This window comes from Struthio camelus, chromosome 7, assembly GCF_040807025.1.
Source record: "Struthio camelus isolate bStrCam1 chromosome 7, bStrCam1.hap1, whole genome shotgun sequence".
Taxonomy (NCBI): Eukaryota; Metazoa; Chordata; class Aves; order Struthioniformes; family Struthionidae; genus Struthio; species Struthio camelus.
The window spans coordinates 11,507,002-11,579,090 of NC_090948.1; the positions used below are offsets into that span (position 1 = coordinate 11,507,002).

The 72,089-nt window shown below is 39.9% G+C and overlaps 1 protein-coding gene across 12 annotated transcripts; it reads left to right on the top strand.

Moving 5' to 3' along the window:
* Positions 1-835: 835 nt before the first annotated feature.
* Positions 836-53,571, top strand: GPAM (glycerol-3-phosphate acyltransferase, mitochondrial). Of its 12 annotated transcripts, none has more exons than XM_009668662.2 (22): positions 836-909; positions 7,265-7,338; positions 21,480-21,610; positions 23,603-23,725; positions 26,703-26,776; positions 30,166-30,279; positions 31,441-31,590; positions 32,467-32,563; positions 33,587-33,723; positions 34,512-34,611; positions 35,290-35,502; positions 35,871-35,984; positions 37,984-38,069; positions 38,956-39,071; positions 39,987-40,057; positions 41,192-41,456; positions 42,170-42,312; positions 43,944-44,021; positions 47,714-47,854; positions 48,635-48,824; positions 48,940-48,998; positions 49,744-50,198. In XM_009668662.2, exons 3-22 carry the CDS (start codon positions 21,509-21,511, stop codon positions 49,942-49,944), a joined length of 2,574 nt encoding a protein of 857 aa, XP_009666957.2. In that variant the 5' UTR covers positions 836-909; positions 7,265-7,338; positions 21,480-21,508; the 3' UTR covers positions 49,945-50,198. The 12 variants fall into 12 exon arrangements, with proteins under 12 accessions (XP_009666957.2, XP_068805729.1, XP_068805730.1 ...); XM_068949628.1 differs by lacking the exon at positions 49,744-50,198 and adding an exon at positions 50,218-53,571 and having other exon boundaries at positions 837-909; XM_068949629.1 differs by lacking the exons at positions 836-909; positions 7,265-7,338; positions 49,744-50,198 and adding exons at positions 19,928-19,985; positions 50,218-53,571.
* The last annotated feature ends 18,518 nt before the right edge of the window (positions 53,572-72,089 follow it).

Consider the following 72,089-nt stretch of genomic DNA (forward strand, 5'->3'; position numbering starts at 1 on the left):
GCAGGACTGGAGCCAACATTATAGTTGTTCAAATGACCCTGGTGACACTTCAGTCACAGTTAAAACTGATTCTGTTGTACAAAAGGCAAAGAAAAAGAAAGTATGGAGCCTGGTTGGTTTAGAGGAGGTTTTAAGATTGGTTTAGAGGAGGATTTAAGAATGATATGTGTATGCACATTAGGGCATCAAAGCACACTGGGTAATTCTGGAGTGCTCTGATCAGCTGTAAGGCAGAACTGAATTCGACAGCTGCATGCAGATCCAATAGCTCAAGAAATGTCATTTTTAAGATTGGCTTCCTTTACTCATTGTGGAAGGCTTTGAGAGGCTGAGGTAAAGGAGAAAGGGGTAGGTTGGCTGGGTCCAGGCACTAATTAGGGCCAAGGTCTGTTGAGGAAGTTAATGAGTTTCTAAATAGCCAACTAGCAGCAGGTAAGGAGTAAAAGAATAGTCAGCCTCTGGATCCTATGTCTATTTCTGCCCTAAAGTGAAAGATACTTTTAGGAGAACTAGATAATATTTTGTAGTCATAAGTCTTATAGTAGGAAATATTTGCTTGTGATGTGAAAACTTTTTTTCTCTCACAGTACAAGGGAAAGTTTAAGCATATTTTTGGTATGTTGAGATTGGTGATGGTTTACATGTGAGTATCCCCTGAGTCTTGCTACAGTGCTCAGGAGAGAACATTTTAACTGATTGTTCTGATCTCTCTGACCCTGCATTTGGCTATGCAGAGCTTTGAAAAGTGTCTGGCATGACTGCTCTTGTTTGCACTTCTCCCCCATCTTTGTATGCCAGAAAGTATTTGCCATCTTCCCGACCTTGCTGGATAAACATTGCACTAACACAGCTTTTGCATAGCATTCATTTGTTTTGGAAAGCGGGGAAAGGCAAAGGAAATGAAAGGAGGTAAGTGAATGAGAAAAAAGAAATGAGATGGGAGGTCAAATTAGCGGAAAGCAGCATCGTGCTCTCAGCACAGACCAGAAAATTGCTGCGAACGGGTGTGAGCTCTTCAGTGTATGTACGATGCTGTGTAGATAAGTCACCTTGGATCAGGACAGAGGTGTGTGCTGGCTGGTGTGCGTGTGTTCAGATGAGGGTGCAAGTACACCTATTAGCTATGCGTCCACCTGCAGATGGGTGAATCAACAGTGCAGTGACAGTGAGGAGTTACTCACTCAGCGGTTCTCTGCTCTAGAAGGGTCTGGTCTTTTTGAACCACTTGCACAGTGGACCCAACTTCACTGTTTTTTTTCCCCTGCATGACTTTATGCTACTCGTATCTAATAGATATTTAATATCATGCATACACTGAGTAAAATATTTTATGTGCTATAAGAGTCTTTTTCATTTTCACCTCCTTACCACCTGCTGGACCAGTGCATTTCTTTCAAGCTTGAAACATTTATCATTCTTGTGGTGGCTCAGTTTTGAATCACTTCTTTTCTAATCACTGTAAAAGTATCATTGATCCAGCAACAAGCAATTAAAAAAACCCTCAGAATCTATTTGGCCCACGCTATTCATTGAGTATAATGCCAGGGCTGTAATTAACTATGCAGTGTTTGGAAGTGTGTTGTCTCCACTGCCTGCCTTCCCTTTGCTCTATTTCTAATCTATATATTAGCTGTATGGAACTGAGCAAGAGTGAAAAACAGGACTTAGAACTGAGCTGTTTCTTGACTGAATATCAAAGGGGCCTGGACTTCTCCTGTGATGTCATTCCGTGTCTTCTGCTGTTCTTGTTGAAACAACTCACAGTGGTGGCTTAAGTTGTATGATATTAACATTGAGAGCATTAAGTGTTTCCGAAACAAATTGTCTGCCACATTTTCTCTTAAAAAAGAATATTTTCTCCCATCTGTAGAGCAGGTAGCTGTTAACCTTTTTATAGGTCATCCTCTGCGCTTTCATGATGGCAGCTGTTTTGTCATAGATGTAATGGCCTCAGGATACTGCTTTACTTTTGTTTATCGTTCTGTTATAACTGTTTTAGGTTAATAATCTTTGGCTCAGGAACCTGGTTAGCTGACAAAATACTTCAGTGCCAGTGCCTTTAGAAGATATATATACACACACATAAATACACACACACACACACACATATGAGTAAGTGTGTATAAATATATATATAGAGAGAGAGAATATAGCTGAAAGTATAGGCGTGATTTCATGAAGTGAAATACTGTTCCCTCTAAACCGGCATATGAAAGGAATTGCCAATGAGTCATGTGTTATTTGCAGGTTATTACCATCCAGAACCTGGTGCCAGGGAAACTGTGATTTATACAGTGTTATTACTCTGTTATTCATTGCACTGAGAAATAGATAATTCTAAACATAAATATATTGAGTAGTCTGTGGATAAATCCTGCTACATTCAAGTAGCTACATGCTAGCCCTGGCATGGGGAATCAGAAGTCTCATATAGTTTCTGCAGATTTTGAATACTCTGTTGCTAATATTTTGAAGCAGATTTTTGCATTTGGCTCCTTCGTACTTGATGTCAACTTTGAAGAGGTGACTTGAACAGGACATTTTGGATTTTTGTTCTTTGTTCTGAAACACAAGGGGGGTCCCTTTTGTATTTTTGAGCTCTGGGAGTATTTGACAGTGGCATAAACTTTTGGGAGGATGTCATTTCGTCTTGACTTTCCCAGCAGGATTCAGTAGTTAAGGTATGCTTATCTTTCACTGATTACATTCTGTTAGATTTAGGAGATCGAATCACTTGTGTTCCATAGTTAAGCCTCTGTGTTTTTATATAGGACATATTCCTGTTTCTTGCAACTTCTTGCATTCAGACTGGAGGCACTCTGGGAACTTCTGTGTAACACAAAGCCCCTTTCCAAGCCTGTGTGTCAAGTTCAATAAGGACTTCTGCAATGCCTTGCAGCTCTCCTGAGGGTTACTCAGTGATTTGCACAATGGTTTCTTTAAAACAACTTTTAAACTCTTCTGATCTAATTTGAGACCGCTCATAATCAAATACCACTACTAGTTTTATCAACCTTCAGACAGCACTGATAAGGTTTAGTGATTTAGAGGCAGATTCTGCAATTTAATTGTTTTACAGAAAAGTAGCCAGCAACTCATGCAATCTTGCGCTGATTGATATCTTTGGCTTCATGTTAACTGAAGAACAGTGTGAAAGACATCATTCTGTGCAGCCTTTTTTGGGAACCTCTAGAGGCTTTCCTCATTTCCACGGTCACTCTAGTATTTTTCTGGGCTGTATTTAAGCAGTGCTGTAGGGGCAGAGAACAATTCTTGGGCAAAGACCAGGCATGTGATCACGGACGCAGAGTGTCACCCTGTGCCTCTGGCTGCCCTTCAGCTTTTGCCTTGTATTTTTAGCTTGCAGTCTCCCTTGTGGAGGAATTGTCTCTTCTTGCTATATTTGTACCACATTGGGTGCACAGTGGGTGGAAAAGCAGTTTTGCCCATTCCTCCTGTGGTCTCTAGTAAACACTACATACGCAGAAATGATTCCCTAATTTTAATTAATCAAGGATTGTATTTCCAAATGTGTACATGATAAGGCCTGCTTGTTTGGAGGAAATCTGTTTGAACTGTTCCTTGTCTTGGATGTTGTTGTCACACAACAGGTGCTTCACATCACTAATCTCCTGCAGTCTGAGCTGGTGTTTATTCCTGTTCAATGTCAGATCCTTTTGCTTGGCATAGCAGAGCATACCACGCAACCCGTACATTGCACTGGGGAGCATACTTAATCATGCACCAGCAGATTACCTATAATTAGCTTCATCACAGCTATATCCTTGGAGATCTTCAGTGCAAGGATAATGTCTACTCTAAGGACTGAAGCAACCCTGTAGGGAAGCTGGGAGCCCAGCTGCAAAGTACTGCTCCAATAGATAAGAGCTGACAGAACCTTTGATAATCAATTTGAAGTTATTCATAGTTTAATATTTTGAAGTCCAGCTTTAACTTCCTTGAACCGTTCCAGTGGTTAAATACAAATACCTCAGGGCTTTGTCAGTCCTGTACATTATACAAACTCCTCACTTAGTTGCTTTCTACTGTACTGTCAAGATTTGTCAGTTGGGATGGGGTTTACCTTGCCCCAGCATTAGAAGTCAGCAGTTTGTCTGCATTTGGGCTAGGCACCTTAAACTCTTCAAAGCCTGTTAGGAGCAATGCCTCTGAACTGTCAGAGACATCTACTTTTGGAATCAGATGAACTGTGCCCTAGAAATTCGTGTTTCTTTCCAGAGTGACATAAAAATAGAGATGTCCAAGCTTAGCTGGATGAAATTCACCCAGTACGTTTACCCTTCATCCAGTCCAGCTTTTCCTTAAACTCTCAGTAACCTCTCAGTATTAGCAGAAGTAAGTAGGACTAATCACAATTTTTCCATGTTGCAGAAGGCACAGACAAAGCAGACAGAAAAGCAAAGCAGGATGCAGTGAATCATCTATATTACTTGTTCGGACCTGTGGGTCCATCCTGGTTTTGGGTTATTAATATTTTTTTCAAAAAACTACAGATTATCATCCCTTCTGAGTATACCACAGCATCTGCAACCTCATAGGCTGTTCAGACGCTTGCAGGTCTAGCACATGTCCAGGGAAACAGAATCACGGCTCCTCTTAGGCTAGAGCTTTGGTTACAATATTGTGGTTACAATACATGCAGTATTCTCCCAGATGGTTAACTCTGTTAGATTGAGAGTCACCATATTTTCCCTTGTTGCCGTTTCTGACATCCCACGTGATTAGCACCAAATCTGTTTTCGTTCATCTGAATATTAATCGTACCATACCAGTAACTGGATTTTCCTAATTATTAATATCTAATAGTCTAGTTTCCTGTAGAGATATATATATAAAAGTCTATGTTTTGATTTGGAGCTGTGTCTGCACCCTCCTGCCCCAATCAACACAGTTACATCAGGATCACTTTTGTGACTTGCAAATCAAAATGGAATGTGTATAGAAAGTAGGAGCAAGGAAACGTAACTGAGGATGAGAATAAAGGACAAGAATGCAGGAATAAAGTCAGGAATTATATTTGGGACAGTACCTAAAAAGCAAAAAAAGAAAATTCCATAATTAAAATGTAAAAGAAGGACAAAGGCAGGTTAGAAATTCACTGCTTAAGTTGGAAAAGGAGCAGCAGATGATAAAAAAAAAAAAAAGTTATTTCAGGCTTTCAGTCTTAAATAAAGTTATTTATGTCTAAAAGTTTAGCAAAAATCTAACAAAATGGTAGGAGCTTAAGTCAGAAAACAGAAAGAACAATTAAAGAATATTTTAAGGCATGTGTACAGAAAGAACCAGAATCTGAAAAATGTACTCTGGAATATTTGAGGAATTAGTAAAAGCTGTCACTGAATTGTTAGTTGTCTGTGACAGCTATGGAGAGTGAGAAGATGCAGCACACTTCAGCCTTCTCGGCATCATTCAGCTTTCCACCTGAATAGTGGAATACTTTTCTCTTCCTCTTAGTCATGCATAGGTTTAATTTTTTTTTTTTTTTTTTTTTTTTTTTTTTTTACCTTTTATGGCTCTTGCATCTTGAATCTCATTCTTTCCAATATGTATAGCCAGGAGTTGGCATGGAAATTCAGAAGTACTGGCATGAACATGTAGACATGCTTGTGTAAAAGAGTGAGAATTCCTTGTAGCCTTTATTCTGCCCCACCGGAAAACGTCTAGTCCACTCCATGGTAAGTGCTGGTTTGAAGTATGGCACAGCAGCAGGTATCAGGTCATTCCAATTATTATGGAGAGGTGTATGCAAATCTGCACCTGCTACTGTATTTTACTAGACCTAATGAGCACTGTGTGCACCAGAAAAGTAATGTGTTAGAAAGTTTTGAATGCTTAGAGATTTTTGCTACTCCCACTTCTCTGTAGTTAAAGTGTATGCATCCATGTAAGCCATGCCATTAAGAGAAGTGAACATAATTAGCTGGAAATGAATTTCCAGTCTTGCATCATGGCTCCTATGAATAATATGTGTGTCACAGGCCTCTTCAGCATCAGAGAGATTCCTCTCCTGAGAGAGGATTGTTCATCTGAACAAATGTTCAACGCTTAGGACTTCAACTGATGTGCATATCATCTGTTTATGCTCTTCTGCAGCAAACTGCCATACATGGCTGAACTTGCTAAGAATAGTCATGTGTACGTGCAATGCACAGCTCTGAATGACCAATAAAGAAAACAGAAAACTTGGTCTGTGCTCACAGATCTGTCCGAAGATTTCTTGGTGAAAAAACTGAAATGCTTGTGCATTCAAAAATATCACTGCAGTGACTTGGGGAGATGTATTTTGGGTGCATCAACTTCTGTCTCAGATGAAATCTCGAAAGATGCACTATGCCAGGGAAAACGTCACAGAACATATGACCTAGTCAAGGATCCTGGCACACAGGAGAACGAAGGCATGATGCAAACTACATCTCTCCTGAAACACAGTGATGTCATAGATAGCATACCAGTCAACTGTAAGCCTATTCTACACCTCCATAAGGCACTGTTGCAATATTCCTAAGCTAACATCTTTGTTTGTCAGCCAGTGATCAGGTCAAAATTACTTATGTTTTTAGATGAAACCAGAACTGAACAATATGGATACATTCACTGAACAAAAAGAATTACAAAAATTCCCATGAAGAGTAACTTTTATATAATATTTTTCATCCATTCTTTAATGTAAAAATAACCTTTCAGCTGTAGAGCAAGGTATTATTAAAACCTGTTATTAACATTCTGGAATTGCTTGGCTCTTAGATCTGACTACACCAAGTTAAAGCTAGTGTAATAAATTAATCTGAAAGCTCAAATTGGTTACGGTTGAAATAGCTGCCATGGTATTTCAGCATGAAGATATGAAAGGTGAGGACTGCAACTTCCCAAAGCCTGCAGAAAGTGTCTTTGGCATCTGGAACTTCATGACATTTTCTTTCTCCTTCCATGCCTTTCCTTCAGTATCTTTTCTCATCATATACTCTGTCGTGAGGATTTTGGCCAGGTTAGAAGGATGCTGCTAGATGAAAAGAAATATTCAGATTAAACAGCAATACCAAGTGTTTTACAGGAAAAGATGTCAACATACTGAACACATTACTTTCCATTGCCAAACATTGTCCAAACCCATTATTAATGTTGAGCAATTCAGTCTTGCTTATTTCTTTTGGCTGTCAAGGCCTATGAAGTTGTAAAGGCCTCAGGGGTGATGTCATGGGTGATAACGAAGTGTCAGTGGATGATATCTTTCTCTCTTTTGCAGGGATTTGCATTCAGCAATTCTAAGGGCTTCTCCAAACAGCAGTTAATTATCTTTCCCAAAATCCTACCAGATAGGTAAGTACCTTGCCACATTACAGATAATAATCATAAGCGTGCTGGTACTTTCTGGCAGCGGAGTATCATATGGGATTCTTAAAGGATTGTAAAGAAGAAGAGCATTATTTCTTCATCTCTGGCAAAGTAGATGTATAGACATTATTGACTGAGGGACATACACTGAGTTATTCAGCCAGCCAACGGTGGGCATCTATAGATGAGAGTCTACGTTCTAGCTCCCAGACAATAAATACCATTTTTACCTTTTACATTCATCCAACCACCAGCCTGAACTTGCTTAACTCATGGTAGATGAAAATGCATGTCTTACTGTCTTACACAGAAATCTCACAGCTGGCTTCACTAAATTAAAAAGAACGTATTAATATATTTATATCTTGTGAATAACTTCTCAACAAAAGTAAACATATATTTTGCTTTTTGATTAATTTTAGGTGTAACTTTGCTACCTGTTCTGATAACCAGAACATGTGGTATGTTCTAGTAACTAAAATGATTAACTAAAACAGAAATTTAGAAGTCTTGTTATGAAATGTATTTCTTGACAGCCATGGCAGAAAAACATTTGATATTCACCACAAGAAGCTGCTCTAAGTCAAACATCAGTTCAGTTCAGTTCAACCATTGGTTCATGTCCAGCAAAACCTCCAAGATGGGAGATCTTGATCGTTTGTTGTTAGCATAAATATCTAAGAGGCACTTGGATATTTTGGGAATGGGTTTAGGGTGTTTATCTATGTAGAAATGATGGGTAAACATCCTCTGGAGAGCAAGAGCTTCTGAAACTTGTATAATGATCTGTACTGTTTCAAACTTCTGACCTGAGATAAACCCGACAGTCTCTCCTCCCCTGTTTGGGTGTTGTAAGAATAGTTGTATGTTCCTGTGTATCCAGGCATCATAGTAATGGGAGCCTTGTAAATGCCTTAGCAAGACAGACCGATAAAATAGCAGGGGCCAGAGATCATCTCCTGGGTACTTGCCCTCTAAATATGAATCATCCAGGCAGATCTCGTTCATGTTCTTGTTCATGACCATGCATTTGGCAGCACTTGTTGGATGTGACGAGACACTGTCTATTTTGTTGTTAAGTTTTCTGCATTAAAGGAAAAACAAATACAGCTAGAGATGCCCATACTGTGCTCGGGACGTTAGTGGGCAGAGGGAAGGGTGGGAATTGTATGGTTCTCAGGTCTCTTACAGTGGTCAGAGTGGACTGAATTGTTTGGGGCAGAGTGGCTTAATGTCTTACAGAATTATGACCTGCTTTCCATTTACCTTTTTTTATATGTTCCTTTATTTTTTTAATCTATGAAGGAAAATCCTCAGTTAAAAGTAAATCTATTGAATGATGTTTCATACCTATCTGTTAAAGCAATGCAATTAGAATGCTGTAGATGACAGACAATTCTGCCATAAGAACAACACAGAGAAGCATTTAAAAATTAAGAGATGGAGGTAAAAGTAGCTTAGAAGATATTAATTAAATACTTCATCACATTTCCTAGATTCTTCTATATTCACAGAGTCTTAGTTTGTATGCAGAAATTTTAACTGTGTATATAGAGATAAAATGGCACTGTGCCATTGGTGATTGGCCCTGTACCACAATGATGAGGTGATTTTTGCCAGGAAGGAAAATAGCCTGTGTGAGAGTATTCTGGACTTCAAGCTGCAGGTGGTAGAAACCACGTAGGAAACCTATTCCATTAAAAAATAACAATAATAATAATAATAAAAGCAGCTGCTGACTGACATAGTTGTATTATTTTCATTCATGGCTGGATTGGATGTAACTTGCATGTAGCAAAACATCACATTTAGGAAAACATCTGATTCAAGAAAACCATTATTAACGGGGAATTTAAATATGGGAAAACAGATATTCTGAGCATATAAGTTTTTCTCCCCTTTTCACCTCCCAGGAAAAAAAAAAAGTGTAACCTGGATAATCATGTAAAGAATGTACTTCCGAAAGCCCAGATTTGACCTCATTCTCTATAAAGTCTATTTTCCTCCTGGGGCACTTCCTCGCCCCTGTTTCTGTTCTGATTCAATTACATAACACATTGCTACTCCTCAGAGCGCAGCTACGCGAACATTGCTTTGAGTGGCAGTGCCACTGTGCACAGTTCCTGCCCCTCCCTCAGCTATCCCTCTCACCCTTCTGCTGCCTCTGTGGTTGGACCAGTAGGACAGTTTTGCCAACAAAGTGGGAATAAGTGTTTGGGCGTGCAGGAGGGGAATGGGACCGTTTAGTATCATTACTGCTGAGATGAACACATATGCAAGTTTTGCCTCTAATCTGGGTATCTTTGCGGATACCTTCGAATCTATAGCCACGATACTTTTCTGAGTTAAGACCAGTTGTTTTGTGAGTGTCTTTTACTGCCTCAGCAAGGTGGCATGTGAAGCTGTTTGGGTTTTCAGATTGGGAATAAACAAACTAGTCACCTTCGTTCCTCACTCTTCACTGCAGTCTAAGAACTTGGAAGAAGTGAAATACTTTGAAGTGCTATCAAATGTCAAACCTTGCCTGCTTTCCTTTTCCCCGTTTGCTTCAAACATCACAACTGAGATGCTTGGTTGTTAGCGTGTTATAACCGGAAAACCCCAAAGGAACATTACATTTTCTTTCTGTTTCTTTCTGTCCCATACAATAGTCTATATGGCAGCTCAGTGTCCGAGTACTGCAGCGCAACTTGTCTGAAAGGGGTCTTGGAATGCTTGTTTTGTACAAAATGAGATTTATTTATCAAGAAATTACACCAACTTTTAAAAATATTTTGAAGTTAGTACAAAGATAATTGAGTAACATTTCTTGAAGTTAGAACACCCACATCTGTGGGCATGGCTGTCTGAGTTTAGACATACGCTTTTATCTAAGTTAATACCTAAGACAAAAGTATTACCTGAATTAATTATTATAATTAATGCACGCTTTCATAATTGTTGCACATAGAGAAATAGATGCTAGACTTGAGAAAGCTGCAAGGCCCTGGAACCACAAAGGCACATTCACACATCAAACTCAAAAGCATGTGAACAGCAAGTGAAGTAAGGGATGGTAGGAGGAGAGAAGCCTGAGTAACCGTGGTGCATAGATGTATCTGTTTGCTAATGATCTGTTTGTTTTAGACCAGAAGTTTCATACTGCAATCAGTAAAGATAGGTGAGTTGCACTGCACACACATTTTTTTGTCAGCGTTGGTCAAAGTTTATATTAACAGGCTTTGAAAGATAAAAGCTGTAGAATAAAGTGCCATTTTGTGGCAGACTGTTAAGGCTTGCAAAAGTACTAGCTGCCTAACAGCAGCCGAAAAATTCGGAGCTCTCTTGAAATGCATTTAACGTGGAAAAAGTTTTCCACAGGTAGAATTTGCTTTCTGGCACTGCTTTGACTGTTACTCAAGAACCTGTCTGTGCCATGGGTTTTCATCTGTTGATGGTGTTTGCATTAAGTTGTGTAACTGATTCTTGATGCCTGTTACGTAATGAGGCATAGATTGCAGTCCCTGCACAAATCACAGCTGACAATCTAAGCTTGGTTTCAGTGGTTCCTCTCAGTTGAATTAATTTTACATTATTTAAAAGCCTCCCTACATAAACCAAGTGTTGTGGAGCTTGATTAATATAGATGGCCAGTAAAAGTTCAAATAGGCCCCAGAAAGTATGTAGCTGTGATTATCTTTTAATACAGCGTATCAGGATTCATGTAACAGTGTGATGTGACTCTCCCGGTGTTGGTGGGAGTTTTGCAACTGACTTCTGTGAAGACATGAATCACAAGAGTCTTGCTCTAGATTGGCTAAAACATGATAACATGTAGACAGAAAAGACATCGGAGCAAGACTTGCACAGTCAAAAGTCATAAGATATTTTGATTTTATACAATATCTACTGTGTTAGCCCTCTTTCTTGTATTTAAGCTAATTTTAATTAAGCTAAGTCAGCATCTGGATTGGGGAGAGAGAGTCTAAAGATGTCTTGGGCATTACTTTAAATAGAATCTAGCCTGAAATGGAAAAATATTGAAGAGACATAAGATCGGGGAGTATCTGAGTGTAACAAAGTGAAAATGAAACAAATATTTGTCTAAATCAGAAGATTTGTAGACAGAGTGGTAATTTGAAACGTAGTTGCTTACAGTAACGTTTACCTCCTTTCCTTCTCTTAACATCAGTCATTTAGAAAGGTGTGAAATTAATATTGAATTCTCAAAGCAAAACCCAAAACTTAGGTTTAAGGCATTTCTTCACTGGAATTCCCCGTCACCCATATATTCCGCATCACCTTCATATATTTTCCTCTGTGGTCTTCTGAAAATGCATATTTTCCTTTGTAGGGAACTTTGTCCAATTCTTAATAGCAACTGACCGCTATTTTTGAATACAAAACGTGGCACCTCTGTGATCAGAAACCACATTATATAGATTCACTAGTGAGATGGACGGAACAGAGAAAGGGAGAGAGCGGATCGTGCTACTGACCACGGTGTTGCAAAATGGCGCTCCGGCTCTTTGATCATGATTGTAGCAAGCATTGTTCTGCTTCCAGATTTTGCAAGTACAGAGATATGGATGACTTTTTCTCTAGATCTGTCTGACCCAGGCTATATGAGATTTAACAAGGCCTAGATTAGAAAATCATGTTTCAAAATATATTGACTTTCACTCTGAGGGCAGATCTTGAGGAGATAATGCATCTATGCTAATGCTTGAAATATTAGTTAAAATATAGTAGCTAAGACATTTTTAGCTACACCCTGTCTTCCTAGGGTAAACAAACTATGAAATTTTGCTCCTTCTTTCATCATTGGTGGTACTTCCTGGCCCAGATTCACTAATAATCTACTAGAAGAGCTAAAACTGCACTAGGAATGCATGGAAATATCTGGGTGATACCATGATGCAGACTGGAGCTGAGGCTGATATTTGCCCCATAGTCCTGTTGGAAGCTGTTCCAGAAATTACTTAACTGTATATGAGCCTTTTCCAGTTTCCAGTCTGGCCAGTGCTTATCCAGTTTCTCAGTGTTGTGCCAACATTACCTCCTAGCTCACATAGGCTTTCTTCCCCAAAGGGGGTTTCCTCTGATGAATTTCTAGAAAGAAACCTCTTTCTTGATCTTTGTTTCTTTAATCACCATAAACATCTTAAGATTATTTCACTAGCCCTCCTCTGTGCCTGTTACGATGTAAAGTCATCTGTGTAGACGATGGCTATCTGCGCTGAACACAGTGTTGTGGATGAGGTTTATACCTTTCCTAATAATGACACTTCCTAATAATTCACGGATATATTTTAGTTTTGTTGCAAATATTGTGGGAAATACTTGTCTTTCGCATACGCCACCTGATTCGTGCCTCATACTCGCACTATGATCAACTTAAACCCCAAGTGTTTTTTTTTTTTTTAACCATTTCTAATTAACTGTGATGACAACTTACAGTAAAAATGCTGTTACTTCCTAAGGTGCACTCTTTCATTTCATCCCATTTCTATTACTTTGGTCCCTAAGACCATCCAATTTTGATTCTCATTTTATGGGCAGTGCTTCCCAAACTTTTATTATTCATGAACTTAATTAGCACATTCTAATGTTTTGTGACATATAAGAAATACTGAATAAGAACTATCCACAAAAACATATCTGAGAAATGTAATAGGTGAAAATGTGGAGAAAGTAATGTTGTGAAAAATGCTGGCTAAACAGCACTCAGCTGTGTTTGATCTTGATGACACTGCAATAATACAGGTAGAAATGAGAGGAAAACCTGTTCTTGTAAGGAAGACGCTGAGACAGATGCATGCCCAGCCTAGGCTGACCACTAAAGCAAAGTTCAGGCTTTATGTTACCAGAACTACTGTGAACTTTTAATAAATCAGGACAATGGATTTGGTGCTCAAATTTGACCAATTTTTTATGCTAGATAAAATGGTGTTTTCTTCAGTTCTATGTTGCTGAAAGACAGGTGTTTTAAGGGAAAAAGCTGATATAACCTTATCTTGTATCTCAGGTAAGATTGATTAGATCCTAATGAGAAACATCAATCATTTCATTTCATTCCCCAAAACAGCTATCTCAGAATACTTCTGTCTTAGGACTAGGGCGTTTTCCTCTGCTGCAGGCAACCTGTATTCTCACTGCACGTAAGGGTAAAACAAACAAAAACCCTCCAAAAACCACTTATGCTTTACCCCTGGATGGAGAGAAAGAACAGAGAAAGTGAAGTAGGAAGAACCAAGGAGTATATGACCTGCATTATCTTAAATCTGAAAAACTGTGGAGTGACTCAGTCGTAAGCTGACAAATAGCTTTATGAAACCACCCTGTCATGCTATGCCCCATGTAATTTTCCAGAAGCAAAGGTTGGCCATGTGGAAGATACTGAGCTGGTAATAGGCATCGTCCTTTTTTAAAGTGGAAAGGACAGAGCTGCAAAGAGATCCTCTATTTGCAAGAGAAGGTGTCCTTTTCAACAACTCTGCTATTCAGCATGGAATAATGAAGCAATTTAATAGTTCCAGCTATAGACATAAAAGATTTCTGCTGCCATGAAGGTGGAAGGAGGTTGGGAAAGTACCAGCTAATGCTTCAAATAGTTACCCCTCCCCCAGCACCCCAAAACCAAAAACACCTGAGTAGGACTTAACACTGTTGTGAACTGAATAGCTGTTACTTAATAACTGAGCAGATATCCTTTTGCCTGATCAATTGGTATCATTTTGGTCAAATGATCACTGATAGTCTGTGAAATCTAGCACTATAATACAACTGTTGGCTCATTTGTAGGACTAAACAGGAATATTTTTCTGCAGTTCCCAGATCCAGGAGACACATTAGTGGGAGCAGGAAAAAAATGCTTTTGTTTGGGAAACACGCTGTGGGAAAATTGCTCAACGTGATTGGAATGTCGGAATGGAAATGCAACAACTGGCATAGCTAGGTTACTGCAAAGAGAAGACCAAAGGCAAAAAATTGCTTTTGTCAGGGTTCTCAGTTAATTTTGTAGTGCAGAAACAAATTTACAGTTTACCTTTTCTTTATTGCATTCATGGACAAAATTTCAGTTATATAAAACCAGTTATAGATATTTACAACAAACGAAAGCCAGGAGACCAGGTATGTATAAGAGAGTGACTTACAAAAAGGAAATATATTTAGACATCTACGGGAACTTTTAGTTCCTGTTTACCTTTTGTAAAACCAAAATCAATGAACCCATTTTGTGTTTACCTATGTAAATCTCCTCCTCTTGGAGGAGTTTTTGTTTGTTTTGTTTGTTTTTGACCTTTGGAGATGGCTCTTGGTCTGTAGAGGAAATAACCAACTTGGAGACTGCAAAATATTGGGGGTTGTAGTGCCTTCATTGGAATATGCAGTAGTCTGTGTAAGGATCATTGTTTGCATCAGGTCTAACAGACTGCTGACACTCACCTAACTTTTCCAACGTGTTTTCAGAAGATGCTCTGAAGAAACTGCTGTAATTTCCGACCAGCAGGTCTTACGCCTTTCATATCAAAAGGAGTCCTGACTCTTCCAGTAGTACACCCTGTAGCACCTACAGCCCACATCTTGTCAGTGCGATAATAACGCCTCTCCTGCCCCGTGGGGTTTCAGGTGCCAGATGCCGTTGATCTGTGATCTGCTGGGTACTTGTATCTGACACCAAGGCTTGCAGGCTGGAAGAGAGGCTGGTCGCTGGAGACAGTCAAGGAGTGCGTACTGCAAAATAGCACTCTCCCGAATACCCATAATGGAGGGGAGGTATGGGACACCATGTGATTCAAAACCCATGTCATGTAATCTGTTGCAAGGAGTTTTACGCGCTGTTTGTTAAAAGAGCTGCCTGTGATCCCAGCTTCCAATCTTTACAGTGCTTTGCGTTATAAGATCTGAAAAGTCCTTGTAGACCCAACAATTGCAAAATAGACCAAACCTGAGCAGTGAAAGCCTTCTCCTTTTAAGACGCTGATGCAAGACACTTGTCTAGCATCTCATGATAGTTAGGGGTTGTATTATTCTACAGCAATGTTGCAGTCCCTCACAGATGAGTCGCAGTGAATTTGATAAGATCATAATTTATTTATGATACTCCTTTTTTCGGAATGGTCCATACTGCCCTCAACTCTGCTTTCTTTATTTCTATTCCTTGGTTGTACCTTTGGAGGAATAGAAAGCAGCTCTGCGTTCCTGGCGAGGGAGCTAAATCAGAGAAAACTGATCTTCGTACTGTCTTCTGCTGGGACTTGGCAACAAGAAGTCAATTGGCCTTGACATAAAATAAAGCCATTAGCAGAACTTGAGATGTCTGGAAAAACAGAACTGGATTTATCCTTTATATAACCACAGTCTCATATGCATGCTAATTTTTAATGATTTACAAATAGATATTTTTATGTATCCAAGATTATCTATGTCCCATATACAATAGTCATTTCATCCTTCTTGTGTTATTTTTCAGTAAAATCAATGTTTAGATAAAATATCAACTTTGCAAATTTTCTCAACAAACAAAAGTGGAGAACTGAAATAACCTCTTTTATAAAACTTACCCCTTGTCCCTTAGAGGGAACTTCTCTCTAGGAAGAAGATGAAGGCATGGGAAAGTTTGCATTGTTATGCTGGATGATTGATTACGGTCGGTGTATAGGAGAATCTTGTCCCAGATTCTGGCACTCAGTATCCCTCAAATAAACATGCTGGCAGATTCATTTGGTTAGTTAAGACTTTCTAACTTGTACATAATAGAAGTATGTGTGTACTTGCTTAATAGATGAATGGTGCTATATTTGCAAGTTTAAAAGTTAGTTGTGCTGGTTTTAATCCAGTAATGCTTTCTGTTGGAACAAAAGCCTTTTTTGTACTAATGCGGGTAACAAATTCAAGGGAAAAGCTAGGAGCGGCTCTGGCTGAAATGCACTTATCTTTTCAAGATTACAGTAACAAAGATGATATTTGAATGGAAAGAAATTGCAGAAACACAATGTTCTATATTACATAGCAGAGAGTAACTGTACGCTTAATGAATTTTGTATTTGTTCTCAAGATAAGGGAGGTGAAATAGATGAGACGGAATCATTTGTCTTGAAAGGAGATAAAAAGTATAGCCAAACCATTTCTATGTACAATATTATCGGTTCATTCCATGCATGGCCAGTTGCCACTCGCAAATGTTTTTAATATATTGTATACCAAAAGCAGTAATGCTGACACTGAGTTCAGTGACTGCCAAATTGCATATTCTTTATTGTTCATAGTCATGTGAGGTCAAGTCGGATCACTGCAAACAAAGGATCTTTGTATGCATCTTTACTCCCTCCTTGCACAGTTTTTGGTTTCCTAACTTTTGTAGCAGTCCCTGGGTTGCAAGTTTCTTTTTAAACAGGATGCTGTGTACTCTTTTGTAAACATGTCTCCATTACTAAAAGTGACATCATGGGAATTGCTGAAAGCTAGCTGGGAGCACAGAACAGGGATAGAGTCTATTTAGAAAGAAATCCCCCTCTTCCCTTCTCCCTCCTTCTGCCCACAGCATTGTCTAGCAAAGAGAAACTTTGTTGCACTCCTTCGGAAGCTAGTGAGGAATATAAACAAAGGAAGGACTAATCATGATTTTGAAAAGATGAATCTTGCCAGCTTTTTCTCACTTGAAAACTGCTACGCACAGTGTGGTTTGCAGTTAATTCACACAAAGCCAGGGATCTGCTGATTTGCCATCGTATGCAAATTCACTCGCCGGACTCACTGGCACACCAAACACCTCAGCTTAATGAGTTTAAAAAGATTTATCGCAAAATTCAGGCATGCTCCCACTCCTACTGAGATCAGTGGCAGGCCTCCCATTGACTTGAATAGAAGCAGGATAGAGTCTCTATTTTTTGGACTCAAGACCCAGTGGTATTTGAGTTTTTGGAACACATGCAAGCTCTGAAAGTCTGTTCCTTTAGGGCATTCCAAAATTTTTCCCATTTGCTTGATTCCCTAGCAACACAACATCGCCAGCAAGCTCAGAATACTGAAATGAGATTTTACTACTAAGCCTGAGCTAGGAAACTGCTTTAAAATCATAGCAGAAGCAAAATTCTTTTTTGATTACACAGAATAAGCTATGTTTGAGTAAAATGTATCTTTTCAAAACAGTATAGAAAATAGCCTAAGCATTTTTCTCCTAAATGATACTAAAGTCAGACTCTAGAGACTGTATGAAGTGCTGAAAACACCACTGTGGCTAAGACAATTGTTCCGATTTCCGTATCACTTATATCACAGCTATAATTTTTTGCAACCTGAAAAAATATACCAGCAGAAAAGTGTGTGCATGGAAAAAAATGTGTCAAAAGATCCTTACTAGATTCTGAATGTATTATAGTTCATCTTTAAAGCAGGAATGCGATGTGGGTCAGTTTGTGCTGCGCTCCATGGCTGAGATTTTGGTCTGCGTTACCTCATAGCATGCTGAACCAGTGCACTGTTTGATCCTGTATTATGACAGAAATACTGCATGAAAGGGGAAAATCATCAAAGAAATTCTATACTTAGAGAAGGTAAAACTGCATGTGAGAAATACTCATGGTCTTTCATAAGGTAAAGTACCTAAGAGTAAATTTTCAAGTAAAAATACAAATGGAATGGAGCAATGAAATTATTAGAGAACACTAATACAAATTTTAACTCCGCTTCGTTCATTTTCCTAAACTCTATACATAAATATTTACTGTGATGCCTGTTTCTTTATATTCAATTTTCACGTAATCCAGTTGTTGAAGTTTCCTCCAGTCTGATTTTTGAGAGCAGTTCTGTTGCTTAAGTCACAGCTGTGGGTTCTCTTTTTGCCTGCAATCTCATTCATACAAATGGACCCATCCTGGAAGCAAATTACCGGGGGCTGGATGAGGGCGGATCATTATATTGGCCCTTGACTACTTTTGTAATGTGCTCTTTATGCAAGCAGAATTACAGAAATATGTGATATAGCATTGGATTTCAGTTTTATGAGCAAATTTCGGAGTTTACCTTTTTGACGCACGTCTTTCCCACTTAGGATACGCTCCACACAGTCCTGCGTGCAGGACTTGGCCCAGCTAGCTGGCCGGGTCCGCAGCAGCAGAGAGCCATTTCTTTCTCTGCCCTCCATAATTCTACTAAGTCAACAAGATGTTCATTATGCAAGTGAAATTGAGATTAGGATGTAATAATTGAGATGACACTAATCTGATGGGAGCCCTGTAATTCTAAAGCAATGAAACCCTTAAGTAATTTTTCTTTTCGTATGGATGGCCTCTTGGGCTAGATTCTGATTAGTTACAAATCTATTTAGCTTCAGTCCACGCACATGAAAGCAGAATCTACTGTCCCTTGCTGAAATTCAGTAAATCAATTAGTAAAAAGCTATTTATTTGAGCTAACTCTTCTTCATGAGAACTGAAGCACGCAGAACCAATAACCAAAATTGAAATTCTTGGCCACGGTGACAAGAAAAATTGCAGAAAAGTTCAGTATGTGAATGTGCTGAAGGAAACACAATTGGATATGGTACTTTCTGTACAGAAAATAGGATACCCTATAAAGTGGTGCTTTGCTTGAGCACTCTATATTACGGAGAAAAACGTACTTTTATAAGAATTATGTTTCACTCTATCATATCTTTTATTAAATTTTTGTAATTTGAAAAGCAGATGTCTTTTACTCCAAAGTCTACCTTGCCACAAAATGCAGTTTCTTTTATTGCTGGGCCTTAAACGGAGGGAAATTCAGATCCAAAATCACTTCTGACCCATAAACTGATGAAGACTCTTCATAAAGTAATAAACCATAATAGCTCTGTGATAGTCTCCTGGGGGCATTCAGTTATAAGCAATAAGGCAATTCATGCATGCAAGTAGCAGTCTGGATTGCTTGCTTGGAAGCAAGACTCATGCATTTTCTTGTGTGGGTGTGAAAGGCACGTCTTTCTTGCAATACATTTGAACTGACATCTAAGTGAGAGAGCTAGAAGAAAAAATATCTCCTTGTATTGCTTAAAAAACTGTATGCAGCACATTTACAGTGGCATAAAATGGTGTCTTATACTTTGTCACTTTATACCTACCTAGTACTGTTTTAAGTAACAGCTGGAGAGAAATGCGGCTATTAGCCTTTCCCTGGATATGTAACTCAGATTAAGCCACAGAGAGACTATATTTAAATAGCTGAAGACTGCCAACGCCAAAAAATACTATTGGGCCATGTTTGTTTATATGCAGCAATCTCAATCAACATTTACTTTTGCATTCGGCGAAGGACGCGCTGGCTCTGCTGCAAGGCCAGGCAGGCCGATCAATACGCGTCCCGAATTTTCTGCCGCCGCTCCGATGCCCGCAGCCACCTTTCCCCACGCCAGCAGAAGCAGCACCTCTCCTAACCACTCCAGTCCTCCCGTCCCAGCCGTTCCGACCGCGCCCGGGCGGCGGGGCGGGCGCGCGCGCTGCCTGCCCGCGGGGCCGGGGACGGGGGGGGGGGGGGCGGCGCGGCCCCGCTCCATGGCGACGGGCGCTCAGGAAGTCGCGTCAGGGCCCGGCGCCGCCGCACGCGGCCGGCGGGCGGCAGCGGGCAGCGGGCAGCGGCCGGGGCGGGCGCGGCGCTGCGGGCCGGCGCCGCAGGTAGGGAGCGGCGCTGCCGGGGTCAGGGGCGAGGGGCTGCGGCGGCGCCGCGGAGGGCGGCCGCGCGGTGCCCTGGGCGGGGAGAGCGGGGGCCGCGCCGGGAGGGGCGGGGCGGGGGGCTGGGGGGCCGCCCCCTCGCTGCCTGCCTGCGGCCGGGCCGGGCCGGGTCGCCCCGGGGTCGCGGTCCCGCCGGGCCGGGCCGGGCCGGGCCGGGCCGGGCCGGGCGGGGTCGCGGCGGGCGGTGCCGGAGGCGCTCTGCGTGCGGCGGGGCTGCCGAGCGCGCCGGGCGGGGAGCGGCGGGAGGATGGCGGGGTGCCGCAGCCGGGCAGCGTAAGCAGCTCGGTGGCGACTGAGCGCTGGAAGAACAGACTTGGCAAGAGGTAGGTAGGAAGCTGCTGATGCTTAAAGAGGCTCTTTTGCCTGCCTGCCTTGGGAAGGCCGTGTGTCACAGAGGCAAGTGCCGCGGAGGTGACCTTGGGCAGAGCTAGGGGATGCGGCTCGCTTTCGCTGGTTAGGCGCTCGCCAGCGTTGTGTTGTGTTTGTTGAGCAGTTGGGCATTGATTCGCCTGAGCCCCGATTAAGTGAAAGGCAAATTAAGCTTAAGGTCCAGGCAGGACAAAGAAGGGTGTCTTACGTGCTTAGGCGATGTCCGGATAGGTGTGTGCATGGGTATGGTAGCTCAGGCGCCGCCGGTTCGTGCCGGGAACTTTGTGCATGGAGATGTTACAGGAGAGTCTTGCGACTGCGTGTTTGGGGAGGAGTGTAAGTAAAATAAAAGGCTGGACTAAAAATTTAGGCCTTGCTCTTGCAAATATTAACGTACAGGATGGGAATGGTTTTATTCCTGGAAGGTTTATAGCACTGGGGCCATAACATACAGTTTCATTGCAGTAACAGATTTAAGAGACGGTGTTGGCACTTCACTATTTTTCTTGATTAAAATGCTGAGATTCCTTTTTCCACTGAGCTCCATAACAAAGTGGTTTAACGTATAGACTTGTGCAGAGATACAATACAGTGCTAAATTCTTTTGGTACACTTGGCCTACCATCCTTTTTGTTTGGCTGAGGGAGAATTATTGTGTTTATTATATGAACTGTAAAACTTCACTTTAAAAATAATTATGCAAGTTTAGGTTTCTTTACTGCTTTTTAATCTACAATGTCACTTCAGTCAGTAGTGTGTTCAGAATTAGGCATGCTTTTGTACATGTGCATCCTTTCCGCCAAAAGAGTTTGAAAACCGGTTTGACTGCAATGAGATCAGACACGTGAAATCTGCAGTGAGGTAGGACTGGGAGAGAATACTGAAGAAAAGTTTTGCAGATGGTAGGTGTCCTTGAGAGAGAAATGATGAAACAGTAAGGTCATGTAATGCAAAAGAATAGTAAACTTTTAGAAATGGCTGAAATATGTATCCTTTTGGCTGAATGGTTTAAACCATATGTGTGTGTGTGTACGTACACACACATGTATGCATATATTTGTCTTGCAGCTTCTGCTCTTCGGTTCCAGTTGCGTGTCATGGATGAAACTGCTTTGTCCCTTGGAACAATAGATGTTTCTTACTTGTCCACCTCAGCGGAGTGCAGTATCAGTAGGTGTAAGCATTCCAGCGAGGAATGGGTAAGTAAGAATTTTGAGTGCAGCTGGCCGTGTTTATCTTATTTTTCCTTCAGGAGTCCTGAAGATGGACTTTGTTTATTTATTTATTTTTACTGTGAAGAGTCAAGGCATTGTGTCTCTTTTATGCAGGATACAGTTTTCTTTTTAATTTAACCTGAAATGTGAGGAATAACCAACAGTTCAGTCTTGTGCCTAAGACTAGGAAGGAAAAGCCTTCGTATTGAACCCTATTAGTCGTCCTGCAGTCTCCTGGTGTGATGTTGTTAATCATTTTATATAGCAGTAAATGATCAGAGTTCCATTCTGTAGTAGATTAAAGTCAAACAGAAATCTGCCTGCTGTCCTAAGAGATGTGGTGGTTTTAAATGCTCACGTGAAAAGGAGTATGAGGTTAAAGATGGATGGTCGTGTAACCGTTGTAGGTGAAGCTATTCATGCAATACAGGAGGCAGAGATAATTTGGTGGATATAAAGAAGGAGCTATTAAACATCTGTCTCCGGTGTTGAGACTCAGAATTCGAAGGAGACAAAAGAGGCAGTGACTAGAGAGGATTGGGTGGAGAATGAAAAGCTGCGTGGGGACTGGCCTTGTACTGTGGTTGGTTTTGAAGCATAGATTGGGTGCAGAATTAGATGCTGCTCTGAAGAGGAGGAGTTGAACTTGATACCGAGGAAGAGTTGGAGACATGGTCAGAGTTGAGGAAAAGGACAGATGTCTTGGCAGCTGTGTTTCCCACTTGCCTCAGCATAGGAGCCATGAGACTGAGCAAGCTGCAGGAACCAAGAGAATTTGTGAAAGAGAGTGGGATAAAGGCAGGCAAGCAAAAAAGATAGATTGTGAGTTTAGTTAGGGCCTGCAGGCAAGCAGGAGGAAGACGTTTTTATTACAATACTGGTTAATGGGAAATTGGCATTACTGACAGTGATAGAGAAGGGATTGGACCAGGCTTAGCACATTGACGACTATTTCAGATGGAAGGCTCTTTAGTCTTGACATAATTGCCAGTTCATGCTACTTGCCAAATCTGATGCACGCACATTTCAGTTTTCAGTCATCATCAGCATTGCACTTGACTACGTGGTTGTTTCTGAATGGGGCTAGCTTTCTAACTAGGTATGTGAGGATCTGTATTTGTGTTTTTTAACTCTTGTGTTGGTTTAAGGTACTGGTTCTACCCAATTTCTCCCTTAACATAATTCAATTTATCATCCTTTTTTTTTTTTTTCCCCCTGTCACTTCCCTTCTGCTACAAACTTACAGGACAGGGTTCAGAAAGTCTGAATCTAGTGGGCCAGATGATGCGTTCTCAGGCAAGCAATAATTCAGTAGATTTTAATGGAAACAATCCACGTTTGTCTGTAAAACCGGCAGTTAGGAATGTTTTCATTATGTCCTAGCGAAAAGAATGTTTTCTGTGAATGCAGTTACTTTTGATTTTCGGTTCAGTAATCTTTAAAAAGACAGCCTAACATTGGAGGAGGCATGGTGATTCCTTTTTCATATTGCTTTGCACAAAACTGCTAAGACCGAGCTTACAGAGTCAATGGAGTTAATGTTTTTCGTACATTCAGTTTTCTTGCAGTTTTACAGGGCCCTGTCCAGTAAAAGTCTAAAACACTTTGCTTATGTTACGAGGACCTTTACATTACTGTGTGTAATTTACTGTTTGCTTCTTTCACTTTTCTCAGTTATCAAATAATTTCCTTGCTATCTCTTACTAGAGTTAATAGTTATTTTAAAATTTCATCCATCAGAAAATGCTGCAGTGCTTTAGGATATATAAGTGACTTTGGTTTTATTTTTAAAATCACATCATCTGCAGATTGTTGGAGTGTATTTTTTGTTTTTTTAGAAAAAATTTTGGGAAAATTTGTATTGGTTTTGGGTAATTTGTTTTTATAATGTGTGGCAGCTCCTCAAATTCCAAGCTCTCGTATACTCAGTACAGCATATGTTTGTGGATATTTACATGGTTGCCTTTTGTTTCGTAGGGAGCGTGTAACTCTAGGCCTACTCTCTTTCGATCTGCTACTTTAAAATGGAAAGAGACTCTGTTGAGCAGAAAAAGGCCATTTGTGGGACGGTGTTGCTACGCGTGCACTCCCCAGAGCCGGGTAAGAAGATTACAGCCTGGATTAGGTTTGGTGATAATGCATAGTTACAGCGTAATGAAGTTTCAGTAGTTTTCTTACTTTCAGAATTAAGGTTGCAATGTTCTTGCTTTGTAAAGGAACGCAGTTTTTCTCTTTTGTTTATGGTTATATTTTCTTTGTCACGTGGTGAACGCAAGGGACAGATACTGAGATACTCTGTCTCCGACTCTTCAGTATGGACTTAATCCTTGCAGAAAACTCTCCAGCTTTTCAGAATTAGCACTGTAAAATTTTATGAAAACATGCATCTGCTCTGCCAGACTGATAATTGGAATTTGATGCTTATGAAAGTGTAAAGGCTTACATTTAGGATGCTTAATTCTCTATCCACAGAATAAATACAGTTTTGAAAGTGAGTAGTATGTTCCCCTTCAAACTTGAAGAGATCAATCCCGTGCTTGAGAAGACAGCTTGGTTTTCTACACTCAGATAATTCCTGGCTTGTCTGCCCAACCTGGCAACAAGAAGTGCCAGTTATAATAATGGGAATATTTGGCACAATGTCAAGATGATTGCACTAGAGAGGCTGTGCAAAATGACTTTTTAATTTTTTTTTTTTGACTTTATTGAACTGCATTGGGCAGGCTTTCCAAAAGCTGCAGATGTAAAATGCTGATAAATGACGTATTTTAGGTTGCAACCAGTTCATTATCTAGTTTGACTGTGTGTGTACCACAGACTTTAAATTCCACTTGACTACCCCTTGCACTGAACTCTATAATTGGCTGGACTAAAATGAAAATTTTGTTGTTCCTTTGACGTAGGAAGAATTATTAGTTCACTTTATTCCTATACCAGAATACAAAACTACAGCAATGACGCACAGATATGGGATAGAAATCCAAATGTGCTGTGAAGGCTGTATGATATGGGCAACAAGACAATTAGATAAACTGAGACTACTTCTAACAGACATTTAAGCGTTCTGACTTGTATAGAGGTGATCAGGAAAATTTGCTTGAGCTTTTACAGGTTTGTAATTGGTCTGTTGGTAATTAGGCTGTTCTTCTCAAGTTGGGAATTATGCTGTAAGAAGAAAAATTCCATTCTGTATTTTGTCCATTTAAAAAAGAAAATAATTACTTGTCCTGAGAAGGAAGATCCTGCATAGGAAAGGGCCATGACCTGCTTTTGCTTTTTTTTTTTTTTTTTTTCTCCATTACTGCCTTCTGCCACCAGGAGAAAGTGCCATTCTTGCAGCAGATCATAACAAACCCGATCCTTACGTTAGTCCTAGACTCCAGATGTTATGCTTTTTTGAGCTGCCTGTTAGTTAACTCTGTTTCAGAAGAAGAATGGATGAGTGAGACTGATTTCATGAGTGGCCGGGCTGATCTAACACCCTGCTGGTGCTGCAAGTGGGAAGTCTCACTTCTGCCCCTCCTGCTCCTTCCCTCTCTCCTTCTGTGAGTGGATAAAGCTCACTAAGCAGAAAACTACCTGCTTTTTTTTATTTCCATCATGTCTTAGTTTTCTGCCGGTTCACTGAGCTAAATTTGCTCATGAAGGGGCCTTATGCGTGCTAGAGCTAGTGTTCGTTAAGAGGAAGGGGCTTAGTGTTCAATCAGAAAGGGGAGGATACGGTGGTGGGAGCTGGGCTTCTCCTCCCTTCCAGCAGCAGAGGACTGTTCCGTGAGCCCGCTTCGTCTCACAGAACCACAGCTTCTGCCTGGCGTAGGGGCAGGGAAGAGTTAAATAAGGAAAAGCTAAAGCATGACATTACACCTCGAGGATGAACTTCCTATTTAAAGCAAGATTATAGCCAAGATTAGAGTGCTGGAGTAGACTCAAGAGTTCTGTGTTACTTTCTCAGCTTTGTTGCTGATTTTTTTTTGGGAATCCAAGAAACAAGTTATTTTACCTCTCTTTGCCTGAATGATCGACTTAGCTTTGAGAATATTAATTGATAATTTTGTGTAGGTCTAAGAAATTAGCATTAGCTTCACGTTCCCTCTTAACAGCCTGAAGCAGGAAGTTGTTGATTTTATGTGCTACATAGATAGCTTTAATGTGGAGGGAAAAGTGTGTTTGGTCCCGCTATAGTGCATGATTGCTACCTAATTTACAAAGACATAGGACATTCATATGTTTGAATTTGTGGCAAATTGTATGTGCTAGAGAAAAACATAAATCAGAATCTTATCCGATTCACCTTGTAAAATTGGTAGTGAGGCTGTTCTGTAGGTGCAGTGTTATTGGTAACTGTCTTGTCTTTAGCTCTAGCTGTGCAGTAGTTCATCCTCACTGTCCTCTGTGTTTGCCTTCCTTGACGTGCACAATCCCGGTGGTTTTAGCTGTAATTCACTGTTGGCATGGCACCATTTTTATAATTAAATATTGTTTGGGCAGAAAGAGACTAACCGCTTGGTCAAGGTACTTGCTTGGAATATGGAAGATTAAAGTTCAGATCTGCTTGCCAAGGAATATTTGTTTATCCAAAGCGAAATGCTTCCCAACTAATCTCGGAACAGCTAATGGTCTGGCCTGTGGAGTCTTTATCGGGGAGGTAGAAGACTGGATTGAGTTCGTTGTTCAGGCAGAGCAGGAATGTGAAGATGATATGTCAAGTAACTGTGGATACCCTGACGCTTTAATTGGGTGCCTGAGTCTGGCTTAATAAATTTCTGTCTCGGGTATAATTTCTGTATTGTGAAAAGTCCTAGCTTATATTAATTTCAAAAGTAATGTTATAATAAAATATTCTGACTTGAAGAATACAACTAAAATACAGGTCCCTTTCTGATATGCAGTGAAGCTTGGAGAATGCATTAAAAATATTGGAACTGGGAACAGAGACTTTCTGAATTTTATCTTGATTTCAGAATGGTTTATACATACTTCATAAGCAAATTGCATACTTCCCTGATTATGAATGTTGAGACATAACTCTTCTTGTACAGAGAAAGCCTACCAATCCTTTTTTTTCTTGATTTTACAGGACAATTTCTTCAATGCTAGTATTCCTTCTTTGGGCCTACGCAATGTCATATATATCAACGAAACACATACAAGGTAACGTGTCAAGTCTTTCCTTTGTCTTTAAGAGTCTATGTATTCTGGCCTCATGGCAGGGACATCTCCCGGATAGTCCAGCCGGAGTGAATATATTGTTATCCTGAAATGCAGGAATTGATGCTGACTTCAGAAAGCGATATACCTGTAAACTCTGGCTGTGTATGTTTTGGAGCTGGACAAAGTTCCTTGGAGTTACAAGCAAGGAGCGTAAGGATCATACCGATTTCACAAAAAGCGGAGCACCCTTTCCCTTGTAGTGCAAATGGCAGCATCCGTTGCGTAAGGCTAAGAGAGGCTGTTTTATCCTTGTGCTTAAGAATGACTTCAGGCTGCACTGTTATTGTATTGAGCAAATCTGGCTCTCAGTTTATGCTTTGATCATTATCTCTAATAAAAATTAAATCTGAAAGTGACCTATTATACTGTGTCTCCTGTGCCTCAGTGGCAGAATGCAAGCCGCTGAAAGATGGTGTCTATAACACCGAAACGATGATGCATTTTCCCGCTCTTTGAAATGTATTTTATGTTCTGGGATGAAGATACTGGAAGTACACAAAAAATCTTTATTTCATTCCTTGAAAAGCTAGTAGTGCTTGCTAAAGTTTTTTTAGAGTAATCGTTAGCATAAGAAGGTTCTGCAGTGTCTGTTGTAGAGTCAGAGTGAACAAAAAGAGGCCAGCAGACTGAAAGAAATGAGCCAAAGGGTCTCAACGGAAGAAAGGCAGTATTGTGCTGCGCTCGAGAGGGAGGAAGCTAACGTCAGAGACTGTTCTTTCTTCAATTCTAATTTTTGTTTTTTAAAAGTTGAACTAGTAGTTTAGACTACATAAAAATAACTGAAATACTATTTAATTTTGACTTTTTTCTATTCATTTTAAAAGTCTAGTCCTTGGATAGATAGTTTTGAATGCTCGAAGTTTCTTAAATTAGAAGTATAAGGGTAACAAAATATGGGTTAATGAATTATTCTGAAATAAAATGCCTTTAGCTCAGAATGTCATTATAGTCAGAAAATTGACAATGTTAATGAAGTTCTTGGGTCCAGTGGGGTTATATAGTGAATGTTTCTTAGCCTCAGAAAGCAAGGGGGATTTTCTTTAACTACTAGTGTGCAGAAGCTGTATTGAAACATAATTGCAGCTTTTCTGAGCTGTGAATTTTTCAGTTTCCTGATTGGTAGCAAGTCCACGTATAGGACCTTGACTAGGTCTATAGTCTGTTTTTATTTTTGTCATTACTACACAATTAGAAAACAGATTTTTCTAATTATTCTACATTGTATCTAAACTGTAAAATGAATATAGAAACCTTTATACTCTTTAATAGTTGTATGCTATTGTGATGATATGTTCAGAGTTACTAAAATATTTGTCAGAAAGAAGTATATATCGCCTTAACTTTCCTTTTAGAAAAATCGGCTCTCAAATGCGGATTGGAAGGGGGAAATGGAAAAGCAGTTAAGCCTACTTACCTGACAGTGTGGTTAGCAAAATTCTTTGGCCTTAGAGAGACAATCTGTTTATTTGTATGACTGCTACGTGCCTGACTGTACTGATTATGCATATGTACTTATCTTAATTTTAGTGGGCATGGCCTATGTGTTTAGGTTGTTTGGCATTTTACGGTATAAAAGATTCTTGTAATCTTTTCTAGTTGGTTTTAATGCTTGTGTAAAGATACCGAAATGTGGCAGGAAGGTTTAAAAACTGCCACTAGTAATTCAGATGACAACTAACATGAGCATTTTCATCTGTGGTTAGCTCTGGGACACCCACTGGGGCATCAGCAGTACATTGCTCTGGCAGACCTAAACACAGCATTTTTCTGGAGAGAGATTGGAGAGGAGAAAAAAAGGAGAGAGAGACTTTGTACGTTTCTGTACTTTCCTGTGCTTCCTGTACTTTCCAAAATGTGTTCCCTTGTCGTCTTTCTGCTCTGTCTGTGATGGCAGCATGTGGAGGTCACTTTCTGTGTCACTTGGACAGAGGAGCGAGGAGCCTCGGTTCTGTGAATCAGGCCCCAAACTTTGTCCCTGGCCACAGCAACCTGTTCCCTTCTTTCTCGGGATAACGGCCTCCAAGAGCTTTCTCTTCCATGTTAATGAAGATCTTTCAATAGTGAAGGTGCAAGCTTCAAATATTTCCAAGGATGCGAAATAATGAAAGAGCCGTAATACTAAATCCTTAAATCCTAGGAACGGCCAGACCTTAATTTGCCCTTCCAGCTCTTAATTCTGCCCCATCTCATGAGCTCTGATTTACGAATGTATTGTCTAGTTACACAGGCTGGGTCCCTGCTCTGTTCAGGTCATGGCATGACTCACGTTTGTGGTAGCTTGCGCGCTCCTGGCCTTGTGAGTGAGGTAGGAAAAGGAAGAGAGGAAAAAGTGGTGAACGTTTGCTGGAAGACTGGATTTTATCCCTTCCTCTTGTTGCATGCATCTTATTTTGAACAATTTTCCTAACATCACATCATATCCATATAGTAGGTGGATATGATGTGGTACGTGATTTTTGGTGAACGATTGTTTCTTCAGGAAAGAAAAATAGTTACTTGTGTGGAGAGAAAAGGAATGCGTAAGAGAAGGATTCGGAGAACAGGGTTAGTTAACTTAAAGGGGAGAGACTATGACTGAATAAGCTGAATAAGTTGTCTTAAATGCTTGACTATATAGAGAGCCTTACTGATTATTTAGTGATTCTACTTGTTTTTAAGTCTTACAAGGAGAAGGACTGAGGAACATGGGACTAGATGTTTAAAAAGACTGGAAAGGACAAAAAGATGACACAACATGTATTTAATGACTGTGGCTAATGCAGATATATTTTCAGAAGTTCCTTTGGGATTTTACTTTATACGTACAATGTGAGCAACTTTCCAAATCAGGTTCAGTGTTTCTTGAAGAAGCTGACAAACTTCTTAGCTGCGCATCTATATTCCTCAGGGGAAGGTCACTGGATCACCAAACGGGCACTACGTAGGTTCCTTCCTCCTCACTGAGCTGAATAGTCAGTTCCAGGAGACAAAAAAATGCATCTTCAGTTTTATGTCTGCTTCTTTATAATACAACTGATGCTTTAAGGCCAGTATCACCCTGAATCACAGTAATGCAGACCTCAGTTGTCTCAGATATTTTTTGATGCATAGCAGTTGTTTCATCCGTAACATTAGTGTATTGACAATTTACTAGGAAATTCAGAAGGTTTTAGGCGGCTTTTTGAAAAACTTTACTTACTTTTACTTCTCAATTGTATTTGTATGTATTTTTAAATTCGTTTTTAAATTTGTATTTTTATTGTATTTGTATTTTTAAATTCAATTTTAAATTTCTTTCTTCAGTGGATTACTTTGAGGGTCACACTCAAAAACCCTTCATGTTTTTGTAGGTACAGAGGATGGCTTGCCAGACGGCTTTGTTATGTCCTTTTTGTACAGGAGAGGGATGTTCATAAGGGTATGTTTGCCAAGAATCTCACAGAAAATGTGCTGAATAACAGCAGGTAAGATACTGCGAAATAAACTATTGTTTTTGTGCATATAATACATATAATATGATGTAAGAATTTGGAAACATCAGATTTTGAAAACCAGACCATTTTTAATATTAGAAAATGCAGTATCTTCAGGACAGCCCTTCAGAACTGCAACTTGCAATTTCTGTTCAAATAATTAAATGAGGGGAGGTTTGTAATTCTTGCTCTCCAAATGATTGATTTATAGTGGGTGGACAGCAGACAGTACACAGAAAAATAAATTGCCATGTGGAGACTCTTCAAACCTTTCTTTATCTAATTTGAGTAAGTCATTGTCATAATAGGAAAGTAGCATTTCAGAGAAACTTGGTTGGTGATGTACCAAGAGTTTGAGGCGAAACTGGGAAAAGGCAGTAGAATTTCTGTTTCAAATACCACATATTAAACGGCATGCTGAGCCCCAATCAGGTATTAAGGTGTCGATTTTTCTGAACTTCGTTGCTGATCACAAAGAAATTCAACCGCGTGCTCACTCCTTGAGGCTAGCTTTGTCGGGAGCCATGCGTTGTCTGGAGTAAGCATTCCTGACTTTGTGATATTGGAGACCCATCTGAAGACAATACTATTGCTTTTGAAAAGCAAAGCACATCACCTTGTACCACAGATATGCTGTGTTAAACAGCTTTATCTCTCTTAGATATGTTTTAAATGGGGGAAATAGACATTATAAAATTTACTTACTTGTTATAAAACTGAGAATTCAAGGGGGCAGATGCTGCAGAAGTGCGAAATAACAGCTGCATAAATCTGTCTAATGAGGTAAGTAAAGTTGTGGCAGTAAAAAGAAAATGTTCGCAAAGAGGGGATTTCAAGACTTCTCTTCATATTTTTAATCTTATTAACCATTTCTGATGATCAGTTAATATCAGTTTGCCTGTGAATTGCATACATACCATTCTATATGATCATCTTTGAGCATGTTTATCTATGCAACTATTTAATCAGACTTGGAAGGGCTTCTGAATTAAATTTAATACACTTGGAGTACACAGTACTTCACTGTGTATGTTTGCTTATGTCTGCAAGTTACTCCTGTAGTAATATATGGCCCTTTTGCAGCAGGAGTTGTCTGTGTCTTTAACTGTTCTGTTGCAGAATTGTCTCATAAGTTTTACTTTTGAATGTCAGAGTACAGAAGGCCATTGTAGATGAGGCTTCTGAACCGAGTACTCCTGGTAGTTTTGCTCAGGCGGATCCCAGAGCTATCAACAAAGTAAAGAAAAAAGCTAGGAAGATTCTCCAGGAAATGGTAGCGAACGTGTCACCTGCTTTAATCAGGTAATAAAAATGGCTCATCTGCGTTGTCAGTGGGTAGAAGGACAGCCAAGCTCTCTCTGTATTATACCCACAGAGCGTTTGTGTAGTCATAAATATCCATTCTTTTAATACTACCTAGTTATGATGGCTATTCTTCATTTTCAGATGTAGCAGAAAATTTTTGCTTTTTCAGGGAATAAACCTGATGATAAGAATAAATAAAACCTTTCTTTTTCTTCCTGAAGATAAGCTTGGTCCAATAAGCTGCTTGATTAAACTGCTGGCCCCGTGTTTCTATCCCTTGTTGTTTCAAGCTAATCCTGGCAAGAACAGCTAGGAGTTCACGTCTTAGGCTGTGAAAAATCTTCAGTAGCCCATTGAATATTATAATCAGTAGTTATATATATCGCAGAGAAAATCTTATTTTAGATATAATCTTCTACTTTGGTGTCTACCTTAACTACTAAAGGTGAATTTGCCTCTTTCATGTGCTTAATCCCCTCCACTGATTTTTCAGTGATGCAAACCCCACCTCTTTTTGTGACTATATTAAGTTTTCACAAAAGCCCAGCTGCTCACTGTCAGCTAACAGGTTTATCCACTAGCTGAGTTAACGTGATGGATCATGGAATCTCCATTAGCTTCTGTGTTTGAACAGCCTTCACAGAGATTGACTCTAAGAAGTTTTGTGTCGTAATTACAGCAGGCTAAGAGATGAAATGTGGTCACTAACCACAGTTTAGTTGATAAGCAGGAACTTGTTAAACGATTTTATAGTAATTTTATTTCATTGTAAAGTAATTAGATTCTGTAGCTTTATCTTTAGTCGTGTAAAAGCAATATAAAAGAGGGCAGCAATGAATGAAGTTCTTTGACTTATGTTTTTTCTTCCTTCAGGTTGACTGGCTGGGTGTTGCTGAAGTTGTTCAACAGCTTTTTCTGGAATATTCAGATCCACAGAGGTCAAATAGAAATGGTCAAAGCAGCAACAGAGGTAAGCGGGTTGGGAGAATCTAGTAAGGCAGATTTCTGATGTAGTTTCTGTTGATGTTTATAGCACTTCTGAAGACTTCCACTAAGTCTGTATAAATACCAGATTCTGGACCTATCTGTCTCGTATCTGTGAAATACCATTTTAAATTAAATATCATGCTTTTTCAGTTGTGTAACCTAAAATGCTAAGTCAACTTACAGTTTTATCTTTGTTTAGCCAGTAATAAATTAGTAGGTCTGTTTAGGATTTTCAGCATCACTCTTATCTTAATTTAGGATAAAAATCTTTAAGAAATAAACTTGTTTTCTTACTTGTTAGCAATCTGCTGCCAATCCTTCAAAACTTATTGGCAGTGATTAAAACAGCCCCTAAATTCTACCATTTTCTTTACACTCAAAGGAATTAGTATTTAGAAACACTTACCTAACCACAACTTTAATCTTTTGTGCAGGGTTCACTTTAGAAAGATGCATGAGCAAACCATTAATTGCATTAATACTATATATCTACAGCACTGATTAACAAGTAACATTGCTGAGGGCAAGTATGTGTAATACTTGATCGATAGACAGGGTCTAGAAATAAAAAAAGAAAGTCATTCTTAGTATTTTCTGTTATATTGTTCAGGAACCCCGCGATTCATAGATCCTTGTTGATTTGTGATAGAAAGAAATAGCAGCACTTGGGTGACAGTGATGGTTTCGCAACATCCACATAAACCGTTTGATGGTTGTCTCAGTACCGTGAGTCTGAAGAAACTGTGAATATTAGTCATTGCTTTCTCGTAACGCCTACAGCTAAAAACTACTAGTCCATGAAAATTAAAAAGTAGAGTTGACTAAAATGTTCTCATTGTCACAGATGAGTGAAAACCAAAAGTAAATAAACAGAAAAACAGTAACTGGATAATATCGGCAGTTCTGATAATATGGTGCTAGCAATCTCAATGATGGAGAAAAAGAATATTATTCCACATTTGTTATTAACTTTGTTCTGTCCTTTTTTCTTCTCTCCCCTCCATAGATGAATTTGCCTCTTATCTTCTTGCCTGTTCACAAATCTCACATTGACTATCTACTCCTCACGTTTATTCTTTTCTGCCATAACATCAAAGCACCCTACATTGCTGCAGGGAACAATCTCAACATTCCCATCTTCAGGTAAAGAGAATAAATTGAGGGAAACTGCTGCTTTTTTGAAAAAAAAAAATGAGGGGGATCTTCAGGTGACCCATGTTGTTACAGCTCCATGGTAGCTGATGGTGTGTTCCAGATGCGAGATAAGCAGAGTATTACAGGGTCATTCTGTAGAATTCGTTTGGTTCCTCTGGCGTGCTCACGGAGAGAGCATAACAAAATCCTTTTGAGAAATTCTGTCCTATCCTAAGCAGGGTAAGGAATGACAGTCCTTCCTTCTAGGAAACTGAAAGAAAGTGGGTAGTCACTAAGGAAAGATGAGTATGTGTAAAAAAATGTTGTGAACGGATAATTCTTCCTTATAAAGTTTTATGAGCTAACGTTCGCAAGGCAATCCTAGTGAGTAAATAATACTTTATGGGAAAGTACTCCACTTGGGCCTCTGCTTATAGCAGAAAATCTTTTAGCTAATGCTTTGGCAATGAATCAAAATTTGGCAATCACTGATCTGTGAAGAGCTGCTGGATATTGTGGCAGGCAACAGGTAAAGAAGGGGGATGTTTTGACTTAGAGGATAAAGTGGTTTATTAAGGTAGTGAAATGCGAAAAATATAGAAAAAGCCTGTTGATTAAGTAGAGTGATATTTGTGTGAATCACACCATGCATAAATAGCGGAATACATTTTAGTTTGAGGGAATTTTAGTAATTCCAAACTTCAGTAATATCAATTCTTGTTAGGAATTTTGTACTGGCTGTGCAGTGATTTCCTGCAAATTAAAATTAATGAGTATGATTCTTTTTTATTATGTAGCACATTGATCCGCAAGCTAGGAGGATTTTTCATTCGTCGAAAGTTAGATCAGAGTCCTGATGGTCGTAAGGACTTCCTGTACAGAGCTTTGCTCTATGTGGTACGTATTTCTTGTCTTTATTTCCATAGGTAGCACTTCAGCTGGCTGACAAGTGGGAGAGAGAGAGAGTTACATCTGACTGGGGATGTTTTTTATTGCTTGGAATTTGTCTTGGGGATCGTGCTGCAAAAACAGGGTACCCTTTGGTATTAAGTTTTGGTTGTATGAAATAAATGAGAATTTAATGCTCGGCATCCTTGAGGATGAGAAGATTTTTCACCTTGGGTAATCCTTATTAAAGTGGAATTAACAGTCTGTGAATGGGGTGTATCTACACGGGTTATGTTAACTTAATGGAAATCTCTCTGTTTGATGTGTTGCTGAAATCCTTTGTGCCATTCAGTACACAGCTGTATTTGCAATGTGGAAGATGGGATGAACCGAGGAACCGAAGGAAGAGAGATTTGCAAATTAGCTAGATGAGCTGTTGTTAGAGATGCTGCTTTTGAATAAACGGCATTATACTGCTTGTATGTTCATGCAAACTAAATTGCAGTTTGGTATGGTTTTGTGTAAACCATTGATTTTTGTTTTTATTTTTACAAGTATTCATGTCAACTCATACTCCAGTGTTTTTAAGAGGAAGCAGTCGCTGATAAGGAGCGATATATTTTAAATGTGAATTTGTCAGTATAATTAGATATTTATTTTTTTATTTTTCAATCTTTTTATATTCAGCACATAGAAGAACTGTTGAGACAGCAGCAGTTTTTAGAAATATTCTTGGAAGGCACGCGATCTCGAAGTGGAAAGACATCCAGTGCTAGAGCAGGTCTTTTGTCTGTGGTTGTGGATGCTCTCTTTTCAAATGCTACTCCCGATGTCCTAATTATACCTGTGGGAATCTCGTACGATCGCATAATTGAAGGTCACTATAACAGTGAACAGCTGGTAAGAGTAACTGAACAACTTGTTTTGCCTAGGGGATTTTCTGCTTATGTGCAGCAGAATGTTGTATAGTTAATTTATGTGCTAGTAGACCTCTGTCACATGTACTTTGTGTTAGTGTTGAAGTGCGTAGAACCATGAATCACAAAGCTTCTCTGGCAGGGAGTGACTAGCTATGGGTGATATATTTCTAAATGCATCCAAGTGATTGTGTATGGAGGGAAAAATGGTTCTCTAGATTTATTTCAAGCTATAAGATATGTTATACTTTATTTTCAGTCTGCTGTTGTTTGCATTTTATTAAAAAAATTAGTTTTAATTGCAAATTGAAAAAAAAACAAAAACAAAAAACAAAACAACTTATCTTCCAGGGGAAGCCTAAGAAGAATGAAAGCCTTTGGAGTATAGCTAGAGGAGTCTTCAGAATGCTGCGGAAGAATTACGGATGCGTCAGAGTAGATTTTGCACAACCATTTTCCTTAAAAGTAAGTTTGATATTTTGAAGATTCTTTTGAAGGTTTTGATGTTTTAAAGTTTCTGTAGTGAGTCACGTTCATTTTGAAATTCTCATTGTGGGTTATCATCGTTAGCTTTATGTGCAAAAGTCTACTGCAGTGGAACAAAGGTATACATACAGCTTTCCTGTATTGCTGAAGACGTGAGGCCTGGGACATGTTTGTGATAGATTAAGAGTCTTCAGTATTAAGGTTTATATTATTTTTGAAATAGTGTAATTATTTTTATTGAGGTTTTTTTTTGTTTTTTTTTTAACAAATAAATCTTTAAAATGATCCGTGTACCATGTAGTAATTCTTTAAGTTATTGAGGCGTTTGGAGTCAAGGGAGACCGAATAGTGTTCTTCAGTTTGAGTAATTGAATGGTTTATACTAGTGTAGGGGAAGGGCATTTTATTATCTCACTGATTTTTTTTTTTTTTTTAATTTGCTAAGCAAATTAGTAACTATAAAAATGTCATGGATTATACGTCATCTACATATGTCCTGAATGTTATTGTTCATTATTAGTTTGCAACTATTACCTATATTAGTTCACCAAATAGCGTTCTGTAGTTTCTTGGCAAAAGTGGTGGTTCAGCTAGGTCCCTTCACTTTTAAATTTTCTTTAATCTCTTTGCAGCTTCTACCAGTGTTATACCTAATTTATCTACACGTAACTTATCTGTGTTCTGCTACTGTTTTGCCTTATTTGTAATGTGACTTTAATAAGATTAACTACTGTAACATCCATCTACTAGAACGTTATTCAAATTAATTAGGCATTCTTCTTTCTGCCCTACTTCTCTCAGAAGAGCAATAGGTTGGAGAGCTTTGGAGAGTTCAATTACCACAGCATGAAATTATTGTGACTGCCTGCACTGCATTATAATTAGTGTAGCTTGGAAAGATACTAATTCACTTCCAAACAAGAAGGCTTGGGTCACTTCCAGGCTATTCTTGGTGCAGAGTTAACAATTGGTCTTGGATCAGTATAAGGAAAAGAAGGTTATCTGCCTTCTTAATCTAGTGAAATGCTAATCGCGCTGTGCCTTCCTAGCAACCTCTTTGTCTCACTTGTGTATGGATTCATTCTTGTACCCCAGAAAGGTGTAAGCATGAGATACATTGCTTACATGTGCCGTGGTAAAGATTTGCAGAAGTGCAACGATATCATTTTTAAATTTATGTAGTTATATCACTGCAGTTTTTTTTTCTAAAGTAGATGAGCTTTTGGGGTTAATTTTGAGTGTTTACAGTTCTGTGAGTACAGAATTAGCAGCACAAGAGAGAGTTGGCTGTGAAAGTCTTTTAAGCAGCTTTCCTGGGAGGGAAACGTATTCCTGACCAGCAGGCTAAGTGGCTCTGTAGTTTCCTACAGCAGTCTTTATAGGAACTGGAAGAACACAGTGTCCTGAAAATAGAATAATGCAAATGGTAACCTATATAGAAAGACGTTTTACTTCTGAGAAAGAATTTCAAGCATGTGGTGTGCTACCTGCTTCCCAGGGGCTTTACCTTATAGCACTGTGCGCTGTCTTACCGCCAAAAATCTGTGGAGGTGCTCCCTATCCTGGGGTTTATGTGGAAAGCCGCAACAGGCAGTTGTTATGATTTTATATTGACCTGACTGAGTACTAGACTTTGCTGTCATTCATGTTAATGGAGGCAATTGTCATTAATTTTAATCTTGGAGAATCTAGTCTCAAGAAGGCTGTTGATAGTGGGATACGGACAGGGATAGTGTATTGTTTTTGTTACGATGCTTTTCCCAAAGTACAGATTCAATGCTGTGGGAAGTTTGCCTTTTCATAAAATAGAATCATCAGGGAATAAACTGCTACAAACTTTTAATTTCTGGGATGTTATTTCACCTTTTGTAGTGTGGGCTATTTTTCATTACAATTGCCTTTTTCTTATAGATGGCTTTAGCAGTTGAGTGCAAGAACAAGTGAAAAAGTACAAAAATAACAAGTCTTTTCTTAACAGGAATATGTAAACAGCCAAAGTCAAAAACCTGTGCCTGCTGCTCTTTCTTTGGAACAAGCTTTGTTACCAGCTATACTTCCATCAAGGTAGAGGTTTGGGGGGACTGGGGAGAGGGAGGGCAGATTAGGTGGGGATTTTTCTTCTCTGTGTTTGTTTATATTTTAGTATTCTGCTTTAGATTACATTTCAAGCTATGCTTGAACTCCCCAAGGATAATCTAATTGTGTGTAGCAAAACAGAAATTTTAGATGCTTGTGATGGTTCTATTCATTACAGCAGTTGTATTTTTTCTGGGAAATTTTGTTTAAATAAGCTCTAGAAATTGTTTGCACTTTTTTTTTTTTTTTTTAAACTTATTCTAGTGACCTCTGTTGGTTTAACTTTAAATTTTAGGGAATAATTTTGTCAGGGAAGGAAAATGACGCACTTAATGAAATAGGAAGAATTCACTTTTTAAATTCCACAAACATTCAGGTGTTTTGTGGTATAATTTCAAAGCAAACAGCTCTTCTTGCTGAGGACTTGTGGGTGCTGCTCTGCTGAAGGAGCTGACTCTCACTCAGAAATGCAAAACTGCACTCTAGGCTAGATCTGCGTTTGTTACGCATTTCAGTTGAGCTATTTGCCTGACTTATACAGGCCTTTGTGGTCCTAGCAGAGACAAAGTCAGTCGTTTATCTTTAGAAAGCTGTAGCTACGTACAGAAGACATTCTAGTATATAGAGTGGCTGAGCTGAAAACCCTGTTCTCGGCAGATATGTTTAATATGAAGACCGCATCTGTAAACATACGTAGCTGCTCAAATTTTTGTGGCACTTGTTATGCAAAACATTTTTGTGCCCTTAACTAGAATATGTAGTGCTTTTGGTGCTGTATAGTTCATCTAACGTGTATAAAATACATCGGGCTAGGTGATTCTAAGTTTTGATGAAAACTTAAATATCATACCGTAAATTTTTATTCTCTACTCAGACCTAACGATACTGTGGATGAAGGTACGGAGGCTTCGCTGCCGAACACCAGGGATCTAACCAGTGAGCCCTTCCGAAGAGAGCTGATAGCCAACTTGGCTGAGCATATTTTGTTCAGTAAGTGTTACAGTGTCATTATCAGCTACTTACCTTTTCTTGCTGATTGCTGCTTGATAGTGTCATACGTCCCAATTTCCCCCCCCCATTCAGGTGAATGTTTCATGACTTCATATGTTTTCTTGACAGTTCTCCCTCCTTTGCCTTGCACTCTCCCTTCTCTTCAATGTTTAGTAAATTGTTTTTCTGATTCATTACAAAGCTATTTATTTTCTTTGTTTTGAAAACTTTGTATTCCTTGCACTTCTATACCGAAATGCCAGCTTGTGGTACAGGGAAGTGTTTGAGCTGATTATCACACTGACACACTGATTTCATATCACTCCATGTAAGGAATTCCTTAAGTGTCTTACAGGCATTATTTCACATATTAATCGCATGACTTTGCCTAGCTGCATTGACCGCTCTTGCCAGGTTTTACAGGTTATATGGTGTCCTTTTAATCAGTAGGTGTGTGATTTTTTGGCATAAAAGATGTGTACAAAATTGTACTTAGTTGTTTACACTAGCAAACACTTGAGCTTTGCTCAGGCTTCTTCATTAAAGTTATTTTAGTGTGATTAGTTTAATATTTTACATGCCTACAATACTCTAGAATTCCACCTGGTCATTGCTATCCTTCTGCAAGGTGAATATGATCATCATATATTGCTAGAAGGAGCTGAAGCAGTCAGGGCTGGGTGACTTGCCAGAGTCTTCCTAATACAGTAGCATCAGGGTGTGGTTGAAATTCATACCCTTTTATTATTATTATACAGACTTAATATGCTTTATATCTCGTTCAGAAGGCACGGCCCTATGCAAGTTCCACTTTTTTTTTTTTTTAATAATGACTACATTTACGCTTTTAATGATGTGCTGAGCTTCTCAGATACTTAACAAATTCCAATATAACTTTATTTTGTTTACCTCTAGCTGCTAACAAGTCCTGTGCTGTGATGTCTACCCACATAGTTGCCTGTTTGTTGCTCTACAGGCATAGACAGGTAAGGCTTCCATGCTGCTTACATAGCCAAGCAGCACTTCGTATGGTCCTATTAAAAAACATGCATTTTGCTATTACATGATACTGATGAGAGAGTACTGAAGGTACTCTTGAGTGCAAATATTTTGGTTAGTAGTGGAAGCTTGAAGAGACATCATTACTGATGAAATAACAATACATATTCCTATGGAAATAATATTTTTTTACGTCAAAAAAATTTTTTTTGAGAATACATGGTCTTGGTTTATTGTATTGTGATTCCTTTTGGATCTCAGATATTTAAACATATATGCCATTGAATATGTTAACAGCTCTTCCATTGATTTTCAGATGAGTTTTATTATTTTTTAATACTAGAATATTACTCCATGATGGCAGAATGAAATTTAATTAAAAAATTTTAATTGAATTTCTATGTATGGGTCTTGGAGGAATGGTTTTTGCTCCTACAATTTTTTAATTTTTTGCATTTTGTTTGAAATTACTTCTCCTTCTAATCTGAAGCTTTTATTGCCCGTAAACTTAGAACAAATTAAAAAGTATTGGTCAAATATGTAACTTTCATAGTCGAGGACACTCTCAACTGTTCCTGTCAATCCACTCTTGCACTTTCGTAAAATGACCAGGGGAAAGATGAATTTTACAATGTCATCTGAAGCCATCTTGGCAAAAAACAAGGAAAGCAAGTACTTGAGGAAAACATTTCCTCGTACTTCCAACTAATTGAACAAAAGTTCTGTTAATTGCTGCGTTCTTAGATAATCAATCATTTAGTTTGTAGTGGAGGTGGTGGAAATAGGAGATTGCTAATGTATTATCCTAAAGAACCGTTCAAGTCTCTGCAGGTTGTGAAATAAACTATGAAGCAAACAAAAACCTTCATTGTCAGCCAGCTGCATGCTTTTAAACTGTAATCCCATGTAATTCAAAACCCGTGGGCTATTTCAGCAAAGCCTCAATGAAAACAACGTTTTCTAATGTGATAGGGGTTGCTTTGGATTACTGAAAATTGACAGTTCGCTTATGTATTTGCTAGGTACATGGTTATGTGGCTTACAGAAAAGGTAACAGCACAGAGAAATTTTCTGTGCAAAAGAAAAATTATTTTATCTTGTCATTCTGTTTTTATTTCTAGGGAACTGATCTTTCCAGGTTGGTAGAAGACTTCTTCTCCATGAAGGAGGAGGTTTTGGCCCGTGACTTTGACTTGGGATTTTCAGGGAACTCAGATGATGTTGTCATGCATGCCGTCCACTTGTTGGGAAACTGTGTAAATATCACAAACACTAGCCGAAACAATGAGTTCTTCATCACTCCCAGCACAGCGATACCTGCTGTCTTTGAACTCAACTTCTACAGCAACGGAATACTTCATGTATTCATTAAAGAGGCCATTATTGGTATGTGTTAGGGTTTACCAAGGAGAGACTAGTTTGTGACCCATTTATATCAACACATGGAGTCAAAAGTATCTGCACAAAAATAACAGTGTTACCTATAAATTACTGAGACAAAAATTAGAAATCCCTCAGCCCTTCAGGTTATGTTTACCTTAACAAAGATAACCTGAAAGCAGGATTGTTTTTGGTCTGTGGGATGTCTCCACCTGTTTTTTCCAAACATCTTTTACCTGTCTTGGAAGTATTGGTATTAGGATGTACTGGTCACTGCCACAAGCAAGGTGCCACACTATCAGAGTTTTCAGCCAACATGGCAGAACCTGTGCTTTGATCTGCAGTATTTTGAAGAGATTTTGTTTCAATCTAACGTTAGTAGAACACAAATGAAATAGTGATGATTTCTTATTAATGTTATTGACATTGGCCCTTTGTACTGCTTGTTGATGATTGAATAAGGGTCTTAGCTTGGAGTTTCCTTTCTTGGAACTCTTACACACTATAACATAATCTATCTTTTTAATCCTCTCTTTTTGATCTAGACGTTACTGTAATTCATTTTGCTAGAATAATTTTGCATTAGCTAGATTTTTCATTGCATGTACAATGGTTGACTGCTTTTAAAAGCCTAGAAATAAGCAGAATAAAAGCTTAAGTTTCCTGTGCTGGAGAGCACATCGTAAAACAAACTTTGCTTATGTTTGTTTCTGCTCTAGCCTGCAGTCTTCACGCCGTTCAGAGTAAAAGGTACAGAAATGGTACCAACGGTACTTCTCCTGGTTTGATTAGTCAAGAGCACTTGGTCCGCAAAGCTGCCAGCTTGTGTTACTTGCTTTCTAATGAATTTACTGTGTCTTTGGTAAGTGACATTCATTGCGTTAATTGTCTCCATTTCAAACTTTATTCTGTTTGGAACTGTCTTTGTTACTTTAAAGAGAATTGATGCTTGCTTTACCTATCTTGGTTCTGGTATGTTTGCTGTAAATATAGTTTGATGATATGGGTAGCAGGAGATTGAACATCATTTGGAAAAAGAAAATAGTGTTGTTCTTATTCCCTTCAAGGAAACGTTTGAACATTTCAGTGACTGTAGCTGCATTAGAATAATTCGTCCAAATGATGTCTGGCTTAAGATCTTAATGTGAATTAACTTGCACATTCATGTCACAACCTTGTTTCCTGAGCAAAGTATGGCAAAAACAGTCAGTCTGGTTTAGGTGGTACATACATAGTGCATGCCTGTTGCTTATGCAGGTGATAGAGGGATAATTTTGTGGTGAGCCTGTGGCAGTTCTACTGTGCTGGCATCAGGCTTTTCCTGAGAAAGGAAGATTATTCTCTCTCAGGTTCCCACAACTTGAGGTTGGACTTCTTAATGCTTTCTAACAGCATACTTCATCTCACTTAGGTCATTAGACCCTCACAACTACATCTGCGCTCGCCCAGAGCTATTGAATGAATTTTCTCATCTAAACAAATACAAGTCTTTGATGCTTGTGTGCTTTGATGTGCATTGTGTACCAAACTCATTGTATATTTGATTGAAATTAAGGTGGGAGCCAAGGTTCCAGATTCTAAAGATATTCTCAATTTACATTAATAGTGCAGTAGTCACACTGGACCACACCTAATACTTAGCAATTTCCTACATGGCCTGACTTTGCTTTTTGTTTTATTACAAAACGCTGAGAAGAACTGATGATATCTCAGTTTTAAAGACATGCTGCATACTTAAAATTATAAGTGCTAGACCTTTTTTTCTTGTTATATGTAGATGTTATTTAGAATTCTAGAAATGGCGACCACTCTTCTTATTCGAGTTACTCAATTTGAACTCTTTTCTCTGACGCTTGGCTTTTTTTTTTTTTTTTTTTTTTTTTAAATGAAGCACAAACCGAATTTAATAATTTCTCTGGGCAGTAATGCAGCTTATATGGTAGAGGTGACCAGTAATCTCATCCTCTGCCTTCAGTTAAAAATTATTATTATTTTTTTAACTCTAGAAAAAAAATTCCTACATGATTTTAAAACAGTGTAAAAGAGGTTGGTATTTAGTCAGAGTTTCGAAACACATGTTGGGGGGGAGGTTAAAGGTATAATTTTCTTTAAATTTCAGGGAAATCACTGGTATAAGTATCAACAGTTTTAGTTTTACAAAGATTTTATTCCGGAACTGTTAAAAAAAACTAAAATCCATTTAGAGACAATTGGAAAGAGAAAATACTTAGTGTGCTTTTCTACCAGTAGAGTAATGTCTTTCTCCCAAAAACTCAGATACATTTGAAATATCCTATTTCACTCTAATTTTTTAAATATTTGTCTGTCCTCCAAAGAAGGATAGAGATGATGCATGGGGATTGTGCTGGGAAAAGATTAATAACTTGCTTAAACAGAATAACATTGATATATCTAAAACATTTGTACTGAATAGGAAACTGGAGAGCCTATAGTGAGTGTGTTTTTTAGTGTATTTCTTTTTATTCTGTATAGCCTTGCCAGGTGATATATCAAGTTTGCCATGAATCGGTGGAAAGGCTGATACAATATGGTATCCTTCTGGTGGCTGAGGTAAGGTGATAGAGACATGGGACTTGTTTTGTTTTTTGTCCTTGACTTTACCCATAGGTAGATCATGATTGTTGGCTATGCGACTTGCTTTAAATATGTATTATTACTTAAAGTTTGTAACATCTTAATAAGTCCAGGGCAGGTACAAATTCATTCTCTCTCTCTCTCTCTCTCTCTTTTTTTCTTAAGTAAGCGTCAGACATTTGGGTATAAACATACCGTAATGCTGTGAATGACCGTGTGTGTAGTTTTGCGGCACCATTACACTTACTAAACAAGATGCATTTTTATACTATCTTGGAAAAGGAGGAATAATGTTATTACTGGAGGCCTTTCAAACTGTGGTATAGCTACGTGGATGTTTAGTTTCTACTCTTCTGAAGTCTACAGTCCAGTTCTTTAGTTGTTTTCTGATGCCCTTACATTGATCTAGGAATTATTATGAGCCTCCTCTGTCAGCACAGTTTGAAGTTTCATTGCTGTATTGGAGTCGCCTTGCGGTGCAATCTGTCAGAGGTATATGCGATGCTAAAGAACCGTGATGACGAGGAGTCAGCTGAGTCAGCATGCCTGTGTTTCCTGAACTTTTTTGTGCACACCAAATGAATTTTGACAACCAGGAGGAAGTGGCAAAACACAGAGTGCATATGGAAAATACTTACATATTTGGCTGCTTTCTTTTTGCAGCAATCCAGTTTCAAAAGAGGCTAGATCTATATCTGGTGCATTTGTGAGCGGCCATTGATTTAATCTAATCTTACTGTGTACTTTGTGTTACATACTTCCATTTTTAATATATGCAGTTAAAACTACTATTCATTTGATGTTCCTGGATATTAAACTTTCTCCTCTTTTCCTCTGCTTGCTTTTTATCTGAAGTATTGACATGTTGTCATGAGTTAGAGTGCAATCACTATTTAAAATCAAAAAAATGAGTACAATTCAAAGGATTTGGGGGAAAAAACCTTTATGGTCTGTGCCCAAGGACAGGAGGAGAAAAATAGATGTGAACAATAGCAAACGTGCATCGCTCTCCTCAAGCATGTAACCTGTCTTGCAGGTTCTTCTGTGAGGTTTCAGTACTGACTCTGGTCCTTTGCTGTTCATAGTTGGCATATAGACAGCTGTTGAGCTGCACATAAAAACTTGTCTGTGTTGTCTGATGTACACCACCAATGCAACATCTAAATGCTTAAGTAAGAAGTTTACCGATGGGATATTTCCTTTAGTTCAAAAAACCTCTGCATCTGCTCCCTTGTAAAACGTCTTCAGATTTTGCATCAGCAGTGGCAAATACTATAAGCGGTGGTTGTTTCATGACTGGGGACAGTTTGGAAATGTTAGTGGGGTTTTTACAACCTGTTCTCCAAGAAGGGTAGCTAGCTTCTGTGTCTTTTACTTGTTTCAGTTTGCTGCTGACATTAGGACATTGATAAATTTGCTATTAAACTCAGCTTGCTTTTTCCATGCTTGTTTTAATGGTTTGTTCTGCTGTGAGCCTGGTGCCTGCTCCTAGACCTAAGAAACAATCCAAACATATAGTGTTCTCTTTAGTATTTTTTTAACTTATTTTGTGGCCTTTACTTCATTCAAAATAAAAAACTCGATCGTACTGTAAGATTGAGAGGCTGTTATGCTTCATTTGCTACAGAGGCCTTTCTCTTTATCATGGCTCTTATGAAGGTAATCACCTATATGAAGTCTGTTGTTTATTTTTTTTATCTTACTGGCTTCATATTTCTAAATGGAATAATTGTAGAGAGTGTTTTCCTAGCGGCTTAGCATTGGTAGCATTTTAAAATCTTTCTGCTGTACTGTTTTGGGCAATGATTGACGACAATAAGGTTTCCCTTTTTCTTCTGAGCCTGTATTTGCTGTCTCTGAAACTTGTTTCCGAAGTTGCGCTGTTGAAATTGACTGGTGCATCAGATTTGGATCATTCAGTATCTGGAATATTTCTGTTACACCTGAATTACTCTACACCTGAACTTCTGACATACCTGCGTTATTGCACAGTAGAACGAAACCACTGTACAACTAGATCTAGTGTGTACATACTTGTCCCTTGAGCCTGTTGTCTCTAGTAGATTACTCATTATGTCCTTGCAAGGGACAGCTTTTTGGAATTGTTTTTCAGAGATATTAAATAGCTTCTACTGATAGGAACTCCTGGACTGTTTAATCCTGTTGCTCTCGAGCATAGCCAGGAAACTCGTGTCAGTACCAGGAAACTCTATCTGTTCTTTGATTCCCCGTTTTTAGGTATCTTCAGTCCATTTCATGCCAATAGAGCTCATTTCTGAGTTAACGTTAATTTCATGTAAATTGTGCAGTTGGTGAATCTCTACAGATTTTTGCACAGACTAGAGTGAAGCTTGGCTTTTTTCTTCATTTAAATGGTTCAGTATGAATAGAAAATAATTTCTTTTCACTCCTCTTGATGGTGATGAACATTTTTATGCTTGTTAGTTGTAAACTGCAGCTTACAATCATACATTTTCTTGTCGCAAGTTGGTATAGTGCATTCAGCTTAAGTGAAGCTAAAAGTAGAAAAAGTTCAGGTATTGTACTTTGGTCCTACTGAAAAAAGAACGTGACAAGACAGCCCCAAAACAGTTATATTAAAATCTCAGCTCTGCTCTGAGAGATATAACATAGTCACTGGGTCACAGTGCTTTCCACGTATTCTAAATATTCATTATTTTACAAGCCTGCGAATGTGTGTGTACAAATCACAACACATTACTGCAGTTGCAGATCAAAAGTTGACAGATGCTGTCATATGCTTCTCATCTGTAAACTTCAATATTGTCTAGGGCGTATTTAGCACATATGTGCTTTTTGCTTTTCTTCATTTCCCTCAAGCACTTTATAATTATTAATGGTTTTACCAAATATATGAAAGCCAAGCGCTTATTCTCTCACAATATTCAAGTTCAGAAATTCCACCACTGGCATTCTTGCCATCATGTACTCTTCTCAAAACCTTGGAGAAACTTAACCTTTCCTAAGGTGCCTACATGCAAACAAGTACGTGAGTTTAAATCCATGTTCTTTGGAGATGAATTGCTAGTAGGGCATTTGGAGGCTAAACCTGGATGCTGGTTACTCAGGGTAATTAGCTGAACAGAATTCCTGTGACACAATAAGTGGAGGGTTTTTATATTTCAGCATACTCAGGTTTTGAATACTTTGAGGCCTTTGTGATTAAAACTGGCTCTTTACATTGTCGCCACATGAGATATTGGTTGAAAATACAAGAACATCATCGTTAGAAGCAGTAACTTACCACTTATAAGCAGGAAACGTTGGCGTTCCGCGTTAACTGTCAACAGCACAGGCAACAGTAGTATGGAGGTTAGCAACATCACACCTAGATAACGTCTTGATTTTTCTGTCATAACACAATTGCAAGTACTTTCTTGGCAGCTGCAACGACATGGCCTCTGGTAGGGAGATGTGGCAAGATTCGCAGAATCTGTGCGACAGGCAAACTAAAGCAAAACATTCTTTTCACCAAATGTCTCTTCTGTCTAGTTATCTCAGCTCTGTCTAGAATTGGGTCTCACCCGCTTTCATTAAACACTGGTAAACCAATGGATTGATGAAGTCAGACGATATTGTAAAATAAAACTATTTGTTGCCTTGATTTGGATTTTTACCTATTTGTTACCTTGTCTTTCAAATTTAAGCAGGATGATCAGGAAGATGTTAGTCCCAGTCTTACAGAGCAGCAGTGGGATAAAAAACTCCCTGAACCTTTATCTTGGAGAAGTGATGAGGAAGATGAAGATAGTGATTTTGGAGAAGAGCAGAGAGATTGCTACCTGAAGGTAATGTTATCCTAAGGCTAATAATATTAAAGCCTATTATGAAAGGTACAAACTGTTTCACTAGTTCAGTGGCGGTAATAGTACAAACTTTTTCTGTGTGCTGGTTCTCAGCATTAGTCTGTTGCTACAATCAGTAAAACAGCTTTGTCCCCTTCCCATGGGGGAAAAAATGTGAAGAAAATCACATAATCTTCTAGGAAGGTGGAAGGGCGATGGTCAGTGTCACAAAAACTGCTAAAGGCTTCAGTATTTTTTGATGTCCTAAAACTTTTTTTACACACAAAAGTTTTAAACGTCTAGAATATGTTTAGAAACACACATATTCTAAAGAGGGGCACATATTGCTGGTATTTATTTTCAGCCTCGGTTTTCCTTCTCAGATTGCTCTTGTTGATTACCAGTTTTTCAGACACAGCTCACACAAAGACTGTTTAGGATATCTCGTTAATACTTGGAAAATCTTGTCCATCTCTATGAATGAATAGTAACATTTGTCTTGACCGAGGAAGAGTATAACACCTTTAGTTTTTTCCTAGGAAAATAGTTGTTAAACTATTAATATGCAGGTGGAGAAAAAAATTATTGTGAAAGTATGATGTGCAGTGATTTTTTCATCATGATAAGCTACTTTTTTGCTGTGTTTTCATAATGTGTTTCGCCCCTGTAATCCTTATAACACTAAGAATTATCTTGGCTGTTGTTTTGCCATATACTGTGTTGCAGGTCTCTTCTCATTTCCACTGGTCTCTGTCACTTATGCTCTTGTTGGCCCTTCCTTAGGTGAGTCAGTCTCAAGAGCACCAGCAGTACATCACTTTCCTGCAGAGGTTATTGGGACCTTTACTGGAGGCATATAGCTCTGCTGTCATCTTTGTACACAATTTTAGTGGTCCTGTTTCAGAGTCTGAATACCTTCAAAAGTTACACAGGCACTTAATAAGCAGGACAGAAAAGAACGTTGCTGTGTACGGTACGTCAAACCGTTTGTCTCTGGAACTGTATTTTATTCCTTCTATTCCTCCTAGCGTCAAAGTAGCCCAAATTCAATTGCAGTGTTGTTTATCTCTTTGTTCTCTTCCTTGCAGCTGAGAGCGCTACCTACAGTCACGTGAAAAATGCAGTAAAAGTCTTTAAGGAAATTGGAGTAAGTGTTCTGTGATCAAAGTCAGAGACTGTTAAGTTTCATTTTAAGAATGAGCACAGTTTTGACAGTTCATGAATCCTGTGCAACATCAGCTTAAAGTCTGTGAATATACCTGTGCAAATGTCTTGTGGGCTTTGAGCATTTTGCTTTCTTTTAAGGCGTAGTGATTCAGGAGAAGAGCACGCAGTGCAGAGCAGGGCACTTCTTGCACTTGGGAAAAGCGGTTTAGAGAATGACTGGGTGTCTGGGCATGCTCATTCCCAGCAAATGAAGTTTCTGTGCTCAACTGCACGTTTTGGTCATTCTTCATTGGGGGTCTGACATTATCAGAAAGCTGACCGCATGCTTTATGCTTAGTGACCGATGTACCTAAGTTTGAAGGTCTACTTAAATCTTCAAAAAGTATTAGTTACTGAATTTTGGCTTAGTAGTGATCAGTGTTCCAGGAGAGTCATCCTAATGGACCTCTGATGTCCACCACGAGGATAAAGGTGTGCTTTAAAATAATGGATCAGTTTGGCATTTTGGCACTAACGTTTTGCGTTTTAAGTTGCATATCTAGATTTTGCAGAAGAAACCTTATTTCATCAGAAAGGCCTGGTTTCCTGAATACTAGATGGGATTTCGCGTTATAATTTTGAAAGCGTTCGGCATTTAGGCAAAGAACTAGTGCTAGATAAGGGATTTGAAGTCTTTATCCTTGAATTAATCCTTGAATGTCTTAATCCTTGCATGTATTAAACAGGTTACCAAAGTTAAGGGATCTTCCTGTAGACATTTAAGAGCTATGAAGAAAGCATTTATCAAATCCATCATCTTCATTCTAGCCTATGCTGCTGTTGGAAAAGTAGAACCAGGTGGCATCTGCTTTTGTATCTGCTCAGAACATAGCATTCGGTGTCTTGTTTTCAACGTACTTAAACTTTGTATTATGATGCCTTCTTAGTGTACGTTTTGTCCCTCACTATTGTTAGTACTTGTCTGTTTATCATACACTGTGCTTATTTCTTAGTTCCTCTTCTTCCATATCACTTAAATATTTTCAAGTCGGAGAATTCTAATGGTATCTAAAGTCATTGTCATCCAAGCCTTCAAGGAAAAAAAAAAATTCTCTTGTAAGTGGGGGAAAATTTAGTACGGACCATAAACTGTTAATCACAGGAGAAGAGGAGACTCCTTGAACGTGGTGATAATTACATATATTCACCCTGTGCTCTAGGTTTTCAGTCAGACGAAACAAAGGAGAGACACTATTTTGGAACTAAGCACTACGTTCCTACCTCAGCGCAACAGGCAAAAACTACTGGAATTCATCATGAGCTTCATGGTATTATAGACCACATAGAGCACCTTCGTCCAGGGACATGAAGACGGGTTTTGAGACTGTCAAAGCCTGGGGGCATTTGCTAGTCCTTCAAAGTGTAAGGTGCCACTGTTTGCATAAGGCCTTCTCTGACCTGAACCACTGGAAGACAAGTGCCTTCTTATGTGTGCGTTTATGGGTTTCTTACTGTCCCGATCCTGTTGTAATGCAGTGATACTCAGATGAGACTTTGGATATAAGTGATCAAACACGTTGCAAAAAAGAAACAATGAGAATTAGGTTTAAAATGAAGAGTGACATTTTATCAGTGTTATGTTTTAAATAAATCTACTTTTAAGACTAACATGCACAAATACAGATATTCGTGCTCTGTAGCTAACCCTGACATCTTGAGTTTAGTGGCAAATTACTTATGGCATAAACAAGTAACTTTCATTCCAATCCAGTTTTATTGTTTTAAATAAAAGGTTTATAAAATTTTGCTTAGGTAGGATGTATACTTTGTGGATAAAGCCATAGCTTTTCATAAATGTTAACATAAATGCCAAAATTCTAATGAGAGTAACAGTTAAAAACATCTGAGGATAACGACCATGTAGCAGATGATTGTGAGAACGGATGTCAGCAGACACACCTTGCACTATTAGAGCTGTGTAGTGCAGTGGTAAATTGCACTAATCACTGCTTGCATGAAGAATTTGATAGTAGCGGTTTTGTTTTTATTATGGCATCTGTCCTTCAGCCAGATGAAAGTCAGGAGACGGTTGCTTAAATGTGAATACCTTGTAAAATCTTAGAGTATTATTTAATTGAAAAACTGTTAAGTTGTTTTTTAATTAGTAGGGTGTCAGATTTCTTGCTTTTTCTTTTCTTTTTTTTTTTTTTTTTTTAAGTGGAGTAAAGTCTTGATTTGGTGAAGTAATTTTGTTTTTGGCCCTAAAAATTTCAGCAATAACTTTTGCAACTCTTTGGAAAAGAGTGTTCGTGTTGTATTGTGTTGCTGAGCAGACCTGAATTGGCATGAAGTAATAGCCTCTAGAAATACAAAAAATGTCATAAACAATGTATTTTTGGTTTTGATCTAACTGGGTGTGTGAAAAGAAAAAAACGAAGCCTTGAATGATCCTGTCTTACGAAACAGGACTCCAGTCTTACAATTCTATCCATTTGCACGGAGAACTTGCACTGTGTAGAGCTCAGCAGATTTCATTTGATCTCCATGCGAGTGGAGATTAGGTTACAAGCCGTAGTCCTGTATTTTAGCACAGCTGATCTAGCTGAAGCAATAACTTGGTGGTACATGAAGCTGGTTTGCTTGTGAAATGTGTTCTCCTCATTTAGATTGCCTTCTCTATGAGGGAAATCGAACATTTCAATTACTGCAATGTTTCACTTAATTCTAGTGTCCTATCCTTGCAAGCAGAAATAGCCCCCGAAATTCATCACAGAATCATGTAAATCTCAGTTGCTTAACTTAAATATGGGAAAGCTTACTTGAATCCCAGCATTTGCACTGTTATGCCAGCACAAAACCGATGCACACAATTTGAGTTTGTGGCCAAGGAGCTTGCATTTGTACTGCACATTTGTTAACAGGAATATTTCCGTAAATTTTTTTATTAAATGCTGTCAGCATTTGTAACTTGCAGTTTGTTAGCATTATACACTTAAGCACTGTGAGACATGTGTGTTCTGTCACTAAACCAGGTGCTCTATGACACTTAAGAATTTCTGAACCAAAGCTACATTAATACAGATAGAAAATGACCATATAATTGCTTTTGTTTCTACATACTTCTGCTGTCTCAACAGGATAGTGACTACACTGCACATAATTTGTTTTTGTAAAGTCTACCAGCTATTTAGAAAGCAGTTTCATCTCATTCTAGCTAATGTGCGCTCTTTGTTAACCCCCTTGAATGCTCCACCCAACAGTTGTTGCTGATTGGCTTCCATTTAATGTCAAAAAAACCCTAGGTGCTTGTTAATAATGAGGTCTCATAGTTTACTGCTCTTCAGTAAATCTGAAGCGTGCTAACAGTGAAGATTGTATGTATAAAGAATTTTAAAACTGAAGCAATATGAAGCAATTGAAACTTGAGTCATTTTATAAAGAATGTTCTACTGACTGACATATGAGCTATCGTAAAATCCAGGAATACTGTGGTTACCGGACTGTTCTGGCTAGGTGTTACAGCTAAAGATAACTTATGGATTAACTTAACAAATGTGGTTAATATAAATCAGTAAGTGGATAGGGTAATATGCATGTGAATAAACTTTAATTAATCCATTTAGTAAGCAGAGGGAGGGTACACTTCTAAAATTGGTTTGTTTTTTATGTGGAAAAACTGCATGTGAAAAATCATGTACTATGAATGATCTACTGCCCCAGAAGCCTTTGCTTTCTGCAGCAAGTGTGTACGTATACATACATATGCAAGCATGACACACATGACAGCTATGCTTTTTCCTGAAAATAAAGCACAGAATAAAAACTATCGGACTGGAACAGTCAAAAACTAAAACCAACACTTTTGCACTGTATTTACACCTTCAGTGTCTTCTGATTTTATTAACCTCTCATGTTTTCTTTGCTGATTGATGCAATACCAGGTTGAATTAACTTTGATACCAGTAAGGAAGAAATTACTGGCTCTGAAGTACCACAAATGTATTTTAAGACTCTCGTCTTATAAAGACTTGCACAAGTCTGGTAATTCTTATGAGCATGTTACTCAGGTGTACAAGTCTTTTGGGGGCCAGGGTCTTTCAGCATAGGATGAATATGAAACTTAATTTTTCCATATGCATCCTATAGGTCTTGTGTTTTGGTGTGATTGAAGGGTAAAATCCCATTTCTCTTGCTGCCGCAGTTACCCACTACCCCAGGCAACGTAAATTTGTTCATGCGTTTCCTTCCTACTCACAATGACATACGAGGCATACCTGCCTTCTCTGTGACAGTATAGGGCTTTATTCACATATCTTTGATAGGAAGCATACGCAGTTGAGTTTGGCTAACTGCCTGCTCCACAAAAAAGTATCAGAATCACAATGTAAAAAGAAGGTTGAGCTGGAAAGTGTTGTAAGATACTATTACTGTTGTGTTTCTGTGCGTGTGAGCCTGATACTGCTTCCTAGAGAATGTTAACACATGTTACTTGTTACGTGTAATGCTGTGTCTACTGTAGAAGCACAGAAGTGTACTGGAGTTATTTTAATAAATTAAACTGTTTGCTAATATGACATTTAATAAGTTCTTCCAATTTTTTAAAATAATCTGCTAAGATAATTCTTTCTGTATCTTTGTCTGTTTCCAGATAGTTTCTGAAGTTAAACCATGCAAAGCTGTCATTCTAGATACAGATTCACATGAAAGTTTGAGACTGAGAAGAGTCTGTACCGGTTTGTCCAGTGAACATTGGTGACTGACAGTATCATGTCTACCTTCTGTGGGGTTTCATATGCTGAAGCACAGGTGCTGGCAGCCCTTAAATGCAAAATACTGGTTTAGGAAGGCTGATCTCTGGTGGCAATTCCTGTTTTGGCATGAGAATAATTTAGACTGGTGCAAACAATTATGAGACGCTGAGACAAGGTACAGTGAAGGGAGAGATTGAGGCATACTCTTTTCTCGCAGTTAATCATCACGGGAAATGTCATGAGCTTTATTATAGAGCCTGGCCTGGGCTAAAGCACTGTGGGGAGCATTCCCATAGTGGGAGACTGACTCTCCATGCAGAGTCAGCCAAAGCCCTCTAATGTGTTAAGAAGTTCAGAATCTGTTAGAAAATAGGACTGCGGGCTACAGCAGATTTCAACTATTCTCTTGCTGTTTGAACATTTGGAGGCCTTTGATTGTCATGTTTTCATCTGAGTTTTGTATATATCTCATGCCTTCCAAGAATTTTCCAATAGCAAATTTTTAACTGACTTCTGGCTTTTGCTGTAAAAGGATTTGCATTTTTAAAGATATCTTCTCATTTTTATTGCTAAGTGCAGGCTGTTTGCTCAGATTGCTCCAGTCTTTACAAACAGGAATATATTTGTTCCCTCAAAACATACTAGTCTATCTAATAGTTGAGCCTTCCTGTGGTTTGTGTTTGCTAAGATATCAAACTGTTTTGTAGGTGGGAAGAATTAGGACAGGTTAGGGATGTAACAGGAATGATTAGGTAGTGCTGAGTCAGGTCATAAACAAAGGCCTCCTCCCCTGGTGTACGTACTGGAGCAGAACCATTTAAAAAGATAATCGAGGTGGCATGATGACTCCTGTGTCACACACTATTTTTTTCCACAAAGTAAAGATGCCATTTGGTTTCTCTAGTTCCCCATCCACTCAAGGCTCTCGTACATAGCTTCCTCTTTTAAAGGCTCCAAAAATTTTTTTTTTCGGGGGGGGGGGGGGGGAGGGGGCGAGGGGGACTCGTTCACAAGTCTGAGACTGCTCTCTGATTCTGCAGATTGTCCTTTCACATGGCAATTTCAAGATGACTTGGAGAGAAATAAGTATTTATCAGCTGTTCTTAACAGCATCTGGCAAATCAATTGGAGTGGGACTCTTAATTTAATAAAGCCTGCATAGATGATCATTACTTAAATTCAGAAGGAGGGATGCTGTTTTACCCTTCCAAAAAAAAAAAAAAGTTTAGTCAACTGATTCTTTGAGAGGCCTCTAGCAATGTTCACATGCGAGTGAGGCCCAGAATTAATTGGCAACTCTAGGCTGAGGTAGGGAACTAAAATTCAGTTATTGTCAATAGCTTGAATAAAACTCAATTTTTATTGGTGATGACCTTACATGTTATTCTTGGTGGAAATGTCTTCCTATTTCTCAATCTTCTAAAATCCCAAATGTCAGATTAAACACTTTATCTCCTGTTTTTGCTTAATTCAGTTTTCTTGTAATAAAAGCTTGTTAGGCTTATTTAGAAGGATCCCTTGATTTGAGCTCTCTGGCTTATTCTTTCATATGGTACACCAGGTTTTCAGCAGCCCTCTGTTTTCCAGCTTATATCCACATTGATGGGAATTATTTCTTAGAATGTTTTCTTTTCAGATTTTTGTAAATGTTTGTTATACTTTTCATCTGCTAGGTGAAATACATTGTCCCTATTTAATTTTTCTGTAAGTTGGCCCATCAAGTAATGTAACTATCCAGAAAGTATCATAGTTGATGCTGTGAGGGTAAAATAAGGGTAAAATAAGGAACTTTCGGGTTTGTATGAAGAAACATCTATGAAACGTTCATTGCTCTGTTATGCTAGAGGTCAGACTTGAGTGACCATAAGACCAGAAGAGACTTTTAGGTTTCATCTTCGCTTTAAACAGAAACAATAGTCACAGAAACAAAAGCCACGTAATTATTTGTATAATTAACAACTATACAAATATATGTGTATGTAATTATACCATGCAAAATTTCAAGAAAGTATGCGTGGAATAATTGCTACAAGTAATTCACATAAAAAGGAAGTTCTCCAGCAATAATAATATCAGTTCTTAAACTGATAGTACTTCCAATCTCTAGGCCTCAAATGCTTCACAAAGCAAGAATCTTTAGCAGGTAAGGAAACTTAGTCCTGGAGATCATGTAGATAACATGTCTAAGGTCATGCATGGGTTCATTGAAACGTGTTAACCTAGCCTTTTGGCTCCTAATTTACATGTCACTTCTTCTGATGCTGTTTTGTATTTTCATGTGCAAGTGATGGAAGCTTAGGGAAGGCTGTATGGGTTCAGATATTAAGTTAGTTTTTCTCTTTCCTTAAGGGATAATTCACTGTCAGAATGGAAGACTTACTGAGTTCCACTAGTGTCTGTTCTAAGTCTGATCTACTCCGTATTTTCATTAGTGACCTGGAGGATGAAATGAAGAGTACATTCTGTAGGCAGCAAGATCTAGGAGACCTAATATAAATTTTGGAAAGATCCAAAGACAGAAAGAAGGATGCAGTTCAGGGAAGAGTACAAAGTATTAATTAAGAGAGGAAAAAATTAATTGCACAGGCACAGAAGCAAAAAAAAATCTGTGTGGCAATTCCTCAGAGAAGACTTGAGTTTATTGGCAGATCACAACCTGAACACGAATCAAAAGTGACATGCTGTTATGAGAAGGACAGATGTCACGCAAAGATATTCTAAGCGTGTTTGTAGATGAAAAACTTTTCAGGTTTACTCAAACAGATAAGGTCTCAGCTGGGATGCCATGTTCTGTCTGAAGAGCTCTATTTGAAGAATAATATGGGCAATGTGGAAGCAAAAAACTCTTAACTTTTATTTTCTCCTCCTTGACTGGAGGCCTAGGAAACTTGCTTCATGAGGAAAGGCCCAAAGAATTGGAGTTGCTTAGAAAGGGGAAGTGGCATAGCAGTCTTCAAGTACTATTTGTGTGGAGAAGAGAATAATCTGGATGTAGGAGAACCCAGGCTGGATGGAAGTAGTGAATTTTGTCTTCAGTTGCTGTGAAAAGAATGCAGTTAGCTATTAGAAAATCTTTTAAATGTAAGCATAGAGATTCTCTGAAATAGATGATCTGGGGAGAGCGGCATTTCCTTTGTTCTGGATCTTGGGCCCTCAGCTCTGTGCCCCTGCCTGTGTCACGCTGCGTGGTGGCGAGCAGAGCAGATCCAAGGTGTAGCTCTGCCTCCCAGGTCCCAGCTCCTTTCCCTTGCATGCCACAAACGGGTTTGTGCAGAAGCAGCTCGGTCAGGCTGCTTTGACAGGTCTGGCTGGTTCTTCCCAGAGTCCTGAGATCGGGAGTATCTAGTATAAATTACTACCTCTGCTTCGCATTATTATTCAGGAATAAAATACATGAGGACTTTATTGAGGTAGTTCTGTAAAAATGTTAGCGTAGTGTCTGTAGTGGTCGAAAAGCAAATGCAATACCAGGATCAACTGGGACAGGAGCAGAGAACAAATGAGAAAACATCACTGTGCCGGTGCGCTGCATCCTGAGCCCTGTGCGAATGCCTCCGCCAAGAGCTGCTGTGGAGCCACCTGCAGCTGTCGGCCCAAAGCCGCCAGGGAAGGAGCAGCGGGTGAGGAACCTCGCCTCGGGCGTCACCTCCCAGCCTGTTGCTGACCCCTCACAGGAACAGATTAAAAATTTACTCTGTAATCTGCAAACTAATTGCAATTGAACTCGGACCCTGTGTTAGAAATGCTGAAAAAGAAGTGCTATTTTCTTTGTTTACCACTGTTTTGATTATTGCTTTATTTCAAGAGTTCAGGCTCCAGTAATTGTATCTACCCAAAGACAACAAGATTTATAAACGTCGCAGAGTTGGCAGAGGAGCTATTTTAGCATGATGCATTTGCTTTGTGAGGCTTTCCAGGACCTTGAGTAAGCTGGGGGTACTTGAGCAAGCTCTTCAGGCGAGCTCTGTGTGGTGACTGCTGTGTTATCAGTACCCACAATGGCTTGTTAACAGCTGGCTGGAGCATGTCTATGAAGTAAATGTCTCACCTTTGATTTATCCTCCTGTTTCAAGTGAGGCTAAGGAAGGGCCGATTGATTTGTTTTATTCCCCAGTTAAGCATTTTTCGCATTATCAAGTCGGTGGAAAATTTTACGCTCTCACCTTATTACTCTGTTAATACGTATGTTCCCTAAATTTAGCGGAAGCCTAATGTTAGTAGTGCTGGTGCTAACTTGAATCAGACTTCCTTTTGTCTATGCAGGATGCAGAAGACCAATTAAACTACCAGTCGGAAAGCTGTAAAAGTCCTTTTTCAGTGTTGATGTTTCCCCTTCATTAAACTTAATTATCATGATTCAGCACCTCTGCCTTCAGATCTCTCCCAGCTGCTGGCTGGCTGGCCGGCCATACCCTCCGGTTTCCACAGTTTCCTCTTCCTGTGCACCGCAGGTTTCGATGCTCATCGTTCTGGCGATCGTTTCTGTGCCCAGGTGCTTCTCGCCGTCCTTCCTTCTTAGCAGCAGCTCTTCTGCTGAGTCACTCAGCTTTCCCATTCAAATACAGCCCCCAAAATGTAAGTTCACTTTAAAATCCGGAAAAGCTTATTAGAGTTAATGAGTGTTTTGACTTATTTTTAATTCCTGTCCGAAAATACTCTTTGCTTCAAAATTAACGTGTTACAAAAGCAGGTGTATTTTTGTCTGTGTTGGCTAATTTTGGCAAGCCATTTGTGAAATAATTAAATTTGGAGAAAGGGTTTGCATTGAGCTTGCAGTTTTGTTCAGTCTGAGGTTTTGAACGTGAAAGCTGAAAAAGGGGTTTCTTTTTCATGAGGAACTGAAATGTTCATTTTGTTTTTGGAAAATTGAAACTTTGATATAAGAAAGGAAAAAAAAAAAAACCCTGCAAAATTGGTTTTCCATGAAAAGTTTCAACAGAACAGTTTCATCTGAAATGTTTGTGATGTTCCATTCAGTTATCGTTGACATGTCATTCATCTCCTCTTCTTTTTGGAGGCTAGAATGATTAAGCTAGTAGTACTTGCTTTCCTGAAGTAATGTTACTTTCAAAAATGCTCAAAACAACTAAAAGAGATGAATTTGAATACTATGCTGTTGTTCTCAGGAAAACATATTCTATAAAGAAATTGTGTTTCACAGCAGCAATACTACAGCGCGCATTTCTTGAACAATATTTTTGAAAACTCCAAGTTAAATCATTACATGTAATAAACTGAATATTCCCCGTCTCTTGGAGATGAGAAAACTTAGATGCATCTTGTGTTAACATTTATGTAATATTTACATATAATATGAACTAATTCTAGTTCAAGGTTTGTTTCACGTGGACTAGGTATTAGTTTCTGACGTATTTGAAAGGAAACATTTCATATTGTAAGATTAACATTTTTTTCAGAGTTTTCTAATTCTAGTAAATAGTGACACTTCAGCTTTTAGTTCTGGTTTGAAATGCGGACGATGGGGAGGGATCAGCATTGCCATCAGAACAGGAGTGGTATTTTTTACCTGCTCCATTCTGAACTGGTGTTTCCCAAATCCTTTCGTCCTGGATCCCTCTTTGCCAACCCTGGACACAACCCCTACCTCCATTCTTCCCTCAACGCTGCTAATTGTTTTGCCCAATATTGTTTCTCTTTGTCCCAGAGTCTGGAAAAGCTGTCTCAGATATTAGAATTGTACCCCTTAACTAGCTGTAACTGTTAAATCATAATTTAAAGGTAATGGAAGCAAAGAAGCACAGAAATACTAGAAGCTGCTATTTCTGGTTATACTCCAGAGACTTCGGAGAGAGCAGCAGGGCAGGAGGGGTATGTGTGTGTGTGTGTGTGTGTGTGTTCATTTTGTCTTTTAATTGGTGTATATGAAGTTATCCCTTTGCTGGTGCAAAGGCAGTAAAAATACAAACTAATGACACATGTAATTAATTTCCTGAACTGAGTAAATTAAGTACAAATTGGGTATTAATAATTCAAAGCAAAATGCTGGATAAGAAATTGGAGCAGCTTTGCTATCATTTCCAGCCATTAAAAGATTAGTCTGAGCAAGGCAGTCCAAGGCTCCCTTATCACTTATTAAAGCCTCACTTCTTCATTTATTAAGGAATCAGATCTCAGGGATGCAGACATTGTTGTTCCAATGACTGGTGCGTGGTGCCCTACTACCCCCAACTCGGAGTAAGCTAGGAGGTGGGTTTGATGCAATATTTTGCATGTGCTGCTCTGCCCAGAGTGAGCCGGGCATCTGAAACCAAAGCAAAGAAGGTTTTATAGGTTAGTCTGTGATTTAAATGCCTCTTAAGCATACAGCTGCCCAAACGGTCACTTCCGTGATGATGATTATTGCACGCAACATGAAGAGGAATGACGCTCAGCAAAGAGAGGTAAATCTCTGCCTTGGGGCAGAGGCTGCCACTGTCACAGGCCCACCAGAAAGCTGAGGATGCAGTGGCTGTGGGCTTTGAGCACACCTGTGAGCGCAAAGGTTTATGCCTGGTGCTGGATTCAGCGGAGAGGCACACGAGAGCCTGGAGGGCTGGCAGCAGATCTGTGCTCTGGGGGACGATTGGTACTGTGATAAATGGAGATATGGGCCTCAGCTCCCGGTTGGGTAACAGACCCATTTGTGATCTTGGGACCATTACTTAATTCTGCATGTCCTTTAGCAAGCCCTTGGTTCCCAGGAGGACATGGCATGTAGCTCGTCTGCTGTACGCTGCTGCTGGGAGTAGTGCTGGGGGGGTGACCAATGCCCCAGGAGTGTCCCAGTCCCACACCATGCCAGTAATCCCACGGTGCTTGGCACGGCTGAAGCCCCTCCACTCCAGGCCACTCTGCCCTGTCCATCCCCTGGGCCGGGCGAGTGGTACCTGCATGGCCACCCAGTGATGCCAGGTGCCTTCCGGGCCTCCAGACTGGGCAGGGCCCAAGCACCCAGCAGTGCCACCTGCAATGTGAAGGGAAAGAGACAGTGAGACTGCCAAGCCAACTAGCTCCATGTAATTTCCTTTTTTTTAATACCGAAAATTCAATTCTCCCTGTTATCACCATGTGACTGTAACAATTTCCACTGTCTGCCTGGGCTCTGCTTTCTTCATCCCATCTCATTGTCATACAGATGGTCAACCTTAAGTCTGACTGCTCCCTAGCGTGTAAACTACACAAGCTTTTTTGTTTGTTTAACTTGTCTAAGAAAATACTCTTTCCCCACTGTTTGCCTGCTGTTTGCATTCAGACAGTACTTTGTGAAGTATGAACGGCCTCTCAGATATATCAGGGCTACCATAAACTGAAGTAAAAAATGATCTTTCACAAGGAGATGTGTAGAAGCCACTTATGTCCATTGGTAGCCAGATTTCCAGTGACTGGAAAATAGGGGCATGAGGAATTTGGCCCCAAAATTTTTAACCTGCCTGTTTTCCTGAAAGATTTTGCCATGTTGTTAGTAAACAAACAGGGATGAGCCCAGCTCCATCTTCAGTGCGTCCAGCAGGTGGTGGTGGAGTTTCGTCTATGGCTGCAATTGCTACCGAAGGACTGGGCACCTCCGTTCCCACCCCTCAGCTCCCAGGCTGCCCACTAGAAAGAAAACACCATTTCCTTGGCAGCCAGATGCAATATTTGCTTAACATGGAAAGCACTCCGTTTGGGCTGATTTTATCTGTTGCTGATTGATTTTTATAATTGCAGGAGTCAGGCTGTGTTTGGCACTTGACACTGACAACGAAGTGAAGCGCTGTCTTTAACGCCTGTGGGCACACAAGGGTGTTCTTTGTGCTGCTCCATGAGACAGAAAATTGGCACTAGGAGCAAAGAGAGGGGGGGAGGAGCTGATCAGCACTTCACCTTGCCTTCCTTTGGCAGCCTCGGATCCAGACAGGCGCGTTAAAGAAACCAAGCCATCGCTCAAACTCTGGGCCCTTGGCACACCTCAGTGCTGACATGTCGGAGGTGCAAGATCTGCTTCCTGGCTTGTAGACCCATGCCAGGTCCTTCCTCCACCTGAATGTAGTCCCCTCCAGTATCACAAGACGTGCTCCACAGCTGCGGGAGGCAGATGGTTGTGTCTTTTACAGGTAGGTGGAAAGGAGATGCTGTACCCATGGGGTGTTTCAGAGAGCCTGGAAGGGCTGCCAGCTCAGCTGATCCCCCTCTAGATGAAAGCCTTGCTCTGACACTGGAGGGGACCACCAAGACCCTCGCTGAACGTGAGTACAAGGTGTCCTCGTGGCCTCACAGCATCTCATAAACATTCTGGAAAACACTGAAAGTATTCATTCATTTTTAAAATGTTCTTAAGTCCTTTCCTTGTGAAGACAACATTCTCAACCTGTGTCTCGGGAAGAAGAGTCTTTGGAAGACCAGTGAACAGTCTAATTCATCAGCCCACAGTGGTTTTAACTTGGAAACCTCCTGATGCACCAGTGCAATGCAGATTTGAAGGACTAAGAAATCCTTCAGTGTGAGGAAGCCAGCTCAGTTCACTTTACTGCACAGCGTTTACCAAGGTACATGTGGAGACAGCCAGTGCCCAGCTGAGTGCCTCTGGTAAACATCCCAGTGTCCAGATGGCCTTGTGGACCCTAAGAAATGTGGTTTGCGTGCATTTGTAGACAACAATACTGATGCTGACAAATCCTGCACTCTCCTGTCCCCGCTCAATTCCTCCTTCATGCCAGTGTCCCACTCGTTTCTAGACAGCTGGTTTGAAGCTTTGCTGGGAACTCATCTGGGTGAAATTCTTCAGCTTCCTCCCCCTTCCCCTCCTTTCTTTCTAGATTATTTTTCAAGACCTGATCTGGCTCCTTGCACAGTGCCACTAACCTCTGTCAGCACAGTGAAGGGAGTGGTGGACAGCCAAGTTGGTGACAGGACCAAATGATGGAGGAAAGTTGCAAGGAGGGCAGGAACACCTTACGCCAGTATTTTGAAGGGACCCTTACCCATCAGGCTTCAGGGTTCTGTGGTGACTCAGGCAATTTCCACCTAGCATAAAAAAGAAGATGCAGAGAACAAAGCAGCAACGATAGGACCCGTAGGTCCTCTCAGTCCCCCTTAGAGCATGTGCAGGGCAGAGCTCACATCTGGGAGCTCACACCTGGGCCTGCTCTGGGGAAAAGAGCAAGAATTGCCTGAGAGATGTTTTAAAGTGAGAAAGCACATGGCAGTGGCTGCCAGCACAGAAATCATAAACATCCAGATGTGCTCTGAACTGGAAAAGGTTGCATTTAACTCCTTGTGCCTGTTTTCTGCCACCTGACATAATGATGATTTTCATATTATTACTATTTTTATTCTGCCACTAAGTAGTTTGGGATCAGAATTTGGTTCCTTCAGGAGAAATGACAAAGAATCAATTGCTTGGTCATTAAACAGATTGTGGGAGAAGAAATGGTCACTCTGATGCCATCTGAACTCTAAAAGGATTACTTCCACATCTGAAATATTAGCTAATTAAGCCGGGGGGAGATTTATAGGTACTGATGTAGCCACTGGAGGGCACCTTTAAAATTCACAACTGGGCTTGTATCAGCTAATTTATACCTGAATGATTCACTTTGGGCTTATCTTGTAGCAGCAAACATTTCTCTCTTGATTTTCTACGTTCCTTTTTTTTTCTCATTCCATTGTTCTCAGATCCAGCAGCTTTTGGAGCATCAAGGACTGCAGCTCTCTCCCCTCTGCTCCTCTGCCAGCCAGCAGCAGTGCAGTCAATATTACTCTTAAAATCAGCTTTGACAAATGAATCCTCGTCCGTGTTTGCAAGCGTCTGCCTGCTCGTCTGTGCCTCGAGTCCAGCCTGGCTGGTGGCTGCCTCCCCACCACTCCTGCTTCAGGTGCTTGCTCTGAACCCAAGCAGGGCATTAAGCTCAGCAGGCAATATGGGTATTCAGGATGAAAAGCCTTTTACAGAGCCAAACCAGATACTGATGGCAGGGCCTATGCTACTGCGTTGCGGCCTATTTTATACCGCACAGGTAATTTGGTTATGATATGTGGTTAGCTCCCCTGGCTCTTACCTTTAGCTGAGGGAGTGCCAGCCCTGGCGGCTGCGCAGACGACACGTACAAGCTCGCTCTGCATATTCTGTGCTGCAGATTGTGCTGGAGTCAGTCCTGCAGCAGCTTCTGTCTGTCCGGGTCCCAAAGACCGCTACAAGCCGCACCACTGCAAGGTCACTTGACCTATCCTTGCATCTTCAGAGGTGCTGCAGCTCTGGCCCTTAGGAAGCAAGGCAGGGTTAGGGTTAGGGAACTGGAGATTTGTAGCTGGAGTTCCACTAGGGCCCAGCTATGCCCCATGAGCTAGGAGGAGGGGTGAGATGGGGCTGTAGCTCATTGTAGAGATGAAGTTGGAGAACAAGGAAGAGGTCTGGCATCACCCTGTTTGAAGGCAAAATAGATTTCCTCTCCCTCCCATGTAACGTGGGCAGCACTGTTTACAGGCTGGAGTACACTCTTGTTTGTAAAAGTGTACATCACCCTATCTAGTTATACTTATCACAACGCCTAGGAGAGTCCAAGACCCACCATGAGCTCATTCCTGAAAAAAAAAAGTGTAGGAGATAAGCATGCAGGAGAAGAGCAGACACATGCCTGGGAAGAGGTGGAAGAGTATTGCCCCTGGTGTCAGATCCTCCACAGTTCCATCTAGTGTCCTGGGAGACAGGAGGATGATACTGGTCGAAGGCAGGCAGAGATCTCAGCTTGCAGACAGCCCAGCCACGGTCAAGATTTTTGCAGACACAGTGGAAGAGCAATGTTTCAGGGAGGCATATGGAGGAGAACAATAGGACAGGCCTGATGGTGTTTGGAAACAAACCCGGCAGAACAAAACACCAAATACTTCTCTGTGAGCTCAGAGTATAGAAATAGTTCAATACTGGATCAGAAATGTGCTGGAGCTGTCACATGGGAGAGGAAAAGGAAGGAAAGATGGGGCCACACCTGCCAGCAGTTAGATCAGTGCATGGTGCCCTGGCATAGTTCAGGAGTTCTGCCTCTGCCTTCCCTTAGTTTGACACAGAACAAGGCCACAACCATTTTTAATTGTCTCCTGGAAATGTTTTTAGGTGTTGCACTTTACAAAATAAAACAATTTCTAAGTTTCAGTCCTATGAGCAGCTGCTTCATCACCGTTGGTTCCCCATCAAGAGTGCAAGCAGCTTTTGAATCAAGCACCAGGAGGCCAGCTGCCAGGGAAAGCCAGGTCTTATCATTGCCAAGCCTTGCCTGGGGGAATGTGAGGGAAGGATGACAATAAAGCACTGCTGTGCTTCTGTGCAAGGAGATTGCCTCGGGTTATTCACTGAGTTATGCCATATGGAATTAAATCATTCCACATTAGACAAATCTGTGCTCTGGATGATTTCCCTTTGCTGGCACGGTTGATTGGAGATGCAAACACAGACAAACACTCTCTTTCTCTGTAATTTCCCTCTGTGTGGTAGATGAGACCTGAAAAAATAAACAAGCTTGCAAGTACTCATGTTTTCCTATGGGCTATGATGTTCCTCTGACTAGTGCTTTTGTTTGCCGGCCATAACATATCCCTGGCTGTCCAGTGCCTTCCCTGTTGTCACTGTGATCCCTACTGCATTTGTTTGGTACTTTCCTGCAGCAGAGTGGGAAGATTTCTAGTCTGCTACAGCCTCAGCTAAGCAGGTTTTGACTTTTTGCTGGCACCAACAGCTACTTGCAAGAATGTGGCACGGGCAAGAGCTAGACATCATTAAAAGGCCTTGAGAACCTCACTGTTCTGCTCTGTCCTGGGGTTGTGTTTGGAAATTTTAAGAAATGAGATTCTTTAGACCGCTGGGATATCTGTTTTCTTGTCCAGACAATTTCAACCAATTTGCACAAGTCAGAATGATCACAGATACAGTAACAAGATATAACAGCGTTACTATACAATTCAACCTGTTTGCTGCCTCAAGGTGCAGCAGTCAGGTGGCCCAGCAGTGTGCGTGGGCTGTCCGGCCCCTCAGCGTGGTGTAGTGTTGAATCAGCTGCCACTTACGCTGCCATGTGCCCATCAACGATATGAGGGATGTTGGAAGATGTTCAGTGAGGTGGTGGTTAGAGGATACAGGACACGAATTCACAGGAGATGATGTTTTATTGGTTTTGCTGTTCATGGAAAGCCTTCCTTTGCCAGCGTAAACCATTTCTCCTCTCTTTATATTCCCTGTGCTGTTGGCTTCTGGGCTTTGACTATTTTGGTACAACCCATAGGGGACAGAATTGCTATAGGAAAATAAAGGGGAAAAATGAGTTTTTAGCTTCACCTGCAACATCAGAGAACTTGAAAAATTGTGAGTGTTTTTGTAGAGCCTGTATATCATCACCCTTTTCAACTGAGCATTCTAAATGCTTTATAAATATTAATTAAATCTCATGTGGCTCTTCTGAATTACGTAAAGACAGAATTGCCTCATCCATCAGAGGAGAGGATCCAGAAGCTGCTTAGCAATGTGAAACAGCATTGACACCAGCTCAGTGAATAAGAACATAACACCCACTTGCAACTTCTGGGCAGGAAAAACATGAGTGCCTGGACTATGACTTTCCACCCCTGCAAAAACGTAGAACTGGATAATGAAAGATCATGAGGGCCTCTCTTCCCACATTCTACTTCCCTCTCTCTCTTTTTGCTCTGTGGGAAAATATTGCCTACCTGGGTAAATTTTATCTAGGGTTAGGGTTCCAGAAATGGAAAGAGAAAATGCCAATGAAATCCTCTCTCTCTCTCCCCAGTCCTAAGTCATTTTTGAAGGATGCCTATGGGCCATTGGACTGCTGCACGCTGACGCCAAGAACTGCTGGAAGACAAGGGCTGGACTGAAAGGACGAAGGTCACGGCAGCACACAGTGGCTAAAGGAGCTCCCTGGAGCAGCTTGGAGCTGGAAGCAGGGAGCAGGCCGGTAAAACAGACGCAATGCAGAAACCTCATTAGACAGCAGAGCAGAGTGATTTTAGGGGCCATCAATGGATTATCAGTGCACTGGAGATGCTGCTTGTTTTGGAGGGATTTTCAAGACCATTTCCAGGCATTAGGGTTACTGAGGCTCACCCAAAGAGGAAAACTAAGAATAAAGGGCCTGCCAATTGCATACCAAGTACTAGATAAATGCATACCACACCCAGGTGAAGAATTTGGGTTTGGACTCTTGTTCATTAAAAGTTTAATCAAAGTGGATACTGGCACTTAGTAAATGCAGAGAGACATCAGTTGTTTACTCAAATTTCTCCTCTCTTTACAAAAATGTGTTCTCATTTTTCTCTGGAAAGCCTGAGAAAGACACTTGAATAATTTTCTCTCCAGGTGAACTTCTCCAGATGTATCTTTTAAAATCACTCTGGATCAGTTGTTTTTAATAAGATAACTGCAGCCCAGCAGAAAATTAAAGCATAGCACAAAAAATTGTTTGCATTTGTACACATCAGGGTTTTTTGTTGTCGGTGGTGGGTTTTTTCTGTGGTATGCTGGATGTACCAAAGTAATCTTGTAATGTTCAAAAGTTTCAGCAACTACAGAAGACATGAGAGAGCTATTATTTATTCTTCCCTACCACCAACTGGCCTTTTCTACAGAAACTAGTTACTCACAATGAGACAGTTCTTGATAAAAAAAAATCTTCTCTGGGGAGTAGTGGAACAATTGTCCATTTCTAATAAGTATCCAACAGTATCCACAAGCTGGATACTGCTGGTTCATTCTGTTGGAATGAACCAACAGACTTCTCATAAAATTCAGCAAAGATGAATGGAAGGGTCTCACCTGGGATGCAATAACCCACTGCGGAAATAGGGGGGTGAGGGCCAACTGATGGGGAGCCGCTCAGCAGGAAAAGACCTGAACGGCCTGCTGGACAACAATGGGATGATGAACCAGCAGTGCTTCCCCTGGCCATTAAGGCTAACTGCACAGTAAGCTGTGTTAACAAGAGGGTAGGTGATTATTTCCCTCTACTTGGCACTTAAGAGGCCATATCTGAAATACTGCATCCGGTTCTGCCCCATCCTTTCCCTATACAAGCTGCTGCCTTTAAAGGCCTCAAGGGAGGATCTAGAGAAGACAGGAGGAGGTTCTTCTTGGAAGTACAGTGATAAGATGAGAGGCAATGGACACTAGCTGCAACAAGGTAAATTCCAACTAGATCCTAGGAGAATATCACAGTGAGGCTAGTCAAACACTGAAACAGGGGCTCTGAGGGGCTGCTGAATCTCAGCCCTTAGAGATATTAAAGGTTGCTCAAGCTTGCTGAAGTTGTACTGAGTCGGGCTGAGGGTGATTTCATGATTTCCAGAGGTGCCTTCCAACTTAAACTTTTCTCTGATTCAGTTTCTTCTCAGTTTCTTGTTGGGAATTCTTGAGGAACCTGTGTACCTTGGTTCTGTAGGCCATGCTTAAATTAACAGACTTCAAGACACTAGCTCTGTGTTGTAAATGTACGTTTAGGAATTATGATCATGGTAAGGTCATGATTGTTTTCTTTTTTGAAAATGTGAAAGTGGGAACTGATTTTCTTATTTTAATTCCTTTCTCCACCACATATGAATTCACCCCTGCTGAGTTTTAATCTACTGCAAATTTGCTGGCTTTGTTTCTTGCAGAACTTCTTTTGAAGAGCCCTTATAAAGAATTGCAAAGACTGTGGATAAAAATGAAAGGCAGTTCAAAGCATGGACCTGCTAGTCCCGAGAGTCTTAGTACTACCTCTTACTATACATAGGGAAAATATTGCAGAATCGTAGCCATCAGGTACAGCATGGCTGAAATGAATCTGTTATTAGCTCATGCAAAGTACATGTATTTATAAACGACATGACATTCAGAGGAGGAGGAAGGGGCAAAGGTGGATTTATTTTTTTAAATGGTCCTAGATCAATGAATTCTCTGTGAAATGAAAGGATTGACATTATTTCAATATATTTCATTTAGCAACAGTTGTTTTCCTGCACTCAATGCTCAAACACGAAAACTAATGACACTGTCTAAGTAAGTGCAAATGAAGCTATTAGGTAGATTTCTCTGTGTTCATTCTCTGTAGAATCTGTCTGTCTTGGGAAGCTATCGATTTTTAAACAAAAAGACTACCTAATTAACACCAAAAAACCCACGAGTCTCACATTACATATTTGTTTTTCTTCTGCTGGCAAACAAAAAGAGGTCTGGGAGTATGTTGCAAAGAAACAAATGGCACTCATAGGAAAACAGCGATGGGAACAGCTCAGTTAGATTATAGTTTGGCCCTCCTCAGAAGGACATTTTGTGCAAAGCAGTACTGGTTTCCAGTGACCTGAAGTAGCTTTTCAGCAGTGATTTGAGCCCTTTGTCATTGTTTCAATTAACAGCTTTACATCTGGTTAAAATAACAGAAAACATACATACTCACATTCTTTCTCAGAAGAATTTCTCAGCAAGTTCTTTCTCTTTGTTTTTTTTTCCATTTTCTTTTTAGAATAAATACTTTTCTTTTTTTTTGTTTCTCACAGTTAAAGATGTGCCAGCATTTTTCATACAAGCTTTGTTATAGATTTATTTATGGTTATTAGAAATAATAAAAAAAAGCTTGTTCTTTCTGCTGCTTTAGAAATTGATTCTTGACTCAGATAATCAACACAAACCTAAGGCCCTCAAAAAGGTTAATGCATGCTTGTGTACCAACACAACTCTCACATTTCCTTTATTTTGACCTCTCCAGTGTGCTTGTTTTAAATATTTCCAGAAGGATTTTAAATTACATCAGTTAGCTGGCAGATATCTTCCACCAATGTTACTCTATCTACAAAGTCCCCCTGGGGAGGATTTAGTTCTGTTCAGTTCTGCCGAATACCTCTCTAGAATGTCTGAGGGCATCAGGATTCCACAAGAAGGGCAAAAATCCCAGGATTTTCGTTTGCCTGGGAGAACTGACATGAAGTGAATTATCCATGATATTGTAGGGTTAATAAAATACAACTCTTAATTTCTATATATTATAGACATTAATACAATTAATTTATAATTAATTAGTATAATTAATAGTATTATACGCTCTATAATTTCTTTAAAGTACAGAAATGCAGGATTTTTCTTGCTAGAAGAGAACCTGGCCTGTGCCTCTGCCTTTGAGAGCTGCCAGTACTATGTGCTAAAACATAAGTCCAGGTACCCCCCCAGTGAAAAAAATTGCCTAAAGGGGAAATTTATTCCCAGATGTCCAAGTTCATGGTTGAGAACACAGGCTGAAACACAGGAGAACTTTTACTGTGTGTGATCTGCATCCTTCAGCATGGTGGCATCAAATGAGTCGAGGTAATGTGTTTCATTAGCCTGCATGAACATCTTTTCCCACAAACAAACAACATGCATTTCCTCTGACCAGCTTGGAATGGGGTCCCAATTCACATTAACTAGATTTTCTCCCTCCTATCATAAGGTTGTATGTAGGAGACGTCTGTTGCCCCTTCTGTACACCACTTGATAATTTACCTATTGTACCTCACCTTCTTCTCTTTTAACTGCCCTTACAGTGCTATTCCTTCTCTGCAGCTGGTCCTTTGGATGAGATGCCAAGGTGCCCATCAGTGTATACAATATGTATATCTTGGCATAGAATAGGTTTTTTAGGTAGTTTATGTAGATCTGATGATGGTTATTCTGTTTCTGAAAGTTAAATGTTCTCACAAACTGCCTCAGAGCAGAGGGCCCACAGGATCACGTACGGATTGCTGGTGGGCTAAGAATGTTTTTGAAGCAAATGCCAATACTATCCTTTATTTTTGCAATTGGGAAGGTTTTATGTAATGATAGGAAGTGAGACTCTCTCAGTCAAAGGAAGTCATATAGGAATGATCAGATTTGGGCAGTGTGGATGTGCCCTGAATGTGATGGCTTCTGCAGGCTGCATCGTAGGCCATTTACAGCGGTGATGGTACACTGTAAGACTTTTGCCTTCATTACGTATTTTGTCTTATTACCTACTACCAGATTTAGGAAGGATTTAGGACTTATTTCAAAAATCTAAGTTTGAATTTAGAAGTATGCTGGGTTTTTTTCATGTTATTCCCCTTTACCCTCCTTGTAGCTTCCCTCAGAAACACCTGACGAGTGTTTCATCAGTCTGACAGAATGGGGAAGCCCTAGCACTCTTCCATAATAATAAACTGTGAGTAAGAGCCACCAGGTCACATCTCTACCTTGTGTCAGGCCACGGTGCTGGCACGTGGCACACTGTGGCTGCATCTGTCCTATGGATTTTAATACTCCCCTAAATACCTAAAAAGTTTTATCTCCCCTTTTGTTCAGTTAGGCACTTGGGTTACCTTCCTGAGTTGGCCTCTGAGCTGATGTATTCGATGGCTGTAATTGCCCAAGAGGAGAGCTCTGCCAATGCGCCAGGACATCGGAGGTTTAACAAACCTTTCCTCATCGTAAGGAGCTTGTGTGGCAGAAGTGCAGAGTTTTCTTATTACTACTTGTTCCGTAAGTCCATGGTTAGGAGTTCTATAAAGAAAGGGGATTTTTTTGTCTTGAAATATTGCTCATGTAGGGAATCATCTGAAAGTACCAGACGGTGACCTTGTGAGAGGGAAGATGTGGGAGCAGATTTCTTGTCATTCAAATGAGGAAGAGGGCAAGAGGTTAGGTTGCTGCTATGGAGACTTTAAAATGCCTTTTTGCTAAGGTTGATGAATGCTTCAAACCAGGTCTCAAGTTTATGCTTCACCAGAATATTAAAAAGCACTGAATCATGTAAAGTCTGTATCAAGGGCACATGCCCCCTGGCAAGGTGATTGTGATTATTGGCTCCGACCAGGTGGCACAACCCTGACCACAGAAATAAGGTTACCCTGGAGAAGGACCACGGAGCTGCAGGGGAGTCACGGCACGTAGGGGAGTCTGGCTTACCAGCAGAGAGCTGTGACACAGGAGCCACCCTGGTGAGTCCCTTCAGTGGGCAAGACTTTACAGCATCTTGGAAAGACCTACATTTCTTAAGAGAGAAGGACTTACCTCTCTGTATCTCTAAAGGGATTGATAAAAGTACAACCATCCTAGCAAATTCCTATAAAACCTCTTATGACTGACCTTGCAGCACCATGGCCAAATGGTGCTAATTTCAATGTCTAGAATATGCTGAAATGAAATCTGAGGTTTGGATGCCTGTGCTCTTTGAAGCATTAGGATAAACGTCTGAAGGCAGTGGGTGTCCTGGGTCCGTCAGTAATAAGAATATCTGTGTGTGCACCTGCTGTCATTTGCTTCATTTCTGGCAAGATTTTACCTGGGGAAACCAAGCAGATGGCAAGAATGGCTGAAGGTGATAAACTGCTTT

Excerpts from the sequence above, each read along its gene's own strand:
- GPAM (XM_009668657.2), top strand. The coding sequence starts at position 20,651 with ATGGGTATGGTAGCTCAGGCGCCGCCGGTTCGTGCCGGGAACTTTGTG. Across the intron at positions 26,777-30,165 it reads ATCAACGAAACACATACAAG|GTACAGAGGATGGCTTGCCA; the intron begins GTAACGTGTCAA and ends ATGTTTTTGTAG. Across the intron at positions 41,457-42,169 it reads CATTAAAGAGGCCATTATTG|CCTGCAGTCTTCACGCCGTT; the intron begins GTATGTGTTAGG and ends TTTCTGCTCTAG.